The sequence below is a fragment of the Thamnophis sirtalis genome, unplaced genomic scaffold (genome assembly GCF_051295495.1).
Source record: "Thamnophis sirtalis isolate CommonGarterSnake01/CBP01778 unplaced genomic scaffold, rThaSir2_p1.2 scaffold_1, whole genome shotgun sequence".
NCBI lineage: Eukaryota > Metazoa > Chordata > Lepidosauria > Squamata > Natricidae > Thamnophis > Thamnophis sirtalis.
The window spans coordinates 64474450-64537605 of NW_028261381.1; the positions used below are offsets into that span (position 1 = coordinate 64474450).

At 39.7% G+C, this 63156-nt stretch overlaps 6 protein-coding genes across 6 annotated transcripts; 2 read left to right on the plus strand and 4 right to left on the minus strand.

Annotated features, from left to right (window-relative positions):
• Positions 1-2404: 2404 nt before the first annotated feature.
• LOC148049448 (olfactory receptor 4S2-like) lies at positions 2405-3355 on the plus strand. The gene has a single exon (XM_087714358.1). The coding sequence runs from the start codon at positions 2405-2407 to the stop codon at positions 3353-3355; it is 951 nt and encodes a 316-aa protein (XP_087570484.1).
• Positions 3356-8969: 5614 nt separating this feature from the next.
• LOC106553242 (olfactory receptor-like protein OLF1) lies at positions 8970-9908 on the plus strand. Its single transcript, XM_014071706.2, has one exon. It carries the CDS (start codon positions 8970-8972, stop codon positions 9906-9908), a length of 939 nt encoding a protein of 312 aa, XP_013927181.2.
• An 8530-nt stretch (positions 9909-18438) lies between these two features.
• LOC106553241 (olfactory receptor 5AR1-like) lies at positions 18439-19398 on the minus strand. Its single transcript, XM_014071704.2, has one exon. It carries the CDS (start codon positions 19396-19398, stop codon positions 18439-18441), a length of 960 nt encoding a protein of 319 aa, XP_013927179.2.
• A 1948-nt stretch (positions 19399-21346) lies between these two features.
• On the minus strand, positions 21347-27404 carry LOC148049449 (olfactory receptor 5AR1-like). The gene is made up of 3 exons (XM_087703584.1): positions 26488-27404; positions 22891-22978; positions 21347-21478 (listed from the first exon to the last, which is right to left on the minus strand). The coding sequence occupies exons 1-3, from the start codon at positions 27402-27404 to the stop codon at positions 21347-21349; spliced, it is 1137 nt and encodes a 378-aa protein (XP_087559710.1).
• A 14792-nt stretch (positions 27405-42196) lies between these two features.
• On the minus strand, positions 42197-43156 carry LOC106553240 (olfactory receptor 5AR1-like). The gene has a single exon (XM_014071703.2). It carries the CDS (start codon positions 43154-43156, stop codon positions 42197-42199), a length of 960 nt encoding a protein of 319 aa, XP_013927178.2.
• A 9045-nt stretch (positions 43157-52201) lies between these two features.
• On the minus strand, positions 52202-54396 carry LOC148049450 (olfactory receptor 5AR1-like). Its single transcript, XM_087713971.1, has 2 exons — positions 53495-54396; positions 52202-52241 (listed from the first exon to the last, which is right to left on the minus strand). The coding sequence occupies exons 1-2, from the start codon at positions 54394-54396 to the stop codon at positions 52202-52204; spliced, it is 942 nt and encodes a 313-aa protein (XP_087570097.1).
• Positions 54397-63156: the final 8760 nt, after the last annotated feature.

Genomic DNA, 63156 nt, shown 5'->3' on the forward strand with positions numbered 1-63156 from the left:
GAATTCACAATAATTACAATTTAGCTTGGAATTTGGGTTGTAAGTTATTTTGATTGTTAAGTGGATCACCCTGTGATCTGACTTGAGTAATGGTGGTTGTTAACTGAATTGCTCATTCCATTTAATGAGATAATGATGGGACATATCTGGAGATTGACAAAGACTTCACTTTAAAAAGGTGCTAATTAACTACTACAAAAGTACTTGGATTGAGTTGTATGGTTAAAAAGAGCTCATAGTTAAACATATATTTTCTTTTGGGAAAGATTGAAATACTTCTGGGAGATTGTTAACTGAATCAGTGATGTAATGGTAGAACCTAGTTAAACATTTCATTTCATTGTTCTTAATAAGGCAAGCAAAATAACCTGTAAAAACAAGATTTTTTGATGAAAAAAAAAGATTCATTGGTTTCATTTGGTCTTTTCTTACACAGTGGGCAGCTGAAGAAGGGATACTGTTGCTTACAGAATTGGGAAAGATGTAAGTAGGCAGAAATACAGAGCATTCAAAGCCTTATTTATTGAAGAGCTTCACAAAAACTTCCGGTTGATCGAGAGAGAGAAGGGGGGGAGATATTAAACAAATCTGAGGGCATCTTTGTTAGAGCTGGAAGATCCTGTAGACTAGAGAGGCCTCAAGCAATCAGGTAATAATTGGAGATCAGCTATAACTGCTCTATAACAGTTCTACCTGGTTTCAAAGTTTTGTTTAAGACTTACTCTGTGGCATATATATGCTATTGAGAAATACTCTTGTTTTGCAATTAGTTCCGATATGTTTTGGAAATCTAAATTAAAAATAGTCATAATTTAAATCATATACAATTTGGTTTTTCCTCTCCAAAGCACTAGGAACTATTCTATTGATTACCAAATAAATGTGGCTTAAAATTTCAGAATAAAAACATTAGGGAGGGGTTGCAGGGGAAGCTAACCACCTGGAAGGGAAATAGTGAATATAGCTGCCATACTGGCCTGAAAAAATGTGAATTACTATTAGGCAACATTTTCTATGTATGTTTCTTTAGTGATTCCTGAGCTTGGTTGTTTGCTTGTAGACATTTATTGTCCAGTGCTATTGAAGATGGGTGGTGACAAAATGTCTGCAAGCAAATAACCAGGATCAGACAACACCAAGGATTTCACAGTTCAACACTGAGCCATATATATTCTCTTCTATTGGTGCCTTTTTTACCATGCCGTATCCAGGTTAGCCACTGTAGGAGTCATGTGTGTGTATGTATGTATGTATGTATGTATGTATGTATGTATGTATGTATGTATGTATGTATGTATAGAGACAGAGACAGAGACAGAGACAGAGACAGAGACAGAGACAGAGACAGAGACAGAGATCTATCTATCTATCTATCTATCTATCTATCTATCTATCTATCTATCTATCTATCTATCTATCTATCTATCTATCTATCTATCTATCATCTCTACAGTCTTTAAACTTCTACTGTCTTAGAAATACAGAGAAAGAATGGAGAAATCCAGATGATCATTACATAGCAATTGCTTTAATGCCATTTAGTGCTTGTCTAAATGTTTACATCCCAGTCACGGTGTGATATATTGCTTCATTTAAGCCAGTGGGCACCAAATTGCAGTCTTAATTATTCGGACTTCATCCAGCTGAAAAGAACATAAAGGGCAGCAAAAGACGGTATTCCAATATTTGAGTACCTTCCTATCTAGCTGTGTATTACAACTCAATTCTGTGCAAGAGATTCTGAAAACCCTGTTTATAAAAAAGGGGGAACAGGATTTGAAAAATTTATTCTTGTAATGCGTCTTTCTTACTGCTAGATGACTGAATCAAGGCATTGGCTGTGATTTACATTTGATTCCAGCAGAACAAAACAACACCAATGGCATTCAGGGATGCTTTTCTATAAAACCAGTAGCTGATTTTGGAACATCTATGAAATGTGAAGATTTTGACAGGGTTGTTTGTATGACTGAATGAAGCCAAGATTGGTTAACATAATGTTTGAATAAACATTGAAAAAATGCATTTGATGTTTTAACATTTGGCTTTACAAATTTCTGATTTGACCTTGCAAGGTTGCATAGGTTACAAACTTTTTTTCATGAAAAGTTTTTCCAATGTCCTGTAATATTGCTGTGCTTCAGTATTTCATAAAATGATTTCCCTGATTTGCTGAACACACATTATATTTGTGACAACTGTTTATCTTCATTAAATTTTAGGGTAAACGTTCCTTGCATGTGAAAGAATCAGGACCTTGACAACATCCAGTTCAAGAATTTTTACAGTCTGTGTTGGTGTGTATACATATTTTGCTTAAAAAAAACCCTACCTGTAAAGCTTTAATCGCCAATATTCCTACTTTTATATGATATGCTGTAATGCGTTATCTAGCTTTGAGAATATGGAGAACCAAAATAATGTATCTGAATTCATCTTGCTGGGGCTTACTCAGAATCAAGAGTTGCAGAAAGTTTGCTTTGGTGTATTTTTGATCTTTTACATGGCAATTCTTCTGGGGAATCTACTGATCATAGTCACAATCAAGAGCAGTCATCAACTGATTTCTCCAATGTATTTCTTTCTCAGTTACCTTTCCTTCATAGATATCTGTTACTCCTCTGTCACAGCTCCCAAACTGATAGCAGACTTCCTTGTGAAGAAGAAAACCATCTCTTTTGTTGGTTGCATAGCACAGCTTTTTGGAGTTCACTTTTTGGGTTGTACTGAAATTTTTCTCCTCACACTGATGGCATATGATCGATACATTGCAATCACCAAGCCTCTCCATTATAGCACTATTATGAACAAGAGGCTCTGCAGTTGGATGGTAATTATGTCATGGCTGGGTGGCTTTGTACATTCAATGGTACAGACACTTCTTACTACACAGCTACCCTTCTGTGGGCCTAATGAAATTGATCACTATTTTTGTGATGTTCACCCTTTATTGAAATTAGCCTGCACTGATACCTACATTATTGGACTTATTGTCATTGCCAACAGTGGCATGATTTCCCTCAGTTGTTTTCTTGTGCTGACTGTTTCTTACATTGTTATCCTATTCACAATCAGAACTCGTTCTTCTGAAGGCCGTCTCAAGGCTCTTTCCACCTGTGGTTCTCACATCACAGTTGTGATTCTGTTTTTTGGGCCCTGCATCTTCCTTTATATGAGGCCTTCAACCACATTCTCAGAGGACAAAAGTGTGGCTGTTTTCTATACTATTATAACTCCCATGCTCAATCCATTAATTTACACTTTGAGAAATGAGGAGGTAAAGAATGCCATGAGAAAATTATGGAGCAAAAATGCAATTTTGTTTAGGAAATTAAAAGTGGATTTAAAAATATAACCTGGGTTTAATCCCATGTCATTTCAATGGGCAGAAAAGTGTATTAGTATCAGACTGGGCCTATTGGAAAAGAGACTTTTCTATCTTTAGCAAGGTTTCAATAAAAACCCATCTTTTCTTCTTGAAATAATAAGTGAAATGTCTAATTAGTATGCTTTAGGTTTTAATGTAAAATATAAAGGATATTTTCTTTTAAGATTCATGACAAAGATAAAGATTTAATTTCTTCTCCTGATAAACACTGAAAACAGTACTGTTATATCTTGAGATTTAATATTTAGTTAAAAATAAATATTGTTATTACAACCTCACATCCAACCTCATGTTACAACATCATATTACCACCTGTGGTCAACACAGAGGGAAAATGTTTCACTTATTTTTTTAAGGTCATATAATTTTGTCATCTGTGTTTATGAAAAGTAATTCATTCTGCCCCCTGCTGTGATAGATCTACTCTGGTAATCCAAAGAGCATTTTTGTGTGCTAATTATCTGAGGGCTACCAAGAAGCTATATAGATCTTAACTCTATTTAGTCATATCTGAATGCAACTGCTGTTTAGAATCATTTGCATCTGATGAAATCCATACAGAAAATTAATTTTAAAAACACACAGTTTACCTGCCTAGCAGGAGATAGTCAAAGAATATATTTGAATCCTGTTGGCAGTATATGCATGTTCTCAAGCTTCAGAAGAAACACTAAAAATGGCCACATTTTCCTTTCTAGCTTCCTGATGTTTTCGCTTTGAAAAAATAAAGGGAAGTAGGTAACGGTGTTTGTATAAGTTGGGGAATTCCAAAGACTTTTTTTTTTAAAAAAGATGGCTTTGTTGTATGAATTTAGAGGTGAGAGGGAGTGTGTACATCATAAGATATCAAGATGCAAATGCACGATTGTGGCAGTGGTGGGTTTCAAGTTTTTTTAGAACCTCTTCTGTAGGTGAGGCCTGCTTTGTGGGAGTGGCTTCACAGCCATATGACCGAGTTGGAGTGGCTTGTCAGCCATGTGACTGGGTGGGCATGGCCAACTCGTAAAATGTGGTGAAACTCACTTAACAACGCTCTTGCTTAGCAACCAAAATGTTGGCTCAGGAACTCTGGCATTGAAGTGTGCTAATCTTAAAGCTGTCAAGTTACAAGACCCTTGCACCCCTAACCCTTTAGAAAAAAAACCCCCAGGGGTGTTCAAACTTGACAACTTTAAGACTTGTGGACTTCAACTCCTAGAATTTCTCCTCTCACTCTTCATCTTGATGATGTACGGATGGGCGGGGTTAGGGAGCTGGAACCGGTTCTAAACAGCACTGTAAATTTGTGGAACCTCTCCTATAGAAGAGGTTAGAACTGGCAGGAACCCACCCCTGAATTGTGGCATTTAGTGATGAGACCATTGGTTTCATTCTGTTATTTTGGTGCCTTTGGGATTTATTTTGGATGTTGCTACTTTTCATCCATACTGAAAAAAATGGAACTAAAATTAATGTAAAGAAAACCAAACTAATAATAACAGATAAAACAAACACCCTTAAAACTGACAATGAAGATGTCCAAATGGTGATAACTTCTGCCTTTTATGATGTACCATCGACAGTAAAGAAACAAGCAATCAAGGAGTGTATTGCAGACTAGCACTCAGTAAAACAGTCATGAACGCCTTCGAAAGGGTATTCAGATGCAGTGGTGGGTTTATACCTACAAAAATCAGGATCATGCAAGCTATGGTATTCTCTATGATCTTCTATGGAAGCAAGACAAACATTATTTATACTCCGCCTATATCATTTTTATAAACAATTCAGGGCAACAAACATGCCTAATACTCTTTCCTCCTCCTCTTATTGTAAATTTTTGCACTTGGAGAATCGCTGTGAGAATCACTTGGATAGAACTGTGTTTTGGCAACACAGAGCATTTTGGCAGAGAAAAGCCCAGATTCAGAGATTGTGCAGTCCTGAGCTGGATGGGGAAAGAGGAAGAGGTTCAGAGTAGCTACACCATAGAAACTCCCAGGATAAATCTATTAAATCAGAAAGTTGTAATGTGATTCAGTCCATTATGTATATGAAAATGAAGGATTGGACTGGTAGGTAGGGTACAGAGCAGCTGCAGGACACAGGTAAGCTCCCCCCCAGAGCCACAGAACTGCTCCTACTTTCATTTCCCCTTCAAGCTTGGACGTCAAGTAATCAGTGTCAGGCTGAAAATGGGCTTTCCATAGCTGTTGTTGCTCCTATAATTCACTGAAAGCTGTGTGGCTTGTGCAGACCCCACAACCAAGCAAGGCTGGCATAACAGCCAGAGTAGAAGATGCAGCCCCCACTGACTTTCAGAAAGATCTGTCTTCTAGCTTCATGTTCCTCCAATTGGAATGGCTGTGCCAGAAGCTACCTTATTAGTCAACTTCTGATCAATGGTGCACTCCATTTGCCACACTGCAACTAGAATGCCAGGAAGCCTCCATCAGCCGCCCAATTGGGAAGGCATTAAAAGAAATAATTAGTGCCATGTGATATATGGAAGTTCCAAAACTATGTGCCAGTTTTGGTCCATAACTGGTAGTCAAAACCAGATGTGATTAAAACCTCTTGAAGGAGAAGGTTCAATTATGGACCACCAGATAAGCCAGGGATTGTGCAAAGGACTAAAGAGGTAAAAATAAAACCAGAAGTGTTAGGAAAGGTGTAAAAGACTATGGAGGTACAAGATGGACAGGAGACATCTGGAGTATGGGGTGGGGAGGGGACAGTGGTGAGTTCTGGATCCCATCGCAACCAGTACACTGTGATGGGGTGGGGTGTCCACCATGTACATGCACACTACACACGAATGCGCACCCACCGCCCTATGATGCTCCAGCTGCTTGGTGGAGCGTCATGCAGATGCTGTACACGGCCTGGTTGGCTCAAATATTGGTAAGGAACGCAGGTGAGTGGGTGGGCCCTCCAAAGCACCGTTCCGGTATGGTGCCTTCTGCTCCCAGCAGCCAACAATACGTCCGTACTGGCAATCTACCACTGGGAGAGAAGGAGGAAAAGAGGAGAACCCATGGCACACTATAGTTGTTCCCTTGGGCACTTTTCAAGGGAGGGAGAGTGTCAAACTATGGAAATAAATACTTGGAAGAGGTACTGAAAGGAATAACTATTATACTAGTTCCATAATTACAGTATTATTCTGATAACATTCTGATATGTTTCTTTAAATAGAAGCAACCATTTATGTAGAACAAAATAAAGAAGTGTGTTCAATCAATTCTGTTCCCTAGACTTACAGAGACAAAAAATATGGTAGCTCATTTTTGTTTTCTTCAAAGATTAGCAATATTTGGATTTTTAAACATGCAGCTAAGGTTAAAGTACTTTATAAGTTGCCTTAGCTTTATGTAAGATGAATCATTTATTTGAAACATTCCCCATGAAATAATATTCCATGTCACATTTATTGTAGACTTCATTAAATTATCACAAGTTTAATATAAAATGTTAGTGTTCAAGGAAGAATGAACATATATTCCTGTGGGCATAGTGAAGAAAAAACCTGGTGTTCGTACAATCCATAGAGGAATTGCCTGTTATTTAAATGATTTTCTATTTAAGGAAAAAAAAAATTCACTGCATACTTCTTCCCATTCTGAGCAAAGCTGCTTTTATAACTTCAGGGTCCAAGGACTTAAGCTTAATGCTAAACCATCATTTATTGCTGCAGTAGTGGGAAAGCATTGAAAGTCTGTTAAGGCAATGCATTTTTACAAGAGGTAAATCTTGTAATTTTGAGTTAGGGTTGGAAATGAGATCATCTGTCAGTTAGAACAATAAAGGGTCGTAAGTTACTTTTGCATTGGGCTAGGGAGCCCAGCTGAATGCTCAAAATGCCTAAAAATAGCAAATGGAAAGTATAGAAACAATTTTCTTTAATCTAACTTAGAATTAGCATTACTTTCTAAAACATTCTAGTAAAGAGTTAACAAGTCAATTACATTATTTCTTTCAAGATTTATGGCTGCAAACCCAGATTCAAACATCTTTGTTTAAGCCATTTTTATAGGTCCAGACGAAAAGAACATGGAAAAAAAACCCTGTAATCTATTTTTGTATGTTTTTAATTTGTTTTGTATCTCATTTTTCCTCCAATGGGACTCAATGAGTGAGCAGAAGGATTTGTTTCTCTTTTTCAAAGGAAGGGATGCACAAAGTGAATATCAATGAAAAAAATTAAATTAACATACTAACTTGTATTACAGCTAGTATGATAGAAACCAGAAAAACACCAGGTATTTTTCAATTAGCATTTCTCAAAATTAGTCTACTACAAGAAGTGGCTTTTGTGAAGAAAAAGTGGACTGATTTGCCATACAATGTTTTGCTCTTGAAGGACAGGCAGGGCATATTTTCAAGAAAAGCATTTAAACCAGTGCTTCCACTTTTTTTCTTCATTACTCAAACTGCTTATCAGAAAGTCCTTGTTATCCAATGTACGTCAATTTAAATGTCCCTATGGTGGTTGGGTAGTGAATTTGTGTGTTGTTATCAGAGAAAACTATTTTTTAACCAACCTGTGGGTAATTTAACAGGTTTGGGAAGCACTGATTTAAAGCATATGAGTAAACCTAAAAGTAAGCAGTATCTACAACATACTGTTGGGATTATGAAGTTGTCTTTCAAAATCCAGGAAAACATGAGCAGAATCCTCTTTCAGACCTTTTGGCTCAAGGTAGGAAGATTGATACCTGCACATTATTTCTCAGGAGTTTGCAATTACTTAGGTAGCTTCATAATGATAAGTAAAATCAGAAGTTATGTTCAAATCTGCATAGCTCCTAAAGTATTGCTGAAAGCAGGTTAAGTAGTAGAGTATTAAAGTACGGACTTTGCTTAACTATAAGGAAAAATCTTCCTCACAGTAAGAACAGTGGAAATTGTGAGTTTTCTATCTCTGAAAGTTTTTAAGAAGCTGGTGAGCCACCTGTTACAGATGGCTTAACAGGATTTCCTGCATATTGCAGAGAGTTGGGCTAGATGACCCTTGTAGACATTTCCAATTTTTACAGTTATGGGATTCTATTAGTGTTTGGGGAGAATGAGCTTTCTTTAATTTTTATTTTTTCATATTTTTCTTTATAGTTGCAAATAGCTTACTGTGTGTATTACAATGCCCTACACATTCTACCCACAGAGAACTTCATAGCAATTACCATATCTGTAGCATTACAGATTATATGAGAGCATATTGTCATTCATTGCAAACTTATTTAAATCTGGTATATATAAATTGGCTAATCATTTGTTTCCTTCCTTTATTGCAATCAGCTGATGCTTGCATGTAAATAAAATTAGTATCCAGAATATCCAGAATTGGATTGAATGTCCTTTGCATGACGAAATGCAAACTCTTCGCGTTATGAATTAATTACAGAGTCCATTCCTTATAGCCAATTAATCATTAATCCTGTGCCTTCCAGGAAGTCCAAGATTTCACACTGTGGAGAAACTAGAACCATCCCCAGGAAGATCTCAGATACATTTAGTTCTTTATTGTAAGGAAGTCACAAGATGATAATATGCTAAATCAATACCCTCCCAACCCCACAAAAATATATGGTTTTTTAAAGAAATGATGGAGATAAACAGCACTGTTGTGACAGAATTCATTCTGCAAGGATTTACAGAGTACCCAAAGCTGCAGAACAGTCTCTTCCTGATATTTCTTGTAATCTACCTGTGGATCTTGTTAGGGAATCTGGGAATGGTGGTGTTGATCAGGAATACTCCTCAGCTTGAGACCCCTATGTATTTCTTCTTGCAACATTTTTCATTAATGGATGCCTGTATAGCCTCAACTGTTGCTCCTAAGATGCTGCTGAACTTCCTGGCAAAGAGAAAGACCATCACATATGGGGGCTGCATTGTCCAATTTTTCCTTTTTTGCACTTTTACAGATGTGGAAGCCTTCCTTCTGGCTGCCATGGCAATTGACCGCTATGTAGCTGTTTGCAAACCCTTGTCATACACAGTTATCATGTCTAGATCCTTCTGTCTCTGGCTGCTTTGGGGAGCATATGCTGGAGGTGTCTTGAGTTCTCTCATTCATACCTGTGCATCTCTAAGGCTCTCTTATTGTGGAAGGAATTCCATTAACCATTTCTTTTGTGACCTGGCTGCTCTGATGGCCCTTGCCTGTTCAGACACTGCCCTCAATGAGCTGTTGCTCCTCACCTTTGGCATCTTGGTTGAAGGCTTGAACACTGTGACTATTGTTGCCTCCTATAGCTTCATCATCATAGCAGTTGTCAAGATGCCCTCCTCAGGAGGCAGGCTGAAAACCTTCTCGACCTGTGCTTCCCACTTGACAACCTTTGCTTTGTTCCACGGCACCATCCTCTTTATGTACTTCCGACCCCAATCCAGCTTCTTCATGCACACTGACAAAAAAGTCTCAGTGTTTTACACTCTGATCATCCCCATGTTGAATCCTCTAATTTACAGTTTGAGAAATGCCAATGTAAAGGAGGCCCTCAAAAGATTGCTAAGGAAGACAATAAACCCTCACTGATGACCTTATTTTGGATAGCTGCTTCCCATCTTTCTCCCAAGGTGGGGCATATTCTTGTCTCCCAGCATTGGTTTATCTTCACAGTAGTATTGGGAGGGAAGTTTGAAGGAGAAGGATCCTGAGTAAGCTTTCACCCTGATCTCCCAATGCTAACTCAGCAAACTAATCACTTCATTATGTAGTGATCTGTAGACTTGTGATCAACAGAATACTTTTACATAAATGGGGGTGTTGATCCAGAGGCTGAAGGAAAGATCTATGGATATAACAATTTATTTAGCTTAATGGAAGCATTACTGCTTCAGACAGGAAGGCAGTGCAGAGAATGGTAAGAACGGCAGAAAAGATCATTGATAATTCACTTCCTTCTATCTAGGACACAGCATATAAGCATTGCTTGAGCAATGCACACAGGATTGTCTGGGATGTTACACATCCTCTTCATGACCTGTTTTTATTGTTACCTTCTGGGAGGAGGCTTCATTGTATCTGAAGCAGATCCAGATTCAGTTTTGTTCCATACAGCAGTGTTTCTCAACCTTGGCTACTTGAAGATGTCTGGACTTCAACTTCCAGAATTCTGGGAGTTGAAGTCCAGACATCTTCAAGTAGCCAAGGTTGAGAAACATTGCCATACAGTATCAACCTTGTGAACTTTCAAGCTTCCTCTTTCCGCTATTTTAAATATATGGGTGTAAATATGTATGTATGTATGTATGTATGTATGTATGTATGTATGTGTATATATATATATATATATATATATATATATATATATATATATATATATATATATATATATATATATATATATATATATATATATATATATATATATATATATATATATATATATATGTTTGTATATAGCATGTTTATATGTATGTATATGGGTAGATATATACTTTCTTTTGAGAGCAGGCAACAGAATTTCATTTTTAATGTGTGTCGCTGTGCTCACAGTAAAAAATGACAATAAAGGTAATCTTATCCCATCTTACCTGCAAATTCCTCTTTCAGTTTATGTTGTGGCAAAACGAATAAAACATGCATTGAGAACAAATTTTGCCCTTCATCTTCAAAGATATCCTGCCTGAGTTTATGGCTATTGTTTTTTTTTAAATTAATCACTGGTCCAAGATAATGATTTCTAACTAAATGATTAGTCTTCTTTGTAGTGTAGGAAGTTATCACCCAGCCCTCTCCCAGAAAAATGAAATATCCTAGGAAATATTGAAAAGGCAGAATATTACATTTCCCTGGATGTGAAAAGGAAGAAACATGTTTTAAAGACAGAATAACTCCCTGCAGCTTTCTGCCCATCCCCCTTTGTCAATAGACCATTAAGATGCCAAAGCATCTTCACATCTCTTTACATAATAAAGAGTTCTCCCCTTCAGCTCCAGGGGGATGGGATTAAGGCATGATAATATTGGCCCTTTACCCAACTCACCACATGGCATCTGAGAACTCAATCAAACCTGGATTCAAAACAGTCTAGAGAGTTGCCCCTGCATGGCCCCATGGGAGTCTGACAACCAATCAGAATACAAGCTCAAGATCAAAGGCCAGAGAGGGCATAAAACCAGGGACTTTCAACATGTCAGCCCTTCCTTCTCATCTTCTTCACCCAACATCTTGAAGCATGTGATCACCTTTTCTGTTCAGGACTTAAGCCATGTGGTCCTGTCCACCATTAAACCATCTTTTCACGCAGCCTCCATGTCTCCAGTGTCTTTTTCTCCACTTGGAGCTGAACCCAGAAAGACATTTCTTTCAACAGTAGGGAATTGGAAGTTTATAAAGACAAATGTAATAGAATAACATTTCATCAAATGCAAAAGAACGTTTGTCATCCTTCTGAATACAGAATAGATTTTCAAAAAGGAAAGTAATAGAAGGAAGAACCTTTTACTTTTGCCTTGTTTCCAGAAAAATCTCAATTAATCAAAGATTAGAACTATTACAGCTTTATATTAAAAAACTATTCTACCTACAGACAAACTGCAGGTTGGTAATACATCTCGTGTGCTGTAGTTCAGCCCATTTTCGTTCATTGAGCTGGATCATATGAAGCATCTTCCGACCTCCGCTGTTCAAACACAGATGATGCGTAACTTATGGAAGGACTGCCTTTCCAACCTAGAAGTCAAACCTAGAAATTAGCAATAGATCAGGGGTGTAAAAATGTGATTTCATTGAGGGCCACATTAGGGTTGTGTTTGACCTTGTGGGGCTGGGGTAGGCTTGGTTGGGGCAGGCGTGGACAGGGTAGGCATGGCCAGCTTGACATCACTTGTGTCGGCCAAGTGCTAAGGCAGGACTTGCCTCAGACCCTCCTTCACTCTCATTATAATCTCTCTCCCTTCCTTCCTTCCTTCCTTCCTTCCTTCCTTCCTTCCTTCCTTCCTTCCTTCCTTCCTTCCTTCCTTCCTTCCTTCCTTCCTTCCGTCCTGTCCTGTCCTGTCCTGTCCTGTCCTGTCCTGTCCTGCCTGTCCTGTCCTGTCCTGTCCTGTTAACTACCTCTTCATTCTCCTTTCTTCTGCCTTCCCCTTATCCCCTGTTTTTCCTTCTTTGACCTCCTTTTCTTTTTCTTTCCTCTTTCCCTTTCTCCTTTCCTGTCCCTTCTGGCTTGCTCAAATGCAAAAGGGGAAACATTTCTCCTTTTGTTTCATTTGTTTTGCTAACCCTCTGCCAGCAAAAACTGAGCTTGTTTTTGGCTGGGATAGACTCCTACCTAGCCCTCCGTGTCCCAGTTTTGGTCATGATGGCCTCCTGCAACCTCCTGCCAGTGAAAACAGCTCAAGGGGGCTGTGCATGGCCAAAAACAGGGCCTGGAAGTTCCGTTTTCACTGGCAGAGGCACCGCAGGCCAGTCCTTTGCTGTTTCCAGGGCAGCCCCGTGGGCCAGATCTAAGCACAACATGAGTCGGATTCAGCCTGCGGGCTTTGAGTCTGACACCCCTGCAATAGATGTTATCAAAGACAATTTGTTATATTTTAGATAGGAATGAACTGATAAATCAATTGAAGATGATCGTATATCCCCATAGCATAAATGTTACATGGTTGTCCAGAAGGGATAAGATGGAACTAATATGCAAATGAATCAAAGGAGAGGGAGACATGCTTTCTAAAGAGACAAGCAACAAAACTTACTCAGAGAGACTTATTAGATAGCATGATGACCTGTCCATAACGTTGCCTAAAAAGATGTCAGGTCCATAATTAATTGGAATTTTCTTGTCTACAAGGAATAATCAACTGCTCATAATGGAATTCAGAGGCTGTTCAGGTGCTAGAGGGAATCCCTGGAGGCTGGTCTTTCATGCGAGAGTCCTGAGACCTTCAAACAATTGTTCGCAGGCAATCAGGAAGAGTACCTACTCCTTGTTTAATTGCTGCAACATAGGCTTCACATGCGACCATGCCTGATTTGATATTAGCTCCAGTCATTTGCCATCATCTTGTGCTTCATATATACCATGAGCTCCCGTATGTAAAGAGAGCACTCTGTCGTAATATGATGATTCACACAAACGTAAATCTTGATGGGTGTTATGGTGTATAGACTGGCTCTGAAGCAGGCCAGGGTTTGCTCAGTGTTGGGATTCAAATAAATTTAACAACTGGCTCGCCCAAGTCAGGTTGGCTGTCATGGAAGGAGTGGCCCATCCCTGTCCTGCAGCCCTGCTGCACATGTGGGATGAACCTCCCACGATGGCCTAGCTGACCCTGGGTGAATTTCAGTGGTGAAATTCAATTTTTTTTTACTACCAGTTCTGTGGGCTGCAAAATCTCCATTTCCACCCCACTCTGGGGCCAGTCAGAAGTGGTATTTACCAGTTCTCTGAACTACTCAACATTTCCACTACTGGCTCTCAGAACCTTCTGAATTTTATCCCTGAGCCAGTTGTTAAATTACACCCCGCTATCAAAGTGGATCCTGGATGCTGTGCTGCAATGGAGAAATGGGCAATGGAGTGGCCAGCGCGAGGGAAGAAGGAGAGAAAGTGACCTTCTTCTTCTCTTGCGCCAGCTGCTCTGTTGCCCATTTCTCCATTGCAGCACAGCTCCCAGGATCCACTTTGAGACCGGGGGTGAGTAATGTAACAACCAGTTCGCCTGAACCAGTGTGAACCAGCTGAATCCCAGCACTGAGCTTGCTCCTGAGAAAAATAATGTTACTGCTGATAGTACTATTTTAACCATTAGCCATGGTTATGTTGGGCAGGAGGGTTGGACTAGAAGATCGCTAAGATCCCCACCCTATGATTCTATAATTCTATGGTCCAAAGCAGCAATTTCCTGCCATTTGCCTGCTTAAAGTCCTAATTCTGCTTCTAGTAAAAATGTTGTTGCTGCTGTTATTAAGACTTATATGGCCATCAAAAGAGAAAGACTCAATTATGTCAACATATAATAAATCAAGTCAGGATAGGGTAAAAAAGAAGGCATATTCAATCAAAAGGCTGGGGGAAAAGGGGTAGCTCTCATTCAGTCTTGAGGCAAGAATTTAGCAATATTCTTGATCCCCTAAACATTGTTTCATCTGGAAACAGCAGACTTAATTGATTTCTCTTTTATTATGGAACACTCCACACTTCCAGTGACTGATGGATTGTTTTCCTGTTTTTTTTAAAGATGATATATTATTTGCCAATTATCTCACAGACTGCAGGGAAACAAAATTATTGAAATGTGTAGTGAGTCATAAAGTGGAATTCTTAAGGGCAGAGTCATGAAGTATCAGTGACGTGCGATGAGGTTGATGGCTGGTGAGGCACTGACACAGGGGTTTCAAATTTTTTTAGACTTGTGGACTTCAACTCCCAGAATTCCACAGCCAGACATGCTCAGTTCTGATGTAAAGCAACAAAAATTGTTTTCTCCTTTGCAAAAAAGTTTTCTTTCATTCTTTTTCTTCTCCCTCCCCCTCCTTCCTCCCTCTATCCCTCCCTCCCCCCTCTCAAACAGACACACACGGACAGAGAAGTTGGATCCCTCTCTCACTCACTCAATTTCAAACAGAGAAGTTGGACTGGATATATTTTCCAATGGCTTGAAAGCAGCTCCTCTGCCATACCCCCCCATTCCCCTGCTGCCTTCCGATCTGAGCCTTTGATTGCAGGTGGAGCCACATTACCTTTTCAAACTTGTAATCAGTGAAGCTGGGCTTATATACTTTTATCCAGGTGTGTGTGTGTGTGTGTGTGTGTGTGTGTGTGTGTGTGTGAAAAGGCAATGTAGTTCTGCATGCAATCAAACTACACTTGGGGAGGGATCTACACTTGAGGATGAAGTTTGAATTCCTCCCCCTTCCTCCGACCCACACACGTACCTTTTCCAGCTGTTTCAGAGAGGATTTCAACTCTGCTCTTGCCTGCCATCATGAAAACGAAAAAAAAAAAATGTAAAAGGAAAAAGGCAAGAGCTGAGATCAGGCTGAGCTAGTTGCTGCCAGAGTCACCGTGTGGATGACTCTGCTTAACTGTTTAAAAAACCCTCTAAAAAATTGCCCTCTAGAGGAGGAGGCAGGAGAATGACGTGCCTCATTACGTCAGGAATTTTTCAGCTTTTAACCCTTGCTTAGCTCTGCTCCAGTGATCATAAAATCAGACTAGAAGAGGCACCTCATTCTCCCACCTCCTTCTGTAGAGGGCACTTTTTTAAGATGGTTTTTTAAACAGTTAAGCACTACGCAGAATCATCCACTGTGACTCTGGCAGCAACTAGCTCAGCCTTTTTCCTTTTACATTTTTTTTCTTTTCATGATGACAGTGGTGAGGGTCTGCCTCCCCTGCCTCCCCTGACTGCACGTCCCTGTGAAGTATACACTCCAATAGCATGCATATAGAAAGGACCAATCTATGTGTTATGACACTGAAGACTGGAGTTCGTAAAAGGAAAAGGATTGGAATGAGAACTCAGTTGTGAAGATTATCTAAAAGAGGTTCTTAGTTGCTTATGAAGATATGACTTTCGGAAAGAATTTTATTAAATGGGTAAGATTGATTTACACTTTTTGGAATATATATATATATATATATATATATATATATATATATATATATATATATATATATATATATATATATATATATATATATATATATATATATATATGTACTTTGTTCCTTTCTTTCTTTTTGTGTTATTATTTTAAAAGCGATAAAATTATCTATCTATCTATCTATCTATCTATCTATCTATCTATCTATCTATCTATCTATCTATCTATCTATCTATCTACCTACCTACCTACCTACCTACCTACCTACCTACCTACCTACCTACCTACCTACCTGAAGAAACCCTATACTCCCCATCTTTTGCCAGGATTTAACAGGAAAAATTATATAAGGGCTTTTTAAAAGAGAAATGATAGAATTAGTACAGAAATAGGAAGACATTGGGCATATGCGGTGCTTGATAAAGCTTATATGTTTTGTTTGGATGTATTTAAGTGTATGTATCTGAATGAGAGATTGACTTTTAAAATCCCATTTAGTACCAATACTATACTTTAACTAGGTAAAAACTATGGTATTTGATGGGCAATTCAATAAATATAATTAGATACGTTTATGTGAATTAGATTCAAGTAAAATGCATGTAATCCTTGGAGAATGAATGGATTTTAGAATAGATCCAGATGCAAGCAATAATTTACACTGGCTTATTTAGATGTAGATGAAGCTAGTCTCTAATTTCCAATGCGAATAATTAATTTTAAGTTTTGATTTCAACATGAGCATTAATTTAATAATTTGATTTCAACATAAGCATTAATTTAATAATTTAATTTAATACAAAGATAAGTTGTCCAGGATGCAATCATCTTGGGCCATGTTTATATTTAAATATGAAGAATGGGAACTACAGTTTGGATATTTATTAAATTGAGCTTTTACTCCAGATGAAATAGTTTTATGCTTAACATTTTAACATTGCTACATCTTTTTCTTGGAGTATTTTTACTCACTGCTCTTTGGTTTCATTTGATTCCAGATAATTTTGGATTAAGAGATTCTAGATGAATCACATCCTTCTTTACATAAAATTAATATAGTTAGCTCAGTGGTGTCAAACTCGATTTAAGTGAGGGCCACATCAGGGTGGTGTTTGACCTCGGGGCTCAGGATGGGCATGGCTAGGTGGGCATGGCCAGCTTGATGTCACTTGTGTTGGGGGTACCTGTGATGGCCAAGTGCTAAGGCAGGCTCCCAAGCTCCATTTTTGGGTGCGACGGCCTCCTGGAGCACTCTGCCAGCAAAAACAGAGCTCAGGGGCCCTGCATGAGCTCTGTTTTCAATGGCAGAGGCACCACAAGCCAGTCTGCAGGGCGGCCCCCTAGGCCGGATCTAAGCACCCAATGGGCCAGATTCGGCCCGGGGGCCTTGAGTTTGACACCCCTGGTTTAGATAGTATGAAAACCCAATGTAATCTCTCAAAGCTTCCTTGACAGTGCTCTGGTTTTTCCTCATTACAAAAGCTGAGTTTGAAGTTTATTTCATGCTACCAAGTAACGCAGTGTCTATGAATTTGTGTAATCTTTATACAACATATTAGTTTCAGAGTGCACAAATAATATGCTGTGTGAGAACCTCTTCCTTTTACATATACTGAACTTATCATAATACAGTTTCACTGACATGGGGAAAATGCATTCTGAGATATATATTTCTAAGTAAAAAATAGGATTCATGAATAGATTGAAATAAAATATAAACCTTATAAGTTTCTGCTGGTTGCAAAATTCCATATTAATTTAATCAGAAGTTATCTTTATCCCTCTTTGGGCATCAATTTTCCTATGAAGAATAATATTCATTCAGAACTAACTCTATAGAAATAGAGAAACCATTCCAGTCAAAGTTGTTAAAAGATTTTTGTTTAAAGAATAATAAAATAATGTCTAGCTACTCTATTTTTCTTCATTCTGGTTCCTTTCTGGATATGTTGAATTCCAGATCCAATAAACCCAAGGCTTCATGGCAATAGATTGGATAAGCCTAGCTGAATAATGTGGAAATAGCTATTATTATGATTGCTAATATGATAATCATGAATCAAAAAACTATCTGGATAAAATACCAGACTTATCTTACAATAGTATGATTGTTTACAATATTAATCTGCACTGCACTCAATTAATATATGATAATTCTGAAAAGGATGAGAACACAAAAGCCCAGCTTTAGAAAAGCTGTGCAAATATATTGAATTTCACTAATATTCTTCTTCTTTAGAAACAACAATTATGAAACAAACCCATTTATTACCAAGTGTTTTACAAAATATATTTAAAGAGGGTCTATTGTGAAGAAAAGGCTGAGAACCACTGGTGGTTTGCAAACTTCTGAATTTTACTATCCATAAAGGTTTTTGATCCTGTGATGTGTAAAAATCATAATTTTGATTTAAGGTTACCAGGAACCTTCTCTTTGTTGATTGCTAGCAAGTAAATTCTTTTTCTCATTGATAGTCTTCCTCTTTGGAAATGGCGGCGCTTGTAATGAAGTTGTCCATTAAACGTATCTAGGATTATTCCCTTTAAAAATCCATATGTTGTTCACTGATTTAGTTGCAGCATCTTTCACTTCCTTGTTCCTCAGGCTGTAGATCAAAGGGTTGAGCATGTAGACCACAACTGTGTAGAACAACGAGACCCATTTGTCTTGGTCCATGGAATAGCTGGAGCTGGGCCGCAAGTATATGAAGAGTATTGTCCCGTGGTATATCCCAACAGCTGTCAGGTGAGAGGTGCAGGTGGAAAATGCTTTGTACCTACTCTCAGCTGAGCGCATTCTCAAGATTGTAATCAAAATGTAAACATAGGATACAAGAATCATTCCAATGCTACTTGCTTCAAGAAAGCCAGCAGTGACAATTATAACTATTTCACTGATGTATGTATCTGAACAGGAGATAATTAAGAGTGGAGGTATGTCACAGAAGAAATGATTAATAACATTTGACCGGCAGAATGTCAGTCGAAATGTTGAGGAAGTGTATACAATTGTATCCATTAGGCCTATACAATATGCACCAGCAATCATTTGCTGGCAGGCCTTTTTGGACATTATAGCTGGATAGAGGAGTGGATTGCAGATAGCCACATATCTGTCATAGGCCATCATGGCCAACAAAACACACCCTGTATCTGCAAATATACCAATCAGAAAGAGCTGTGTAGCACAGGCACCAAATGAAATTCTTTTTCCTTCAACTAACAAGTCAATCAGCATTTTTGGAGAAATGGTTGAAGAGCAGCAGAGATCAACAAAGGAAAGGTTGCACAGGAAGTAATACATGGGTTTGTGAAGTTGGGGTTTAATATAAATCAATAGAATCATCCCCAGATTCCCTAAGACAGTGATGGCATAAACCAGGAGGAAAATCGTAAAAAGTATAAACTGCATTTCAGGATTGCCTCTGAATCCCTGAAGAATGAATTCAGTAATGACAGATTCATTTTTGTTATCCATGATTTGTCTCTGTGGGCACTGGATTCAGGATATTAGCTGATCTTGAAATGTCTTTCTGATCCTTTGTTAGGGAAAGAAACCTGCATTATTTGGGGCTTCATTCATGTTTCTCTCTTCATAAAACAACTGGACACTTTTTCAAGAGGATTTTATCATACCTACTACAGTATATCACATATATCATACGCTAGCAGAGAACTTTTATTATATAGGGTAATACATTTAAAAGAAACCTAGTTAATGAAAACTCAACATGAAGCATGTTATATACAAACTCATTTACACATTGCCATGTAAGTGAAGGCTACAGAATAATGTACCACAATATTGCTATATAATTGTTGCTGTAAACTATATGTTGGACCATAATGGATTTCTAGCTTCCGGCATCTCTATTCTACCCTCTCCAATTTAGAAACCTTCCATTACAATCTGGAAAAGATGATTTAATGCAAATTAAGGTGACTTAATGGTGCTTAATTCCTGTTTATTTCACCTCCTTTTTCAGTAGAGTAGGAGTTGACCAGCAGGTGAATTTCTCACCCAATTCATTTTTCCCTTTTATTTGTTTAGGGTCTAAATTTTAGATGTATTCAGCCCTTGTAAGACTCCTTATTTCAGTTGCTCTCAACATTTCACAAACCTGGAATTCATCAATAATCTAAAAGACATTTATGAACGATTTCCTTCTTAATGGCTTTAGGTGATGTACAAGTTAGAAGACAAATATTAAATTAGCATTAAAAGAAAACCAATGTAAAATAAAATTAAATATTAGCATTCAAAGGTCTAGGGTAAAATATTTGCTAAATAACCTGGTACCCAAAATAAACCTTGCAGGACAATTCTGAAATGATATAGAAATATGTCAACGTACTGTAATTTCTGGAAGCACTAAATTGCAGGAGTCTGTGAATGATATAAAAAGATACTGAAAGACATTAGGCGTAGCAACTGGGTGGCATTTTTCCTATATTTCTGCTAATATGATTGTCCAGGAAGGTGAGCTAAGCTTCTTTGTGCCAGATCTGAGCCTGACCCATGTAGAGAAGGATCAAGATAAGGCTTTAAAAAAAAAAAAAGCAAAAACCTGAAACAGTTTGTTTGTTGAATGTTTTAGTGGCACACACTATAGAATGCAAAGTCCATTAAAGTATATACAAAAAATATGGATTGATACTGTTTCTATAAATATGCAGTGTATAATGGCAAAAAGTCTAGGGAGAGTCTATCTGGTGTAATGGTTAAAGGCACCAGGATAAAAACTAGGAGTCTCTGATTTCTAGTCCTGTCTTAAGCATGAAAGCTGGCTGGGTGACTGGGTTAGCCACTCACTCAATGCACAATGAGAGGCTTGGGCATAAGCTGATGGGTCAGTTCTTGTTCTAATCAATACACTCCATTGATCTGAAAAAAAGCATATACTGTACTTGCAGGAAAAACATTAGGAAGAAAAAAAGAAGAAAGAATGGCAAAGTTTAACACTAACGTAAATCATTTTCTAAATTAACATACCTGGAATTAAGTCAGTGGCTTTCTTTGCACTGGTTAATAGGGACAAAGATCTTAAATGTCTTTTCAACCCACCTGGGATAATATCCCTCATGCATTTCAATACCCCAGACCCTGGAGATAAGTGGTTGCATTTTCATGCTTTCTTGTGATAGTTTTAATTGGAAGAATCTTAGAGTAAAAAGTAAAGTCATGTTAAAGTTTCTTTTTGATGGCTGTAGAGTTAAATTCAGCTGTCTAGCTCTAATGTTATGTACACATAACACATCTCCATGATCTTACTAATGGTTGATTTATGATCAGTCACTTAAGGACCATTCAAAGTCCCAACAAATCTATTTTAGGGGTACTTATGATCTGGATTTGAAATTCTGATGGTCACTCCTCCCTCTACAGTCACCTGATCATATTTTGGGCACTTGGCAACTGGACTGCTTTACAGCTGTTTGTAGTTTCCTGCAGCCATATGAAACATTTTCCAATCATTTTCCTGAAACTCGCATTTATTTCCAGTTTTTGGCAAAACTGCACCCACAGTGAACTCTTGCAGTGAGTCACTTAATGAGGGCTGCAAAAAAGCACATAAAATCAGTTTGGTCACATGGATGTAACAGCCAGAAAGCAGAAATGCTAAAGCTCTGAAGTCCAACATCAAACATTGGAACTGAGCATGGAAGGGCTAGAACATGGAATTAGCAAAAACTACCAAACCTATGTGATTTATTTTCCAAACAATGTACCCAGATCCAGATCAAGAAACAGAAGAGGATATATATAACCAGGAAGTGGAGAGCCTTTACTTGGTTTTTTTTTTATAAAGTGCATTCCATTTCCATTCCATTTATTGAATTTATAGGCCCCCTAATCTCGGAGGACTCCAGGCGGCTTACAGAAGTAAGAAATATTAAAAAGATTAAAACAAATAAGACACAACAAATTAAAAGAAAAACAACATGCACCCAGTCTAAGTGGGGCTGGACCTCAATCAAGAGGTCAACAGCCCCAGGCCTGCCGGAACAGCCAGGTTTTGATAGCTTTTCGGAACGCCATGAGAGTGGGTAGGGTCCGGATCTCTGGGGGTAGCTCATTCCATAGGGCCGGAACGGCAACAGAGAAGGCCCTACTCTGAGGCATCGCCAGCCGACATTGTCCAGCTGATGGCACCTGGAGAAGGACCATCCTGTGTGATCTTATCGATCTTAGGGAGGTATGCGGCAGAAGACGGTCTCGTAGATATCCGGGTCCTAGGCCATGTAGGGCTTTAAAGGTGATAACCAGCACTTTAATTCATGCTCGGAGACCAATGGGGAGCCAGTGCAGCTCGCGGAGGATAGGTGTAGTGTGCGTGTACCTTGGTACACCCAATATCGCTTGCGCGGCTGCATTCTGGACTAATTGTAGTCTCCGAACACTTTTCAGGGGCAGCCCCAAGTAGAGCACATTACAGTAATCCAGTCTTGAGGTGACGACGGCATGAGTGACTGTTTGAAGTGCCTCCCGGTCCAAATAGGGCCGCAACTGGTGCACCAGGCGAACCTGGGCAAAGGCCCCCCTGGTCAGAGCCGACAGGTGATGTTCCAAAGTCAGCTGCGGATCCAGGAGGACCCCCAAGTTGTGGACCCTCTCTGAGGGGAGCAAATTTTCTCCTCCCAGGCTTAAGGATGGACTAGCTGGACTTTCCTTAGGGGGCAACATCCACAGGCACTCGGTCTTGTCAGGATTGAGTGCGAGTTTGTTCACTCCCATCCAGACCCTAACAGCTTCCAGGCACTGGCACATCACTTCCATCGCTACACTGAGTTGGCATGGGGTGGACAGATACAACTGTGTGTCGTCCGCGTACTGGTGGTATTTGATTCCGTGCCGGTGAATGATCTCACCCAGTGGCTTCATGTAGATATTAAATAGGAGGGGGGACAAGACCGACCCCTGTGGCACCCCATAGTTGAGGGGCCTAGGAGTCGACCTCTGCCCCCCCACCAACACCGACTGTGACCTGTCAGAGAGGTAAGAGGAGAACCACCGTGGAACGGTGCCGCCCACTCCCACCTCTTCCAGCCGTCGCAGAAGGATACCATGGTCGATGGTATTGAAGGCCGATGAGAGGTCAAGGAGCACAAGGATAGAGGAATGTCCTCTATCTCTGGCCCGCCAGAGATCATTGGTCAGTGCGACCAAAGCAGTTTCGGTGCAGTAACCAGGCCTGAAACCAGACTCAAAAGGGTCTAGGTAATCTGCTTCGTCCAAGGTCCGTCGGAGTTGGAGGGCCACCACCTTCTCAACAACCTTTCCTAGAAAATGGAGGTTGAAGACTGGACGATAGTTTTTAAGAATAGCTGGGTCCAGAGAAGGCTTCTTGAGGAGGGGTCTCACCACTGCCCCTTCAGAGGTTGTGGAAAAGATCCCTCCCGCAAGGAAACGTTCATAATTCTCTGGAGCCAGCCTCGTGCTACCTCCCTGCTGGTTGAAACCAGCCAGGAGGGACACAGATCCAGTAAACAGGTGGAGGTACTCATCGCTCCCATGGCCTTGTCCACTTCATCAGGAGTGACAATCTGGAACTCATTCCAGAAAGTCTGAACAAGACCCTCCCTCGGCATCTCCGCTGGTTCTGTCCAAATGGAGTCCAGGTCTGTCCGAATCTGAGCGATTTTGTCTGACAGAAACTGAGCAAACTCCTCGGCTCGTCCCTGTAAGGCATCCCCCATTTCCCCCCCTTTCAGGAGGGAACGGGTTATCCTAAACAGGGCAGCCGGGCAAGATTCTGTGGATGCAATAAGAGTGGAAAAATGTGCACATTTTGCCACCCGTATCGCCACTAAATAAGTCCCAATAAAGGCTCTTAATAGTGTTCGGTTGGATTCGGAGTTGCTAGCCCTCCAATGTCACTCTAGGCATCTCTTTTGGCACTTCATCTCCCGGAGTTCCTTGGTAAACCAAGGTGCCCTCCTGGATACCTCCTGGAGGTAGGTATGTCAAAAGCAAGCCCACTTGAACCCCTAGGTCCAACTTCAAAAGAAGGGACTCACACCACACAATCTCCGGAGCAGGGCTCCTGCGAGGAGCTAATGATCCTCGGATAATAATTGCCACTCCCCCAGTCCTTCTCTGGCGTCGCAGTTGGTGGAGCACCTGGAACCCTTCCGGGCACATTTCTGAGAGTGGGACTCCTCCTTCATGGCCCAACCAGGTTTCAGTAATACATGCCAGGTCTGCCCTCTCGTCAAGTATTAAGTCCCGGACAAGGGGAGCTTTATGAATCACAGACCTGGCATTTAGCAGCAACAACCTGAGACCAGGGCCCTGGCTTCTCTTGCCACCTGGTCCTTGAGTTGAGCTTACAGGGCCGGAACAAGGGATCACTGTGACGTAGCGAGCCCTCCTTCCCCAGTAATGGCTAGCCCTGTAGCTCCTGTTGTACCTGCCCCTCCCCATCACAACTGGGATGCTCCAGCCCGCCCCCATCCCCGTGAACCCCCCTCCCATGGCCCACGCACTTCCCGGCAGGCCGCATCTATCACTCATTCTAGGACGAGGGGTAGGCCTGGGCCCCCCTATCACTTCTGCTTATGCACTCAGTGGAGAAGGCACCAGGCCGCGCCCTCAGTCCTCTCAGATGTACTCCCAGTCACTCTCTCATACACACCCCACTATAGTCAATTAAAAACATACAAAAATGCAATAGCATAGTAATAAAAAATAATTAAAATTAGGTGGGTTCATTCATCAACAATCACACCATACACACTCCATTCACAGAAAATTGCACAGGTCTTAAAAATTCCCCTCAGTGGGTTCGTGCAGAAAATGGAGGTCGGAACCAATGGTGATGAAAGGGGGCAGAGTTCCACAGTCCCTCTCCCCTCTTGTTAGTCTGGAAGTGCAAAGGGGGGCCGAAGGCCCAGAGTCTAAGATAGCTGGAGTGGTTGCGGGGGGAGGGGTAGGCACTAGTTTGAAACAGGTGGCAAGTTCACGGCCTCATCCCCCCCACCTCTTGTCGCCGACCCATATATTGAGGGGGCAGCAGGTAGCACTGGCTGCACTGACCGCAGTGAAAGGAAAACACCGTGTCAGACAGCAGAGTACCAGGCAGCGCGAAAGCCCCACAGCGGCAACAGCCAAGCACGAGAAGGCTGCACCAAAGGAGAAAGGGGGGGAGGGCCTAGAAGAACTGTGGCAGCAGCAAGGGCCAGCCGCCAAATCCCGGCACACATGGCTATAATAACTCACCACCCCTCCTCGGGGCGCCACTCCGATAACACCCAGCCCAGGTCCAGGAGGTCCAGCAAGCCCAGATCAAACCCTCCACTTCAGCAGCGCAGCCAGAAGGCACTTGCCGCCCCAGTGCCGCCACCGCTGCCCCTCGCAGTACGCCGCCACCACTGCTATCACCACCAGTCAGCAAGGAGACACAAGAGCACAGGCGACATCCAGGGGCCACCCGAAAGCAACCCCCTCCAGCAGGTCCAGCAGGTCCAGCAAGCCCAGCAAGCCCAGCAAGCCCAGCAAGCCCAGCAAGCCCAGCACAGATCAGAAACCTCACTCCAGCAGTGCAGCCGGAAGCCACACGCCGCCCAAGCGCTGCCACCACTGCTCTCAGAACGCCGCCGCTGCCATCATCGCCAGCCAGCATGGAGATGTAACAACACCGGAACACCATTCAGGGCCCCCCGAAAGCGACCCCCTCCTGACAAATGCTCCCCCGGCTCGCCCGATGATCAATCTCTCGCAAGGACTCCTCCTTTCCAAAGTCCGGAAGCTCAGTCCCGAGAATTTGCCTGTTCTTCACTCCTCGCAAGCCCGGGCAGCCATTTTCCATCCTGCACATGGGCAGTGGATGTGAGTCTGGGCTTATATATCATTCTTTAGATCTATTGAATAATCAGCACCTATTAGCAGGAACCATGATGAATAGGTGCCCCAAAGGTGCTTTTTGAGGAGGCAACTGGACTTTCTTCTTTTTCTTCGAAGATATTTCACTTTTCATCCAAGAAGCTTCTTCAGCTCTGAGTGATGGTGGGGAATGGAAGGATTTATATTCCTTGCAGACAGCTGGTTATTTGCATCCTTTTAGAGAGTCAACAGTTCCTTCTTGGAACTGTTGAAAGGACTGTGTTGTAGACTTGACCCCTCTCTCAACAGAGCGGGAGAGATACAACAGCATCTATAGTATCTTCAGTCTACAACGCAGTCCTTTCAATAGTTCCAAGAAGGAACTGTTGGCTCTCTAAAAGAATGCAAATGACCAGCTGTCTGCCAGGAATATAAATCCTTCCATTCCCCACCATCCAGTCAGAGCTGAAGAAATTTATTGGATTGAGCAATTTCATGTAGAGTTGAAAAAACAAGAATATAAAATGTAAGCCCCCCCCTACCATTTTTAAAAAAGTGGTAGAGATTATTATTAAGTTGCCTATTAAATTTGTCTAGGGCCACATCTTTAAAAAATCACATATATCCAATCTGGTATTACCATGCCTTCTAGATAGATGTTCTGTATGTATCCCCACTCCCCAAATGGCCATCCTTTCAAGTCATGGTAAAACAAAGTTTCTCCCTTTCCAAACCCATATATGGCCAAGAGATTTTGACATAGCATCTTTCACCTCCTTGTTCCTCAGGCTGTAGATCAAAGGATTGAGCATGGGGATCACAACCGTGTAGAACATAGAGGCCCATTTGTCTTGGTCCATGGAATAGCTGGAGCTGGGCCGAAAGTACATGAAGAGTATTGTCCCGTGGTATATGCCAACAGCTGTCAGGTGAGAAGCACAGGTGGAGAATGCTTTGTGCCTGCCCTCAGCAGAGCGCATTCTCAAGATTGTAGCCAAAATGTAAACATAGGATACAAGAATCATTCCAATGCTGCTTGCTTCAACAAAGCCAACAAAGGTAAATAACACAATCTCACTTATATATGTGTCGGAACAGGAGAGCATCAGAAGTGGAGGCTCATCACAGAAGAAATGATTGATAACATTGGAGCTACAAAAAGATAGCCGGAATGTAGAGGAAGTTTGTATCATTGAATCTAGCAGGCCTGTAAAGTAAGCAAGAGTGATCATTTGCTGGCAGGCCTTTTTGGACATTACAGTTGGATAGAGGAGTGGATTGCAGATGGCCACATATCTGTCATAGGCCATCACAGCCAACAGAAGGCATTCTGCATCTGCAAGGATGTCAAATACAAAGAGCTGCGTAACACAGCCATTGTAAGAAATCCTTTTACTTTCACTTAATAAGTCAATCAGCATTTTAGGAGCAATGGTTGAAGCGCAGCAGAGATCAACAAAGGAGAGATTGCCCAGGAAGTAATACATGGGTTTGTGAAGTTGGGGCTTGGTGTAAATCAAGAGAATCATCCCTACATTCCCTAATAGAGTGATGACATAAACCAAGAAGAAGACCGTAAAAAGAACAAGCTGCATTTTGGGATTGTCTGTGAATCCCTGAAGTATGAAGTCAGTTAAAGCAGAACCATTTCCTTTCTCCATGATTTCCTGAGTGGATGGATTGGTTCAGGTGATTTGCTGATCCTGAAATGACTTTCTGATTCCTTGTTAGAAAAAAGAAAATTATATTATTTAGAGCTTCATCCCTGTTCCTATTTTAGTGCAATGAGAATCTGGATTTTTTCCCCAAGAGAATTGGGGCCCCATTACTTACTTAATTCAGTACACATCATATTTGCTAGATCTAATCTTTTTTTTTTTTTTGCCAAATTACAGTCTTTGAATATAAGTATAAAATTCTAATCTCCCTGCTTCATTTCTTGTTTCAGTTAAGTGGATGGAGATTAATATATTGCTATAGTAGATATGTTGCTATAAAAGTACGTGTCAAATTTTAATGAATTTATATCTGCTAGCAGCCCTTATTCCCTCTCTTCCATTTGTTTGGAAACTTTGCATTATATCATAGAAAGGGGGATCATTTGAAGGCTCCAGGTCTCCTATTTCAGGTTCCATTTATCCAAATATTCCCTTCAGATGGTAGATGGTAAGTTGGCAGTAGCAGAGTACATGGAATTCCCACACCATTCATTTTCTAGTTTTGTTTCTTTGAGTTCCAAATTTCAGGTTTCACCAGTTATTAAAAGAGTCTTGGTTTCCATTGCTCCCAATATTCTATCAATGTGGAATTTCATGTCTTTTTATGGTGTAATAAAACATTTGTTTGCTTTTCCATAACTTTTTCCTCCATATCTCCCAAGTGATATACTTTGCTGTACTTAGGCTGTCTCTTCCTTGTGTTCATAGCTGAACCTCTTTTTATGTGGAGCCAAATAATATAGAAGAAGAAGAGATATTTAATTAACATGTCTGACCTGTCTCAGAGGTTAAGTTACCATTTCATAATTCATGTGTTTTTATGTGAAAACCTCCATGTCTTTTTTACATTTTTTTCTCCACATTTTCTACCTTTATGTATCTAGGGTGTCTCTTGCCTGTGTTGATAGCTAAACCTCTTTTTATGGGGAGCCAAATTATATAGGAGGTAGAGATATTATTGATCAGGGACCAGTCACTCTTTCTCAGTCCAACTCACCTCCCAGGGATGTTGTTATGGGGAAATAGGAGGAATTGATATGTTTGCCAGCTTGAGTTGTTGATAAAAAAATAAAAAGCAGGTTACAAACAAACAAACAAACAATTTTAGACCAATATTTCAATGATATCAACTTGAAATATCAGTCAACATAAGGCAATATCATTTCTAGAGATATCTTTTGCAAAGTGATGCCTCCAAATATTCATTGACATCTCTTCATGATCAATGATGTAAAAAGTCATTGAAAGAGGTAGGTGCATCAAGAGTGTAGCATTCTTCTGATGTCTCTGCTGGTAAAAATAATCCATCATGATAACCAAAAGCTTTGTATGTCAAATCTGTGCCTGATGCTTCTTCAAGATTATTTGTTTAATTTATGAAGTCTTGAAGCTGCAGAACCCTCTCTGTCAAATATTTGGCTGAGATTATTCTTAATTCAGAACCTCACAACACCTCCTCTTAAGAGGCAGGGTAAAAACCAGGTATTAATGATCTGACTGACTGTTGTCAAAAAGTCCTTAGACATACTAATAAACCAAGCTGGATGAAGATAGAATCTTATGCACTTTCTGAGAAGACAAGAAATCACACTTATTGAAACAGATAGCAAAATGGATAACCTAGGTGTAATATTCCTTCAAAAGACATCCTGCTTGTCACAAAGATGTGTTTTTTTTCTCCACAAAGAATATCCCCACTTCTCATGATGGAGTTTAGATGGTGTTTGGATAGACATAAGCCATGGAGGCTGGTCTTCAAATGGGAAATCCTGAAAATCTCCCAATTCACTCCATAGATAGCAAGGTAGGGAGCATATCTCTTCCCATTTTCATGACAATGATCCAATCAATTTTCTACCACTCTTTGATACATTTTCATAATTCAGGTTTCTAGGTGATGTCTTATTTAGATTTACAGGAGTTTCAAATTGGAAAGAGTCAACTTAATTTCATTAAACTTAGTAATGCTTAGATCAGACTTTAAGGAAGAATTCCTTAAGGTGAGGATGAGCCACTCTTGTTAAACAAATCTTTCTGATATTAGTCATTTGATCTGCATTCTTATTTATGCATTTTCTCTCTTCTTGCAGCAAAATAATCCATCTGGAATCAAATCTTAAGAGAGTTTTAATATCTGGAAAGTGCAAACCATTATAAATCGTACTAATATTGCCTATGATTTTAGTACAGTTCAGAATATTCTTCTCAGTAATATTTCCCATATGGATTGTTATAAATATTCAGTGTGTAAAGGCTAATCTCAACATTTAAATAAATCTTATTGTGAATTAGCAATCATACCTGGAGTAGAATCAGTTGCTTTTTTGCTCTTACAAAACTTGTAAATAGGGGCAGAGATCTTAAATCTCTTTGAGTCTCACTTGGGATATTGCCTCTTATGTACTTCAATACCCCAGATCCTGGAGGTAAGTGGTTGTATTTTCATGCTTCGTTGCAATAGTTTTAATTGGAGACTATAGTTAAGTAAATAACCCCTTGAGTCCCAATCCACAACTCAACAATTTTGAGATCCAGCCCAAGAACGACATTGAATAACCCAACAAAAATTCTTTTTTTTAATTTGCTGACATCACATAGACAGAATCTTGTCAGTGTAATCCAATATTACTCTAACCCTAACCTTAAAGAAGAGCAGGCAAGAAGTCTAGCTATTTGATAATTCCTCTCTGGACAAGGGGAGAACTTGAGATCAATCACAAGTGCTCCAGATAGTTGCTCCTCACAAGGACACCACAAGACAACAGTCACCATCAGCTTTATAGCTCTGGGAGACGAAGAAAAGCTATTTTCTCTCAAACTGAGGTTAACACTTACAAGAATTTACATATTTTCTTTTCTAATTGTTATTGCATATTTCATTTTCTAATTACTTTTAGAAGTTGCTTGTTCACTGCTTTTCATCTATTGTGAACCTTTTGGATTAACAGATTAATGTCATGCACCACTTTCAGGCAGCTTCATATGAGGAGGATTTTGCTCCTCTCTCTTGCCTAGCATCTGCAACTTTAGAGCCTGTTTCTGCTACTAGATCTTCTGCCACATCGGCTACCTTTACTCCCACAGCAGCGGGCCTCCATACTGGGGAGGATCCAGGCCCTGGTCTCTCTCAGGAATGGTGAACTATTATCGCTGAGACTATTACACTGGGCATAGAGTCTGCACTGCTCCAGAGAAACTTTCTGATCCATCCTCCATCAGGGCTTTCTTGCTTATCAGACCTACAATCAAAAGCTTCAGTTGGGTTGGCTTATAGGCAGGGTGCCCATTCCCCTCCTCCTTTCTTTCATAGTGAGGTTTAAATCATGGGGAACACGAGCCAGAGGAGCAGGATCTATCAGAGGATGAAGTCCTCATCCCAGACAAGCCTTCATTCACAGGGCTGTTTCACCCCCCCTATTCAAGACCCTACTATTTAAGGCCAAAACAATGGCCAATATTGGGGTGGAAGATTTGGCTCCAGTCCCTTGACACCTTAATGTCCTTCTGTTCATGGAACCAATGACAGAACAGGAGATCATTCTTTCTCCAAAATTATTTATAAATGTCATTCAATGACAGTGGCAACAACCTGGTGCCATTGCTGCCCCTAGTGGAATTGATAAGAGTTGTATGGGGTGGATCAGTAACTTGAGGAGCTCCTTTAAATTCCAACTGTAGATGTTCCTCTATCTCTTTGGCCATCCTCCCCTCCAACACAGTGGAAGGCCTACAGGTGGAGGAAAGGCGGAGTTGTCTTCTTGAAAGACACACCAGGTGGCCTTCTTCCTCAGACTGCAGATCAGAGATTAACCATGGGGATCATGATCATGTAGAACGTAGAAGCCCCTTTTGTCTTGGTTCATTGACTATCTGGAAGTGGACTGGAGTACACAAACATAGAACATTGAATAATAGAGTTGGAAGGGACCTTCGAAGTCTTCGAATCCAATCTCTTTCTTTAGCAGGAGACCCAGTGGTAGCCAACCTGGTCCCTACTGCCCACTAGTGGGCGTTCCAGCTTTCATGGTGGGCGGTAGGGGTTAGCTGTAACTCTGCTTTATAAATTTTATAAAGTAAAGTTACTTCCCTACTTTATAAATCACCATTACTGTGGAACTTAATTCCAGGTTGCTTCTCTCCTTGATCACTTTCCGCCCATTGCTTCTTGTCCTGCCCTCAGGTGCTTTGGAAAATAAGTTCATCCCCTCCTCTTTGTTGCAACTTCTATGAGAATGAAGTAGAATTAAATCATTTGGGATATTATGGAATGGTTTTGCTTTATCTGCATGCGCGACTTTCATGTACCAACCAGTGATTCTCTTATTTTGTTTCCTGCAGCAAATAATAATATAAAAACACCTGTGCCTGATTTCTGGCATGCTCCTTGGTGTGAAGCCCAAAGGCGTCCTCTTCTGGTTCTGCAGAAATAAAAGAATGTTATCTTTCTTTGATCCTGTATGAGCATTGGCTTCTTCATACTGGATTCCCACACCTTCTGGCCGACCCTGTGCTAATACACCATCTTTTTCCTTCTTTCTTGAGAAGTCTCTGAATTTAAGAAAATCTTCTGAGAATTCACCTTCGTTTACAACTGTGGGAGTCCTACAACTTGGCTGGGAGACATTGGCTGTCTAAGCCTGGTAGCTTGTGTAATTATGGCTAAATAAAAATATCTGAAATCCTTGGTTTAACCCATACTGAACTGCTTATGACTTTACAAATTCAGAACCAACAGCAGTATTTAATTTACAGATGTGGAATGATATAATATTAAACACGGTTAGAGTCTTTCAATTTCTAAAGCCCATAGTTATAAACATGTTTTGATTCTGTGCTTTCTACAATAAATGATTTTGATTTATGACTGCCAGGAACCCTTTTTTTCTGATAAACTGCTGTCAAACTGCCATTTTTTTCAGGGATGAATATCGTGGGAAGGGGCTAAAAGGATTGAACCAGTTGGAAGTGTCAGGTTTCTTTGATTAAACTGAAATAGTGACTTTTGGCAGTAGTGGAGACTTGTATTGGTGCACCATATTATATTTAAATAACATATGCTTAATATTGAGATAATATTCAATGGATTATGCAATATTAGACTTCCAAAGGTTTTATTTCTTTAAAACACAAATATTTCATCATTCATCAATCATTAAAACATTGAAGTACAATTTTTTTTGTATGCCCCTCCCTCCCTCCACCACCCCTACCCCCTCCTCCTCTCCCCCCGACTTCCCAGAACCCGTAGACGGTATGGATTTTTAACAAACACAGTCTAAAATCTATTGAGAAAAAAGAAATAAAGAAATTAATGACATTCTACATTGACCTTAGTTTCTTCTTGCTGAACTAACTTTAAACAATTTAAATCATTTCTGATCTTGAGCATAGGCTAACTGGAATTTCTTGGTCCCGTATTTATTTTGTATATAGTCAATCCATTTTTTCCAGTCTCGTTTATATCTCTCATTTGAGTGATCTTTAAGATATGCCGATATTTTAGCCCTCTCGGCTAAGTTTGTGACTTTCAATGTCCATTCTTGGATTGTAGACAACTCTTCCTTCTTCCAGTATTGTGCCACCAACAGTCTTGCTGCCATTATTAGGTGCAGAATCAAGTTAGTCTCTACCACTGTAAAATCAGTACATATACCTAGTAAAAATAACTGAGGAGTAAACTTTATCCTTCTTTTAAAGATATTTTGCATAATCCACCATATTTTTATCCAGAATGCCTTAACCTTTTGGCAGGTCCACCATATATGATAGTATGTAGCATTGAGAGAACCACACCTCCAACATTTAGGCTGTACATTTGGATACATAGAAGCCAACTTTTTAGGATCTAAATGCCATCTATAGAACATCTTGTAAAAATTTTCTCTCAGATTTTGAGCTTGTGTAAATTTCACATTTCTTACCCAGATTCTTTCCCATGTGTCCAACATTATCGGTTCTTCAATATTTTGAGCCCATTTTATCATACAATCTTTAACTAATTCTGTTTCTGAATCCATCTGTATTAATACATTATATATCCTCTTTATATGCATTAAGCTTTGATCTCTTATTTGTTTAAACAAATTATCCTCAACTTGGATAAAACCAATTTTTTGATCTATTTTCCACCTAGCCTGTAATTGCCCATACTGGAACCATGTTTGAACTACCTTCTCCTCTTTTAATACCTCTAAAGATTTTAATTGTAATACCCCCCTTTCCGAGGTAAGAAGCTGTCTGTAAGTAATTCTGTCCTGTTTTTGTGCTATATTCATATTTTCAATTGCGTGTCTAGGAATTACCCACATGGGTATCTTGTCATTTAATTTATATTGGTATTTTTCCAGACCCGCAGTAAAGCATTTCTTAAAATATGACTTTTTAAATTCTTATCCAATTTTTTGTTGAATAACAGGTAAGCATGCCAACCATATACCAGATCGTGTCCCTCAATATTCAATATTCTATCGAGGCTTCTGGGGAGGGACTTGGCCATCGGCAGTGGCTTAATTGAACTGCTCCCAGATTTCTGGTTCGTTATCTAATTAAACATCCTTTAGATAACTCAAACTTCAGACAAGAAGATTGCAGTGAGCGGCTCAGCCAGTAAGAACTTTTCCTTGCAGTTTGCAGCTTTTTTTTCTGCTGCAAACGAGGGTGTTTTTTTTTAAGCTGAGTCATCTCCAGCCAGATTTCTCTACTGTATTAGCAGCACAAGGTGAAGAACCCCCTCTTAGGACAAATTATTGAATTTTTTTTAAAAATGAAATTAATACAAGCAGAGCTCATATTTGAGAACTTTACGTCTGTTTTTTTTAGGAAAACTCAAGCTTCAGTGTTAAAAAGTTTCTTTTGTGTATTTATTTTCAAGATGGCGATTCTCCAGCTTTTGTATTTGCAATGATGGTATATTTTGGCAGCCTTTCACGATCTAATTAGCCTCATTCCTTTGAAGACTCTCCCTTATCTAATTAAAAGTTCTCAAAGGCTCTTTGTTGACATAGAGACATTCCAAACAGGGTTTTTCTCTGTTTTTTGTTTTGTTTTGCTGAACTGTTTTGGCGTAATGCCAGCCCTTTGAAATCCTCTGTAAAATTCTTGGCAAAAAAGGGAGAATTTTTTTTTCTTTTCTCTTCTCAGCATAGTGGTTTGATTAAGTGCTTGAAGCAAAGATATTATGGCTTCCAAATTGAATCCTGCAAAATTACTTCCTAAATCTGCCTCTCCCATACCTGGCACAAAGTCGCAGCCCCCACCTTCTATGCCCCCTAGTGGAGATGTATTAACAAAAGAATTTTTATTGGAAATGTTCAGATAATCAAGGGAACAGAATTTGGAAGCTCTCAGAGAGTTCAGAGATGAAATAAGGAAAGAGATAAGCAATGAGATAAAAGTCTCATATGATAAATTTGATACCAAGATTACCAAAATGAATGATGATATGAAGGGAATTGTAAATGTACTGACAGAATATATTTCTGGAATGGAAAATAACTTAGAGATTCTCAATGAAGCTAAAACTAATTTGACATCTAAAACCGAAGAGGTGGAACGAAAAGTTGAAAATGCTGAAAAACAAATGATTATGATACAGTATAACCAGATGGAACTTGCATTAAGAGTTAGGGGGCTGCGCGAAGAGAGACAGGAGAACTTAAAGCAGATGTTTTCTGAGGCCTTTGACTGTCTGGTGGGAAGACCGGGATACAATTTTGATTGGCAGATTGATAAACATTTTCGCGTCAATTCTTGGGCGGCAAAACAAAAGCAACTCCCCGAGATGTGGTAATATATTTTGTTACAAGAGAATCCAGAAATAAGATATTACAAGAGTCCTACAATACCAAGCTTCAAATTGGCGGACAGGATTTGATGGTTTTGAAAGAGATACCACCTCAAATGCTAAGAGCCAGAAGAGATAATGCTTTTTTGGTGGAAGAGCTCAGAAAGCGCCAGATACAGTACAGATGGGATGCCCCGTTTGGCATTATAGTTACATTTGATAAGCAAAGATATCGTCTCAACTCTGTATGGAAAGCTCGAGATTTCTATCATAAGATTTTGAAAGTGGGGCACCCTGAACCATCGGGATATGGAGAAAAACCACGAGCAGGACAAGAGAAACAGCAAACTACACAATCACTGGACAAAACGTATCATCTCCCCCTCCCGGAAGGGCAAGGGGTTAAGGAACAAAGATCTAACCATATGACCACCATACAAACAGAAAAACAAGCCACAACGCAACAATCTCCACAATCATCGGCCATTGACCAAGGAGCTACAGCAACAAGCTCAGAAGCTGTGGGAGGAGCTAGACACAAGGTGAGACAGGCCATGCGGGAGGCTCTAAAAAAGCTTCAGGCAACCAAAAATGACAACTAAGATTTTGACATGGAATGTTAATGGACTGAACTCTCCACAGAAGAGAAAGAAAATATTTCATTATCTTAAACAGTCTAAGAACGACATAATTTGTTTGCAGGAAACTCATATCAAAATAACTGATCAAAAATATCTGTTCAATCCCAAACTTGGTCAACATTTTGTGACCTCTGCTATGGAAAAAAAAATGGTATAGTAGTATACTTAAGGAAAGACATTAAAGCTGAGCTAATCGAAGCAGATCCCTTTGGAAGATATATCGCATTAGATTTAATCTTAGAAGGGAAAAAGACATTGCTTTGGGGAATTTATGCTCCTAATCAACAACAAGATGGATTTTATCTCCATGCTAAATTAGTACAGTGGGACTTTAAGTCGTGCATACTATTGGGTGATTGGAATGGCGTGATTGACACCAAAAGAGATAAGAAGACATCTTGCCCGAATACTAAATTCCGAGCTAAATTACCCAAATCCTTTTTTGACATGATGGACGACTTCGAACTGTGAGACGTTTGGCATGAAAGGCATGCAGAAGAATATGACTTTACCTTCTTTTCCAACAGACATCAATCTTTTTCAAGGATCGACTTTATATTAATTACTAATGATTTACTTTCTAGGGTGAAGAAGACAAAGATTACGGCCAGAGTCCTTTCGGATCATAACCCAGTTTGGATGGAGCTGGGAAGGGTACTTCAGGCAAGAAGGTCTTGGAGGCTGAATGAAAATTTATTCAGATATGAAAAGTATGTTAATGATTGTAAAAAATTGTTATCTGAATACTTTGTTTTTAACATGAATAAGGGTACACCTATGGAATATGTATGGGATGCAAGCAAAGCCTATATGAGTATTGATAAATATAAACAAAATACATAGACATAAACAAGGACAAAAACGTAAAGAATTAAAAGAGGAAATTAAAGGGAAAGAGCAGGAATTAATACTGAACCCAGGTGATACAAAGACTAAAGAAGCAATTTCCATATTAAAATCTCAATTTGATATGCTGATCTCTGACCAGGTAGCCACCAGTTTATTATATGCCAAACATAATACTTTCTGCAATGCAAATATACCCGGTAGGTGGTTGGCTTATCAGATTAGGAAAAAAAGGAAAACTCGAAATGTATCCAAATTGTGTTACAGAGGGAAGGAGGTGTTTCAACAGGAAGAGATCCAAAAGGGATTTCGAGATTTTTTTACAGAGTTGTATAAAGGGGACAAAATTAGGAACTTAGACATAAATAAATACTTAGATAAAGAGAAAATCCCCCTACTTAGCGAAGAACATAGGTATAGGTTGAACCAACCAATAACCTCTGGGGAAATCCTGCAGGTAATCAAACAATTAAAGCTAGGGAAAGCACCAGGTACAGATGGCTTAACAGCTGTTTACTATAAAAACTTACAGTTAGAAATGGTAGAACCTCTTAGAGAATTATTTAATAAAATTCAATCGGAAGGTAAAGTGCCCCCTTCATGGAAGACAGCGTTCATATCGTTGATACCCAAAGAAGACCAAGATCTTACTCAGCCGAAAAATTATAGACCTATTTCATTACTTAATGTAGATTATAAAATTTTTACTAAAATATTAGCAAATAGGTTAATGGTGGTTATCCAACAACTGATACATACTGACCAAACAGGTTTTATACAGGGCAGACAGATGAAGAGCAATGTCAGGTTAATTATTAATGCTTTAGAATACTTGGGAAAGAATAATCAAATCCCTGCCGCATTCATATTTTTGGATGCTGAGAAAGCCTTTTTTTTGTATTAAATTTTTTTAAAATTTTTAATTTAAAACAAGTACAACATCCTTTTTTACATGCTATAGAAGTTGTATCAGTCGGTCACAAATAAACTTTGGTACATCTCCTCCACAGTCAACGAACATAACTCCTGTTAACTCAAGTGTTTTAACTCAGATATTCATACATATCACCATCGTCATATATCCATTTTCATTTGACTGTAATTATTATTTTAAATTATTATTATTATTATTATTATTATTATTATTATTAATAATAATAATAATAATAATAATAATAATAATAATACTCTTAAACAATACATGCCCACACTAGTGGGAAAAAAAAATCCCCCCCAAAAAAAACCCCAACAAAAAGAAAAAACAAAAAAGACAAAGGAACAAAAAAAAAAACAAGGCAGGGAAGAAAAAACAAAAAACAAAAAACAAAACAAAAGAAAGAAAAGACAACAACACAGGTATATATTATATATTTAAAAAAATGTATATAAGCTGGCTACAACATGTTTTGGTGCATCTCTTCCATTAATTCATATTAATTCAAAAATCTTAACTCAAATGTTTACCATATTACCATCATTATACCTCCATTTTTAGTTAACTACAATTATTCAAACATCCTTCAACCTTAACTATGCCAAAGATTTAGTCTATAACCACATGCTGACATTTCATTTACTTGTTTGTAAAATCCTTTATTAACATCAAAGCTGAGAAAGCCTTTGATCGAGTCAATTGGCAATTCTTGTTGAAGATACTGCAAAAAATGCAGATAGGAGATGGCTTTTTAAGGTGCAATATATCAGCAGCAAAAAGCCCAAATTATAGTCAACGGAAGTTTAACAGATTCCTTTCAAATAGAAAAAGGTACAAGACAGGGTTGTCCTTTGTCCCCACTATTGTTTATTATAACTTTGGAAGTATTGTTGAATAAGATACGGGGCTTGGATGCTTTAAAAGGGATCAAGATCAGACAGCAAGAATACAGAGTCCGCGCCTTTGCGGACGACTTGGTTATAATATTGAAACAACCGCAGGAATCCAGTAAGGTCTTAATGAATACGATTAATCAATATGGTCAAGTCTCTGGATTTAAAATTAATTTAGGAAAAACCAAAATATTAGCAATGAATATGAATACCAAACAGAAGGAAGAATTGGGAGCGATGTTAGGATGTGAGGTTGTTAAAAAAGTCAAATATCTTGGAGTTAATATTTTAACTTCAAATGGGAAATTATACAAGCATAATTATGAACCACTCTGGCATAGTATACGAACGGAGATGAAAAGGTGGGAGAAACTGCATTTATCTTTGCTGGAAAGGATAGCGGCAGTGAAAATGAATATTTTACCAAAATTTTTATTTTTGTTTCAAATGTTACCAATACTCAAAAGAGATGTGAATCTTTTAGAATGGCAGAAAGGTATCAACAAATTTGTATGGGCAGGAAAGAAGCCGAGGGTAAAGATGAAAATAATGCAAGATGTACGTGAAAGAGGAGGATTGAAATTACCAAATTTAAAATTATATTATGATGCAGTGGTCTTATCTGCAATTAGTGATTGGATCCATTTAACCAATGACAGAATATTGAATATTGAGGGACATGATTTGGTATATGGTTGGCATGCTTACTTGTTATTTAACAAAAAACTGGATAAGAATTTCAAAAATCATATTTTAAGAAATGCCTTATTGCGGGTTTGGAAAAAATATCAACATAAACTAAATGACAAATTGCCCATGTGGGCAATTCCTAGACATGCAATTGAAAATATGAATATAGAACAAAAACACGATAGAACCACTTATAGACAACTCCTTATTATAGAAAGAGGGGTGTTGCAATTAAAATCCTTAGAGGTACTTAAAAAAGAGAAGGTAGTTCAAACGTGGTTTCAGTATGGCCAATTACAGGCCAGGTGGAAAATAGACCAAAAAACAGGCTTTGTAATAGCTGAGGATAACTTGTTTAAACAAATAAGAGATCAAAGTTTAATGCACATAAAGAGGATATATAATGTATTAATACAGATGGATTCAGAAACGGAAATGGTTAAAGACTGTATGATAAAATGGGCTCAGAATATTGAAGAACCTATAATGCTGGACACATGAGAAAAAATATGAGTAAGAAATGTAAAATTTACACAAGCACAAAATTTGAGAGAAAATTTTTAGAAGATGTTTTATAGATGGCACAGATCCCAAAAAGCTTGCTTCTATGTATTCAAATGTTCAGCCTAAATGTTGGAGATGTGGTTCTTTTGATGCTACGTATTTTCATATATGGTGGACATGTCGTAATGTTAAGGCATTTTGGATAAAAATTTGGTGGATCCTGCAAAATATCTTCAAAAAAAGGATAAAATTCACTCCCCAGCTGTTTTTACTAGGTATATGTATTGACTTTGTAGCAGTAGAGATTAATTTGGTTCTGTACTTAATAACGGCAGCAAGACTCTTGGTGGCGCAATACTGGAAGAAGAAAGACATGCCTACAATTCAAGAATGGACTTTGAAGGTTATAAACTTAGCCGAAATGGCAAAAATTTCAGCATATCTTAAAGAACATTCAAACGAGAGGTATAAACGAGACTGGAAAAAATGGATTGATTATATACAAAGCAAATACGGGACTAAGAAACTCCAAATAGCTTATGCTTAAAATCAGTAATAACTTAAACTGTTAAAAATTTGGGTAACAGCAAGAAGCTGAGTTCAATGTAGAGATATTTTAGACTGTGATTGTCAAAAAGTTATACCATGTATGGGCTCTGGGAAGTCGGGGGGAGGGGGGAAATATAATATGGGTTAAATTTTAAAGCATGATTGCACTTGTATACTGTGGTTTTTTAATGTTAGTGTCAAAACAGAACAAACTGAATATATTGGAAGGTAATAGAAGTATACCGAAGGGAGGAGCTGAGTGAAAGAAGAAGGAGAGTAGAGAGGGTGAGAGAGAGGAGGAGGAGAAGGAAGGGAGGGAATGGATTAAGAGAGGGAGTGATAGGGTTAGGGTTAGATAGCGGGGGAGGGGAAGTAGGTGTAGAGGGGTATGAGAGAAGGAAGAATGAAAGTTGGAGGGGGATGAAAGAGGGTGTATGGTGGGCTAAGGCGGTATATTGGGTTTGTATTGTAGAGGGCATTTTCTATAAAAGTGAGGGCTGTGTTTATTACCCAATGTTATATGCCTCGGTTGCACAGTAAACATGTGATTGTATAGAATGAAATGGAAATAAAAAAAGACTTGTGGACGATAATATTCAATATTCTATCATTAGTTAAATGAGTCCAATCACTAATTACAGATAATGCCACTGCATCATAATATAGTTTTAAATTAGGTAGTTTCAAACCTCCTCTCTCACGTACATCTTGCATTATTTTCATCTTTACCCTCGGCTTCTTTCCTGCCCATACAAATTTGTTGATACCCTTCTGCCATTCTAAAAGATTCGCATCTTTTTTAAGTATAGGTAACATTTGGAAAAGAAATAAAAATTTTGGTAAGATGTTCATTTTCACTGCCGCTATCCTACCCAACAAAGATAAGTGCAATTTCTCCCATTTTTTCATCTCTGTCTGTATACTATGCCAAAGTGGTTCATAATTATGCTTATATAATTTCCCATTTGAAGTTAAGATGTTAACTCCAAGATATTTGACTTTTTTAACTACCTCACATCCTAGCATCACTCCTAATTCTTCCTTTTGTTTAGTATTCATATTTATAGCTAATATTTTTGTTTTTCCTAAATTTATTTTAAAGCCAGACACTTGACCATATTGATTAATCGTATTCATTAAGACCATACTGGATTCCTGCGGTTGTTCCAATATTACGACCAAATCATCCGCAAAAGCGCTGACTCTATATTCTTGCTGCTTAATCTTGATCCCTTTTAAACCATCCAAGTCCCGTATTTTATTCAACAATACTTCCAAAGTTATAATAAACAATAATGGGGACAAAGGACAGCCCTGTCTTGTACCTTTTCCAATTTGAAAAGAGTCTGTTAAACTTCCACTGACTATGATTTGTGCTGTTTGCTGTTGGTATATTGCTTTAATTGACTGTAAAAAATTATCTCCTATGTGCATTTTTTGCAATATCTTCAACAGAAATTGCCAGTTAACTCGATCAAAGGCCTTCTCAGCATCCAAAAATATAAACGCAGGGATGAATATTGTGGGAAGGGACTAAAAGGATTGAACCAGTTGGAAGTGCCAGGTTTCTTTGATTAAACTGAAATAGTGACTTTTGGCAGTAGTGGAGACTTGTATTGGTGCACCATATTATATTTAAATAACATATGCTTAATATTGAGATACTATTCAATGGATTACGCAATTCTGTGTATACACAGTTCAAAAAACAAGAGAATACAATGTATATTCTTTTTTCGACTGAATCCCCCCTCCAAAGTGGTAGAGAATATTATTGTTTATTAAATTTGTCTAGGGCCACATTCTTTAAAAATCACATATGCCCAACTGATTTTACCGTGCCTTCTAGATAGATGTTCTGTATGTACCCTCCTTCAAATGGTCACCCTTGCAAGTTATTGTAAAACAATTTTACCCCCAATACAAATCCATATACGGCCAAGAGATTTTGGCAGAGCATCTTTCACTTCTTTATTCCTCAGGCTGTAGATCAAAGGATTGAGCATGGGGATCACAACCGTGTAGAACATAGAGGCCCATTTGTCTTGGTCCATGGAGTAACTAGAATTTGGTCGGAGGTACATGAAGAGTAGTGTCCCGTGATATATCCCAACAGTTGTCAAATGGGAAGCACAAGTGGAAAATGCTTTATGCCTACCTTCAGCGGAGCGCATTTGCAAGATAGTAGTCAAAATGTAAACATAGGATACAAGAATCATTCCAATGCTGCCTGCTTCACCGAAGCCAACAATAGTAAATAGCACAATCTCAGTAATGTATGTGTCGGAACAGGAGAGCATTAGAAGTGGAGGCTCATCACAGAAGAAGTGATTGATAACATTGGAGCTACAAAAAGATAGTTGGAATGTACAGGAAGTTTGTATCATTGAATCTAGCAGGACTGTAATGTACACAATTGAGATCATTTGCTGGCAGGCCTTTTTGGACATTACAGTTGGATAGAGGAGTGGATTGCAGATGGCCACATATCTGTCATAGGCCATCACAGCCAACAAAAGGCATTCAGCATCTGCAAGGATAGCAAATACAAAGAGCTGCGTAACACAGCCACTATAAGAAATCCTTTTACTTTCACTTAATAAGTCAATCAGCATTTTAGGAGCAATGGTTGAAGCGCAGCAGAGATCAACAAAGGAGAGATTGCCCAGGAAATAATACATGGGTTTGTGAAGTTGGGGTTTTAAGCAAATCAGCAGAATCATCCCCACATTCCCTAATACAGTGATGATATAAATCAAAAGGAAGACCGTAAAAAGAACAAGCTGCATTTTGGGATTGTCTGTCAACCCCTGAAGAATGAATTCAGTAAAGGCAGAACCATTTCCTTTGTCCATGATTTCTTGAATAGATGGATTGGTTCAGGTGATTTGCTGATTCTGAAATGTGTTTTTGATCCCTTGTTGAGAAAAAGAAAATTATTTTACTTAGAGCTTCATCCCTGTTTCTATTTTCATGCAACAAGAATCTGGATATTTTTTCAACAGACCACATATTTGCTTGGTGGAATCTGTTTATTATGAAAAAATGTAGTCTTTGAATATCTCTCTCTAACTCTCCCTCCCTCCCACCCTATTTATGCATGCATGCATGCATGCATGCATCTGTCTGTCTGTCTGTCTGTCTGTCTGTCTGTCTGTCTATATCTATCTATCTATCTATCTATCTATCTATCTATCTATCTATCTATCTATCTATCTATCTATCTATCTATCTATCTATCTATCATCTATCTATCTATCTATCTATCTATCTACCTACCTACCTACCTACCTACCTACCTACCTACATATCATCCATCCATCCATCCATCCATCCATCCATCCATCCATCCATCCATCCATCCATCCATCCATCCATCTATCTATCTATCTATCTATCTATCTATCTATCTATCTATCTATCTATGCTTCATTTCCTGTTTCAGTTAAGTAATGAAGCTAGAGTAATATGTTGCTATAAAACTCTGTGTCAAATTTTAATGAATTTATGTCTGCTGGCAGCCATAATTCCTCTTCTTCCACACATTCTAAGTTGTGCAATATATCCTAAAAAGGAGAATGATTTGAAAGCTCCAGATTTTTGATTTTAGGTACCATTTATCCAAATATTCCTTTCAGAAGGTAGATGGTAATTTGGCAGTAGTAAAGCACATGAAATTCCCATACCATTTTCCAATTTTGTTTCTTTGGGTCCTAGATTTCAGGTTCAATTAGCCATTAAAAGAGTCTTGATTTCAATGGCTCTCAATATTCTATCAACATGGAATTTCATGTCCTTTTATGGTGCAATAAAACATGTGTTTGTGTTTCCATATTTTTCTTCCTTGTCTCCCAAATATTACCTTCCTATACTTAGGGTGTCCCTTGCCTGTGTTGATAGTTGAACCTCTTTTTATGTGGCGCCAAAGATATAGTAGGTAAAGATATTCAATTAATCTGTTTATTTACCTTGGGCAAGTCACTCTTTCTCAGTCCAACTCATCACACAGTATTGTTGTGAAGAAAATAGAAGATGGAAGGTGCATTGGATAAGTTCACTGCCTTGAGCTATTGGCAAAAATAATAAAGGCAGGATATATATAAACAAACAAACAAATAAATTTTAGACCGATATTTCAATCATAACAACTTGAAATATTAGTCAATAGAGACATTTCTAGAGACATTTAAAAGGCAAGAGTTCAACTTTTGCAAAGCAATGCCTCCAATCACTACTTATGACTGCAGGACTGTAACTTTGTTGCTTGTATCCTTACTATTTATATTTATATTGATTGTTTCCCGATTGCTTATTTGTACACTATGACTATCATTAAGTGTTGTACCTTAAGGTTCTTGATGAATATATCTTGTTTTTTATGTACACTGAGAGCATATGCACCAAAGATAAATTCCTTGTGTGTCCAATCATACTTGGCCAATAAAGAATTCTATTCTATTCTATTCTATTCTATTCTATTCTATTCTATTCTATTCTATTCTATTCTATTCTATTCTATTCTATTCTATTCTATTCTATTCTATTTATTCTATTCTATTCTAATGTTCATTGCTATTGCTCCATGATCAATGATGTAAAAACACAATGAAAGAGGCAGATGTACCAAGGTGGCTACATTCTCCTGATGTCTCTACTAGTATAAATCATTCATCATGATAACCAAAAGCTCTGTATGTCAAATCTGTGCCTGGTGCCTCTTCAGGATAATTTGGTTAATTTATTAAATCTTGAAACTGTAGGATCAATAAAACCCACTCTGTAAGTTTGGTTAAATTTCAGATATTTGGCTGAGATTATTTTTAATTCAGAACCTCACAACACCTCTTTTTAAGAGGCAGGGTGAAAAGCAGGTATTGTGATTTCATCTGACTGACTGTTGTCAAGGAGAAGTCCTTAGACATCCTAATAAAGCAAGATGGATGAAGATAAAATCTTATGCACTTTCTGAGAAGACAAGAAATCACACTTATTGAAACAGCAAAATGGATACCTAGGTATGATGTTCCTTCAAAAGACACAATGTCTGTCATAAATATGTGTTTTTTTCTCCACAAAGAATATCCAAACTTCTCATGATGGAGTTTAGATGATGTTTGGATAGACATAAGCCATGGAGGCTGGTCTTCAAATGGGAAATCCTGAAAAACTCCCTTGGACAATTCACCCCATAGACAAGAAGGCAGGAAGCATATCTCTTCCCATTTTCATGACAATGATCCAAACAATTTCCTGCCACTCTTTGATACGTTTTCTTAATTCTGCCTCTAGGTGATGTCTTATTCTTATTTAGATTTAAATGGGTCTCAAATTGGAGTGATTCAGTTTAATTAGATTAAATAAAATTTAGTAATGCTTAGATCAGACATTAAGAAAGAATTCCTTAAGGTGTGGATGAGTTAGTCTTGTTCAATGAATCTTTCTGATACTAGTCATTTGATCTGCATTAATTCTTATGTATGCATTTTCTCTTTTCTTACAGCAAAACAATCAATTTGGAATCAAGTCTTAAGAGAGTTTTAATATCTGAAAAATACAAATCTTTATAAATCCATTGAAGTCTAAAACTAAGATTGCCTCTGATTTTAATACAGTTCAGAAACTTCTCAGTAATATTTCCCATATGGATTGTTATAAATATTCAGTGTGTAAAGGCTAATCTCAACATTTAAATAAATCTTATTGTGAATTAGCAAACATACCTGGAGTTGATTCAGTTGCTTTTTTGCTCTTACAAAACTTGTAAATGGGGGCAGAGATCTTAAATCTCTTTTTATATCACTTGGGATATTATCCCTTATGCATTTCAATACCTAAGATCCTAGAAATAATTGGTTGCATTTTCATACTTTGTTGTGATAGTTTTAATTGGAGACTATAGTTGAGTAAATAATTTCTTGAGTCCCAAGCTATAACTCAGTCATTCTTAAGTTCAGCCAATGAGTGTCATTGAACAATCAAGCCAAAATCCAGTTATTTGCTGAAACCATATAGACAGAAACTTAGTTAGTCTGACAATCCCACTCTAATTTTACCTATATACCCTGGAAAATTCTAGAGGATGGCTATCCAAATTCTCTCCCTCTTTTCTGATTTAACTCCAGGCTCTGTTGCTCTTGTCTCACCCTCTATTCTTGGAATGGGCTTTCCTAATTCTGGGAAAACTGGCTTTGCTGTAGTCCATCACACCACCTCTCCCTTTATAGACACAACCAATCACATCATTGTACTCAAGCTCAAACATTTTTGCCTGCTCATAAACTCATGAACAAAATAACCTCCATATCATGTTTCAAGCCTAGAATTTGCCAAGACTTTAATGATATTCCAGGAAAGAAAAGGGGAACTGTTAGCAGAATTGATAGTCATGGCAGAATGAAGACCAGGCAAGCAGTCCAGCTTTTTGATAATTGCTCTCCAGACAAGGAGAGAACCCGAGAACCACAAGTTCTCCAGATAGTTGCTGCTCACAAGGAGACCACAAGACAGCAGCCACCATCAATTTTAGAGCTCTGATTGAGGAGGCAATGCTATATTCACTCAAACTGAGGTTCACCTACACAGTTTGGAGTTTATTCAATTTGTAGGCTGCCCTATTCCCCGAAGGGACCCAGGATGGCTGAACAAAAGCCAAGGGAGGGGAAATTACAAAAAGTAAGACAAAAACAATCAGACAATATGAACAATTTAAAAGCACAACAGACACAGCAAATTCGAGTGGGGGGGAACTCAACCCCAGGCTTGCTGGGACAGCCAGGTCTTCACGGCCGTCCGGAAGGCCCGAAGGGTGGAGGGGGTCCGAATCTCCATGGGGAGCTCGTTCCAAAGGGCCAGAGCAGCCACAGAGAAGGCCCTCCTCTGAGTAGTCGCCAGCCGACATTGGCCGGCAGATGGAATACAGAGGAGGCCTAATCTGTGGGATCGAATGGGTCTGTGGGAGGTAATCGGCAGAAGGCGGTCTCTCAAGTACCCAGGTCCAATACCATGTAGGGCTTTATAAGTAATAATTAGCACCCTGAAGCGTATCCGGAGACCAATAGGTAGCCAGTGCAGCTCACGGAGGATAGGGGTAACGTGGGTGCACCTGGGTGCACCCACAATCGCTCGCGCGGCTGCATTCTGGACCAGCTGGAGTCTCCGAACACTCTTCAAGGGCTGCCCCATGTAGAGTGCATTGCAGTAGTCCAGTCTTGAGGTCACGAGGGCATGAGTGACTGTTGTAAGATCCTCCCGGTTCAGGTAGGGACGCAATTGATGCACCAGCAGACCTGGGCAAATGCCCCCCTGGTCACAGCCAACAACTGATGATCTAAAGTCAGTTGTGGGTCCAGGAGGACTCCCAAATTGTGCACCCTGTCTGAGGGGTGTATAATTTCACCCCCCAGCCTGAGAGATGGAATACTAAGCCAATTTGTGGGAGGAAAAAACACAAGCCACTCGGTCTTGTCAGAATTGAGAGCCAGTCTGTTCACCCCCATCCAGACCCTCACATCCTCCAGGCACTTGCACATCACGTCAACTGCTTCACTGAGTTGGCACGGGGCGGACAGATACAATTGAGTATCGTCCGCGTATTGATGGTATCCTATCCCGTGCCGTCGGATGATCTCTCCCAGTGGCTTCATGTAAATGTTGAACAGGAGGGGGGACACGACCGACCCCTGCGGCACCCCATAATTAAGGGGCCTAGGGATCGACCTCTGTCCTCCAACTAACACTGACTGCGACCTGCCCGAGAGGTAGGAGGAGAACCACTGAAGAATGGTGCCTCCCACCCCCACCTCTCGCAACCGCCGCAGCAGGATACCATCGTCAATGGTATCGAAGGCCGCTGAGAGGTCCAGGAGAACCAGAACGGAGGCACGGCCCCTGTCTCTGGCTCTCCAGAGATCATCGGTCAGTGTGACCAAAGCAGTTTCCGTGCTGTAGCCAGGCCTGAAACCAGATTGGAAGGCATCTAGATAATCGGTTTCCTCCAAGGACCGATGGAGCTGGAGGTTGGAGACTGGACTGGATCCAAGGACGGTCTCTTCAGTAGGGGTCTCACCACCGCCTCCTTTAAAGGGGGGGGAGACCCTTCCTGGAGAAATGCCGTCACAATCGCCTGGACCAGCCCCGTGTCACCTCCCTGCTGTTCGCGACCAGCCAGGAGGGACACGGGTCCAGTACACAAGTGGAGGCACTCACTGCTCTGATGGCCTTGTCCACTTCCTCAGGGGTAGCAGACTGAAAATCAATCCAACGATGGCACTCAAGACCCTCCCTCGGTACCTTGGCTGGCTCTGCGCAATTGGAGTCCAGGTTTGCCCGAAGCTGAGCCACTTTATCCACGAGGAATTGACCGAACTCCTCAGCCTTACCTTGCAAGGGAGTGCCCGTATCCCTCCCTTTAAGGAGGGAACGGGCTATCCTGAACAAGGTGGCTAGGCGTGACTCAGCGGAAGCTATCAGAGCAGCAATATGAGTTCTTTTTGATGTCCGGATAGCCCGGAGGTAGGCTCTGATGCAAGATTTTAATGAGGCTCGGTCTGACACAGACTTACTGGCTCTCCAGCGGCGCTCTAGGCGTCTCTTTTTACACAGATTTGCATATTCGCTTATCTAATTTCTTATATTTTCTTTTCTAATTCCTTTTTAAAAATTAGTTGTTAACTGCTTTTCTTTTTTTAGGAACCATTTGACCAATATGTTTTACAGCACTGTGTGAATTTTATTCAGTCTGTAATGAAAGAAGTTTAAATACAACTGTTATGAGCTGCAATTCAGGAGGTGACTCTGACCTTGATTCTGACAATGTTGCAATGTTGCAGCTGATTCCATGTCAGCCTCAGGATTCAGTAAGCTGGGATTCAACTAACTTTGATCAACTGCAGGCATCTTCTGACTTGTGGTCTCCTTATGAGGAGCAACTATCTGGAGCCCTTGTGGGTAATCTCAAGTTCCCTCCTTGTCTGGAGCAATTAGATGATGAGGCACAATCCCCAAGCTCTAAGTCTAGAGTATAAGTCTAGAGGCTAGTAGAACTGTGGTTCTCAATAAGACTCCTCACTTGACAAAGCATGAGTGATTACAGCCAATTGTCAAAAGACAGACTTCCATAGCTATTTTGTTTGGAGTCTTTATTAGAGACAACCATTTGGCTTCACAACTTGTGACTCTTGTTTCTGCTTCTTCCTTGATTTCATTATAATGAAAACATTATAAATGAATTAAAGATCCAGATGAAATAAGATTTAGGAATTAATTATAAGACCCTTTCCCATAGGAACATGCTTTTATTTTGAGATCTTTTAAAAAATTGATAGGATGGGCCCTTGAATGTTAGACATTAGAGGGAGACAGAAGGAATTAAAAATTACAATCAAAGTAGAATTAAGTATTAAGTATTTAAGTAGGTCTTGAGGTTATGAAATGTAGTCAGAAAGGAGAAAGGGTCTCTTTCACAGATAGCAAAGAGACAGTGGAATTTGGAATGTCTGGTAGGGTTAGGATGAGGGCTGAAGACTATGGTTCTATGGAATATCTGAAAAGCTGTTAAATGAGAAGCACAGACGAGAAAGACCTTATTCCTGCCCCTCAGCAGAGCATTTTCTCAGAATTGTACCCCAAATATAAACAAAGCATAGCAGAATCATAGCTGTCCTGCTCACTTCAAAGAAGTGAAAGCAGATAAATAGTACAACATGATTAACATATGTGTCAGAGGAGATCCTTAAGTTTGGAAATATGTTTCAGAACAAGTGATTGCTAGGATTTGATGTGCAAAATGCTAATCAGAATGTAGAGGAAATATCTACTGTCATATCCATAAGGTTTATACTTTATGGGAACAGCAATGATTTTCTGGCAGAGGTTTTTTTGGGGGGGATTTTATAGCTGAATAGAGAAATGGATTACAGATGGCCAATATCTGCCCTCAGCCATCAGAGTCGATAAAGGGTACTCTATGTCTACAAGCATGGCATACAAAAACAGCTGTAAAGCACAGGCATTGTAAGAAAGCCTTAAAGTTTCAACTTTGGATTTGGATTTTGGATTTTAATAGCATTTATAGGCCGCCCTTTTCCCTGAGGGGACTCAGGGCGGCTTACAATAATAAAGGAAGGGGAGTGAAGACAAAACATAAAAAGAAATGTGCAATAACTAAAAATTACTAAAAAAACAACATTCTCTCAGCATTCGGGAGGGGCGGAAGAGTTTATCCCCAGGCCTGACGGGCTAGCCAGATCTTGAGGGCTGTACGGAAGGCCTGGACTGTGGTCAGGGTACGAATCTCCACGGGGAGATTGTTCCATAGCGTCGGAGCAGCAACTGAGAAGGCTCTCCTCCGGGTAGTCGCCAGTCGGCACTGACTGGCGGATGGAATACGGAGGAGGCCCGCTCTATGCGATCTGATGGGACGCAGGGAGGTTATTGGCAGAAGGCGGTCTCTCAAATAGTCAGATCCACTACCATGGAGCGCTTTATAGGTGGTAAGTAAGACCTTGAATTGCACCCGGAGATCCACAGGCAGCCAGCGCAGCTCGCGGAGGATAGATGTTATGTGGGCGAACCGAGGTGCGCCCACAATCACTCGCGCGGCCGCGTTCTGAACTAGCTGAAGTCTCCGGGTGCTCTTCAAGGGCAGCCCCATGTAGAGCACGTTGCAGTATTCCAGCTTAGAGATCACAAGGGCTCGAGTGACTGTCGTGAGAGCCTCCCGATTCAGGTAGGGCCGCAACTGGCGCACCAGGCGAACCTGGGCAAATGCCCCCCTGGTCACAGCCGATAGATGGTGATCAAAACTCAGCTGTGGATCCAGGAGGACTCCCAAGTTGCGGACCCTATCTGAGGGGTATAAATTTTGTCCCCCCAGCCTGATTGATGGTACGGTGGTCAAATTATTGGGAGGAAAACACAACAGCCACTCGGTCTTGTCTGGGTTGAGCACCAGTTTGTTTGCTCTCATCCAGTCTTTAACAGCTTCCAGACCCTGTTCCATCACGTCCACTGCTTCATTGAGTTGGCACGGGGCGGACAGATACAATTGAGTATCGTCCGCATATTGGTGATACTTTATCCCGTGCCTCTGAATGATCTCGCCCAGCGGTTTCATGTATATGTTGAATAGGAGGGGGGACAAGACCGACCCCTGTGGCACCCCACATGTTAGGGGCCTCGGGGACGATCTCTGCCCGCCCACCAACACCGACTGCGACCTGTCCGAGAGGTAGGAGGAGAACCACTGCAAAACAGTGCCGCCCACTCCCACCTCCCGCAGTCGTCGCAGAAGGATACCATGGTCGATGGTATCGAAAGCCGCTGAGAGGTCAAGGAGAACCAGGATGGACGCAAAGCCTCCATCCCTAGCTCTCCAGAGATCATCGGTCAATGCGACCAAAGCGGTTTCTGTGCTGTAACCTGGTCGGAAGCCGGACTGGAAGGGGTCAAGATAGTTTGCTTCCTCCAAGGTACGCTGAAGCTGGAGGGCCACCACTTTCTCAACAACCTTCCCCACATAGGGAAGGTTGGAGACTGGACGGTAGTTATTAAGAATAGCTGGATCCAGGGACGGTTTCTTCAGAAGGGGTCTCACCACCGCTGCCTTAAGCTCGGTGGGAAAATGCCCCTCCCGAAGAGATGCCACAGCAACCGCTTGGATCCAGCCTCGTGTCACCTCACTGCTGTTGGCAACCAGCCAGGAGGGACACGGGTAATGCATCAATTGGAATTTTAGGAACAATGGCTGAAGAACAGCAAAGATAAACAATGGAGAGGCTTCCTAGAAAGTAATACATGTGTTTGTGAAGTTGTGATTTAGTGCAAATCAACAGAATCATCCCAACATTGTCTAATACCCAGTGACACAAATTGAGAGGACAATCATAAAAAGATCAAATCTATCAAAGGAAGGAAGAAGATCTGAATTTTTTGGAGTTCCACCTTTTTTGGCTTCTCAATAATCCAGAAGACCAGGGCCACATTTTTATTGCATTCATCTAATTGATTGATCAATATGCATTAAGCAAAAATACAAAGTAGGACAATGTGTACAGGTATTCGAATATTTAGTTCATTTGTTGAGGCATTGCATATGAGAACACATATTAATAATTTGTGCTAGTGGTTTGACCATTTCTACAAAAATCTATTTTGGAATGAATATTGGAAATATTATGTAAATTTTGATCCACTGTAGGATGAATGGAAATTTGCTTGATTCTTAATTAATGTTCCAGCTGGAGGGCCTGGTGGCTTAATAGTTTATTAATAAGTACTTAGAGGCTTTAAATTATCTTTAGCCAGAGGCATTAGCTTATTTGGGTTTTTGCCTACTAGAAGTAGCATTTCTTTAATATCTATCAACAAGAGCTAGAGGGGTTGATCACAAACATTCCCTAGGTTGACCACAAACATTTTCTACATAAACTAGCTGACAGGTTGTGGCTTTGACACTTGGCTAAGACACATTATCTGTATTGTTATTTCCACTGAAGTTCCTCTTTTTTTTAAGTAGTAGAAATTATTATTACCATATTCTTTTGAGTATAAGATGCACCAGAGTATACGACGCACCAAGATCTTGAAGAGGCAAATAAAAAAAAAGTTTTTGCACTCTGCAGACCTCCCCAAAACAGCCCATTTTTTCAAAAAAGGGGGCATGCATAGCCTTTAGGGGGCTTGTAGAGTGCTCCTGGACACAGGGGGGTAAAAATGAAGGCAAACCAGCCCATTTTTTGCAAAAACAGGTCCATTTTTTTTCTTAAAAAGGGCATGCATAGCCTTTAGGAGGCTTGTAGAGTGCTCCTAGGGGCTGGGAGGGCTTCTTTTTCGCTCATTTTTGCCCTCTCCAGCCCCCAGGAGCACTCTGGAAGCCTCCTAAAGGCTATGCACAGCCATTTTGGTGAAGGAGCTGGGGTTTTGGGAGGCAAAAAATACTACATTCAGTGTATAAGACGCACCCAGATTTTTTGGGGGGAAAAGGTGCGTCTTATACTCCGAAAAATATGGTAAGTTCTCTATTAAATTTGCCTAGGGCCACATCCTTTAAAAATTCATATATCCCCAATCTGGTATTACCATGCCTACTAGATAGATCTGTATGTATCCCCACTCCCCAAATGGCCATCCTTTCAAGTCATGGTAAAACAAAGTTTCTCCCTTTCCAAACCCATATATGGCCAAGAGATTTTGACATAGCATCTTTCACCTCCTTGTTCCTCAGGCTGTAGATCAAAGGATTGAGCATGGGGATCACAACTGTGTAGAACATAGAGGCCCATTTGTCTTGGTCCATGGAATAGCTGGAGCTGGGCCGAAAGTACATGAAGAGTATTGTCCCGTGGTATATCCCAACAGCTGTCAGGTGAGAAGCACAGGTGGAGAATGCTTTGTGCCTGCCCTCAGCAGAGCGCATTCTCAAGATTGTAGCCAAAATGTAAACATAGGATACAAGAATCATTCCAATGCTGCTTGCTTCAACAAAGCCAACAAAGGTAAATAACAAAATCTCACTTATATATGTGTTGGAACAGGAGAGCATCAGAAGTGGAGGCTCATCACAGAAGAAATGATTGATAACATTGGAGCTACAAAAGGATAGCCGGAATGTAGAGGAAGTTTGTATCATTGAATCTAGCAGGCCTGCAAAGTAAGCAAGAGTGATCATTTGCTGGCAGGCCTTTTTGGACATTACAGTTGGATAGAGGAGTGGATTGCAGATGGCCACATACCTGTCATAGGCCATCACAGCTAACAGAAGGCATTCTGCATCTGCAAGGATAGCAAATACAAAGAGCTGTGTAACACAGCCATTGTAAGAAATCCTTTTACTTTCACTTAATAAGTCAATCAGCATTTTAGGAGCAATGGTTGAGGCACAGCAGAGATCAACAAAGGAGAGATTGCCCAGGAAATAATACATGGGTTTGTGAAGTTGGGGCTTGGTGTAAATCAAGAGAATCATTCCCACATTCCCTAATACAGTGATGACATAAACCAAGAAGAAGACCGTAAAAAGAACAAGCTGCATTTTGGGATTGTCTGTGAATCCCTGAAGTATGAAGTCAGTTAAAGCAGAACCATTTCCTTTCTCCATGATTTCCTGAGTAGATGGATTGGTTCAGGTGATTTGCTGATCCTGAAATGTATTTCTGATTCCTTGTTAGGAAAAAGAAAATTATATTACTTAGAGCTTCGTTCCTCTTCCTATCTTCATGCAAGAAAAATCTGGACTTTTTTTTCAAGAGGATTGAGGCCACACTGCTTACTTAACTCAGTATACATCATATTTGCTAGATTGAATCTATTTATTTTGCAAAAATGTAGTCTCTGAATATATGTATAAAATTCTAATATACCTATTTCATTTCCTGTTTCAGTTGTGAAGGATGCAGATTAATATACTGCTACAGTAGATATGTTGCTATAAAAGCATGTGTCAAATTTTAATGAATTTATATCTGCTAGCAGCCATTATTCCCCCTCTTCCATCTATATGGAACCTTTGCATTATATCACAGAAATGGGGATCATTTGAAGGCTCCAGGTCAGTGGTAGGATTCACTTACCTTCGCTACCAGTTCGCAAATGTGAGTGCGCTTGCTACCCTGGCACACACCACCTTCTGTTCATGCATACTGCCTTCTGTGCATGGGCAGAAGGTCACACTTTATGTCGGGGCGGTTGGGCAAAACCTCCAGCAGCTGCCGCTACCAGTTTGCACGAACGGGTAAGAACTGGCAAAATACCCCCACAGCTCCAGGTCTCCTATTTCAGGTTCCATTTATCCAAATATTCCCTTGAGACGGTAGATGGTAAGTTGGCAGTAGCAGAGTACATGAAATTCCCATACCATTAATTTCCCAGTTTTGCTTCTTTGGGATCCAAATTTTAGGTTTTACCAGCCATGAAAAGAGTCTTAGTTTCCATGGCTCTCAATATTCTATCAACACGGCATTTCATACCCTTTTATGGTGCAATGAAACATTTGTTTGCTTTTCCATAACTTTTTCCTTTATATTCCCCAAATGATATACTTTGCTGTACTTAGGCTGTCTCTTGCTTATGTTCATAGCTGACCCTCTTTTTATGTGGAGCCAGATAATATAGGAGGTAGAGATATTGAATTAACCTGTCTCAAATGTGCTTTTTTCAAAAGAAAACTGGACTATTTTTTTCTTGAAGAAGGCATTTCACTTCTCATTCAAGAACCTTATCAGTTCTGAAATGATTGGGGGAGGGGGCAGATGGAAGGATTAGATCTGATAGGATGGGTGGGGAGATGGAAGGATCATATTGTTATCATAGGTGGTGTCATATCCATCTGTTGAGAGAGCGAGCTGTTCAATTTTAACACATATGACCTCTTTTACCCCTCTTTCAAACCAATGATCCTCTCTATCCAGAATGTGGATATGAAGCACTATTGTAACAGGCAAGTGATAAGACACCACCTTTCTCCTGTCTACAACATAGTCCTTTTAGCAGTTCTAAAAAGATTCCATCCCCATTTGCACTCTCATTCAGATGACCCTGAGGGCACAGATAAGCCTCCAAGAGGCTCAATGGGTCTCAATAAGAATGCTAATGACCAGATGACTGCAAAGAAATATGAACCTTCCATTCCTCACCCCATCTTGTCAGAACTAATCCTATCAACCATCCCACCATCCTGTCAGAATTGATGAAGCTTCTTGGTTGAGCTGTGAAACATTTCTTCCTCAAGCAAAAACACAGTCCAGTTGCCTTGTGAAAAAAGCCCCTTTGAGATAACCATGGCCTGGATGACTGAGAATCTCCATAGTTTATTCCCCTTTGTCTAGTCAGTCTTTCTCTGCCCAACTCATCTCACAGGGTTGATTTTGTGGGGAAAATAGGAGGATGAGGATGTGTTGGATATGCTTGCCACCTTGAGTTATTGGTAAAAATAATAAAGGCAGGATATAAATATAGAAATACATAAATAAATAAATTTTAGACCAGGATTTCAAGGATATCAACTTGAAACATCAACCAATATTTCAAGTTTGACAATATCATTTCTAGAGACATCTTAAAAGGAAGGAGTACAACTTTTGCAATGTGATTCCCTCCAAATATTCACTGACATCTCTCCATGATCAACAATGTAAAAAGACAGTGAAAAAGCAAGCCCACCAAAAGGGCTGCATTCTCCTGAAGCCTCTGCTAGTGTGAATCATCCATCATAATAACCAAAGGCTCTGTATGTCAAATATGTGCATGATGCCTGTTCAAGATAATTGGTTTTATTTATGAAGCCTGGAAGCCATAGGAGCAATAAAAACCCCTCTATCAGTTTGGTTAAATATCAAATACTTTGGCTGAGATTATTCTTAATGAAGAACCTCACAATAGCTCCTCCAAAGAGGCAAGGTGAAAAAAAAGTATTGGTGGTCTGATTGATTGTTGTCAAGCAGAATCCCTTAGACATTCTTATAAACCAAGCCGGAGAAAGATAAAATCTTATGTACTTTCTGAGGAGTAAAGTAATCACACTTATTGAAACAGAAAGCAAAATGGATACCCTAGGCATAATGTTCCCTCCAAAGACATCACGTCTGCCATAAATATGAGGTTTCTTCTCCACAAAGAATCTCCAAAGTTCTCATGATGGAGTTTAGATGGTCTGAGTGGACTGACGCCCTGGAGGCTGATGTTCAACTGGGAAATCCTTTAGAGCTCCCAATTCACTTCCTAGATAACAAGGCAGGAAGCATATCTCTTCCATTTTTCATGACAATGGTCCAAGCAATTTCCTGCCATTCTTTGGGACGTTTTCCTAATTTTCCTTTTAATTGATGTCTTATTCTTAAATTAGAAAGATCTTACTTAATTAGATCAAATTAAACTTAATAAAGCCTGGATCAGACACTTGAGAAGAAAGAATTCCTTAAGATGAGCTTGTCTTGTTAAAAGAATCTTTCTGATACTAGTCATTTGATCTGTATTCTAATTTTTTCAGGCTTTTTCTACATTAGGAGACTCTATTGAAGGGACCCTTGAAATGGTTGTATTTCCCTTTTTTTCTTACAGCAAAATGACCCATCTGCGATTAAGTTTTAAGAAGGATTTAATATCTCAAAAGTACAAATCATTCTAAAGTCATTGAAACTCTAACATTCAGTTTATCTCTGACTTTAGTGCAATATAGAAACTTCTCAGTAATATTTCTTGTATGGATTGTTATTGTTAATATAATTTAAGATTTGTATAAATCTTATTGTGAATTAGCCAACATACCTGGATTTGAATCAGTGGCTTCTTTGCTCTTGCAAAGCTGTAAATAGGGGCAGAGATCTTAAATCTCTTTTCATATCATTTGGGATATTATCCCTTATGTATTTCAATAACCCAGAGATTCTGGAAATAAGTGGTTGCATTTTCATGCTTTGTTGTGATAGTATTAATTGGACACTATTGTTAACTAAATAACATCTTGAGTCCCAAGCTCCAACTCAATAATTTTCAGGCCCAGCCCAAGAGCAACATTGAACAATCCAGCCAAAGTTCAGTTCTTTATTTGCTGAAACAATATAGACATAATCTTGAGAGTGTAATCCTATCTCACTCTAACTCTAACTGATAGACCAAGGGAAATACATCCTGGCATATTTCCTTTTCCAATTATTTTTGGAAATTCAGATTAACAGATTAATAGAGTTGGAAGGGACTTTATAAGTCATGTAGTCCAATTCCCCCCCCCCCCCTCAAGCATTTCTGACAAATGGAAAAATTCTATGGAATGGCTATCCTAATTTTTTTTCTCATTCTCTGATCTAGCTTTCAGCTGTGTTGACTCTTGTCTCATCCCCACCATGAGTTTTTGGGAAACTGTGGCTTTCCTGTTGTCCATTACACTACCTCACCCTTCATAGTTACAATACATTACACCAATCTACAACTCAAACATGTTTGGCTGCTCATAAACACAGGAACAACACACTTTGCCTACTAAACACTAGGAACACAAGGTAGGAAAATACCTTGTCTGCTGCTATATATCTCAAACCTAGCACTTGCTAGGATTGTAGTGGTTTCCAGGGAAGAAATGTGAACCATTAGCAGAAATGATAATCTGGTGGGATGAAGAGGAGGCAAGCAGTCCAGCTGTTTGATAGTTCTCCTCTGGACAAGTGGAAAACTTGAGATCATCCACAAATGCTCCAGATAGTTGCTCCTCACAAGGACAGGAGTCACCCTCAGCTTTAGACCTCTGGGAGATGAGAGAAATCCATATCCACTCAAACTGAAGTTGCATACTTTCCTTTCTAATTACTATGTTTTCTCGAAAATAAGACAGGATCTTTTTTTCTTTTGACCCCTGAAATAAGCGCTTGGCCATATTTTCGGGGAGGTCTTATTATTTTTGAGGTGCAGTAGGTGGCGAGCATGGTCACCTCATGGCTGCTGCTATGTTGCAATATTTTCGAGGAGGGCTTATTTTGGGGGGGAGGACTTATTTTAGCGCATGCGCTCAAAAGCCCAATTGGGTTTATTATCTGGGGAGGTTTTATTTTTGGGGAAACAGGGTACCTTTGCAATTTCCTTTCCTAATTACTTTTGGAAGTTGCTTGTTAATTGCTTTTTAGCTATTAGGAATCTTTGGATCAACAACTTTTATGGCACTGTGTGAATTTTGTTCTGTCTTTGGCAAAATAAGTTTTATATGCAAGTGTTATGAATCACAATTCAGAATATGACTTCGACCTTGAATCTGACAATGTTGCTACAGCTGAACCTGTATTTTAGGACTATCAGTCTCAAGAAGACTCAAGATTGTATCCTTGAGATGCAATGACTAAAATATAAGAAGTAGCCTTATTAGTTACTGCTAATTGTAGAGATCTATAGCAAATTCATAAAAAAATGTTCATTATTCCATGGCAGGACTTTCTTTAGCATTGTAAGTAATAGTATCTAGTCTAAGGTGACCAGACGTCCCACTTTCAGCGGGACAATCACGATTTTTAATGATTTGTCCTGTGCCCCGCAGCGTGTTCAAAAAGTCCCGATTTTCCAAAAGAAAGAAAACAATTTTAAAAAGGACGCCATTTAAAAAAAGTTTTTATTTCTCTGAAGTGTTGTTCCTGATGTGGCCTTTAGAGGGCAGTGGTTTCCATCTCTCCGGTCGGCTCCCTCCCCTTCTGCGTGTGCGCATGCTGACGCACACTGTTTTTCTGCCGGCAGCGCTGCGAGGAGGAGGCTCGGTCCCGGGCCAAGAGGCTCAGCCGTCGGAAGGTTTTTCTTTTCTTTTTTTGCCCGCTTCTCTCGGGCGCCGCTCTCCCTGCAGCCATTTCTCCCTCTTTCTCCTTTTTGTCCTTTCTCCTCCTTACTCAAAAAGAGAACGAGAGGGAGAAAGAGGAGGTGTGGGGCAGTTTGTGGGATCACTGGTTTCTGAGCTTGGTTGGCAAGGATCCCCCACCCCACTACCTCTTAAGGAAAGAGGAGGTGTGGGACAGATCATGGGATCACTGGTTTCTGAGCTTGGTTGGCAAGGATCCCCCACCCCACCACCTCTTGAGGAAAGAGGAGATGTGGGACAGATCATGGTATCACTGGTTTCTGAGCTTGGTGGGCAAGGATCCCCCACCCCACCACGTCTTAAGGAAAGAGGAGGTGTGGGACAGATCGTGGGATCACTGGTTTCTGAGCTTGGTGGGCAAGGATCCCCCACCCCACCACCTCTTGAGGAAAGAGGAGGAGTGGGGCAGATCATGGGATCGCTGTTTTCTGAGCTTGGTGAGCAAGGATCCCACTATCTTACTATTTTATTTTTCTTTATGTACACTGAGAGCATATTCACCAAAGACAAATTCCTTGTGTGTCCAATCACACTTGGCTAATAAACTATTCTATTCTATTTTACTCTACTCTACTCTATTCATTTCTATTTCATTTCCAACAAGGAGTTTAGCTTCTCTCTCTTGAAAATGTAAGCCAGTATAAGGCATTATAATACAAGCTAGCCTTAACTTTCAAAGTTCATTTAGTGACCAAAGTTACAATGGCATTGAAAAAAGTGTCTGATGACCATTTTCACACTTAGCGACCATTTTCAAACTTAGCGACCGTTGCAGTATCCTCATGGTCACGTGATCAAAATTTTGATGTTTGGCAACAGATTCGTATTTATGATGGTTTCAGTGTCCTGGGGTCATGTTTGACAAAATATAAAATTTTTAATCAAGCCCCCCCCCCTCCCGGTCAAGGTTGTCCCTCTTTACCAATCTGAAAATCTGGTCACCTTAATCTAGTCAATGTTGTTTCTCAAAAGTCTAGTGCTCTCCATAATGATGGGGAAAGGCATTGTTTAGTTTTCTCAGGAGTTCTTGAATAGATTCTTGCATAAACCTTTGCTACAAAGAAAATTAACCGGGTGCTCAGTGGCTGATATAGCTTGAGGGTATGTATGTTGTATCTTGCAAAAGCCTGTGAGACTCACTAGAACCACTTTCCAAAGAATTAAACCCAGGAACATCTCAAGAAGTGAAAGATGGTGCAAGTAATTCCTAGCTTTGTGTGACCTGTTGAAGGAGACACAGCAAAGCTATCAAGGCAGCACAAGCCTTTTAGGATTTACTAGATTGTCTGAGAATGGAGGATACAAGAGTTCCCTCCAGTGGAGATCTGCTGAGCCTTAGTGTTTTCTAGATAATTTATAAGGTTTTTTTCGCCCCTCTCGTGTAACCATTAGATCAGAGGGATGTGCATTCAGCCTTAGAGTGATAGAGCCTGGGTATAAGAAAAACTCTCAAACAAAGTTTTCCATGTGAAGAGATTAAAATCAGTTTATAAACATACAAGGTATTGGTTCAGAAAGTATACAATTTTATTAATCAGGAACTGAACTCTACCCAGAGGAACATATGTAAACTTTGCATCTCCAAAAATGATTAGACTAGTTCTCCTGTGAAATTTTGAAGAAAAAAACAAAAGCAACCCAGGCCCAATTAGGCAGCACAGAAGTAGATGAATTTCTCTTGTCCCTTGGCATAAGACCAATGGAACGGGCAGATTGCATCCTAAATGAAGAGACCACTTATAATATATTAACATACCATATTTTTAATAGTTTTATTGACAGTGTCGCATCAAATTAAGTTATAGAAATATAATGATTATGATGATGATAATGATGCTGCTGCTGATGGCCACCCATGTACTAAAGATAGTAGTGTTGTTGGTTATTATGGGAACAAAACCATGAGCTCATTAGCACTGCCACTTTTGAATGGAAGTGTGCCAAGTGTCTTCCTGAATCTATTCCCAATGTTTCCATAACATATTTCTCTCTTGTTAACATCTCCATGATGCACTTTGCCCTTGTCATGGCCATTATGGCTTAACTCTGAGTGCCATTCTTACCAGCTATTTGGGAAACTCCATTCCTGCCTAAGATCGCTGGTCAGGACTACTGGCTGCTTCTAATTAAAGATTGAGTTCCCAGAAGATGTATGAGGTTCTGAAGTGAAATAATGAAGAGATATGCAATAATTCTGATAAGAGATTTATTTCTAATTCATTAATTACTTCATTTAAATTTATTGGCTACCCAGCTCTAGTGGAGATCTGAATAAAACAAACATGACCAAGGCTGATCATAATAAGACCATGAGAAGATCAAATATCTTTCAGTGCCATCAAATAGAAGCCTATAAGGAGATTATATGTAGCATAAGAAAAAATGTATTATTGTCTTCATCAGAAGATGTTGAGGCTTATATTGGATGTGTGCGTGTGTGCTAAAGTCTAAAATTCTCAAATAACTGTTCTCAGCCATATCCTCTATTAATTTATATAATTTTCAGTGCTTTTGGTGGAAATTAATTACATAATGTATAGGAGTAGTTTCATTGATCTATCTAAAAGACGGATGTCAAACTCAAGGCCGGGGGGGGGGCAGATGCAGTCCACAGAGTGCTTAGATCTGGCCTGTGGTGCCATCCTGAAAACAGCGAAGGACTGGCCCATGGTGCCTCTGCCTGTGAAAACAGGTGGACCTTTCCAAGCCCTGTTTTCTCTGGCAGAGGGTTACAGGAGACCGTTACAGTTGAAAATGGAGCTTGGGAGCCTGTTTTCACTGGCAATGTTAAGAAGCAGTATCACTTGCCCCCAGCATGAGTGATGTTGAGTTGGCCACACCCACCCTGGCCATGCCTCCCAACCCTGAGGTCAAACACAACCCTGATGTGGCCCTAAATGAAATCGACTTTGATACCCCTGGTCTAAAAGGTCTTATTGCTGAAGGATCATCAGTTCTGGTGTTATGAAAAAGAGTGAAAATTGTTTCTCTGCCAAAGTTAGCAAAATACTTTTGTGACCCTGTCTCCTTGAGGGTTTTTTTCCAATGTAAAATGCTCCAATCTTTTTGTTGCCTTGAATATTTAATATGTTTTTCCTATTTGTATCTCACTTTTTAACTGCTTCAACTTGTAGAGTTCTATAAGAATTTTATAGAAATCAATTCATTATTCCAGCTCAGGATTTCTTAAGCTTTGTAAATTATAGAAATTATCCTACATTGAGGGAGAGAAACTCAGATTTTAAAAAAAATATTTTATTTTATTTATTTTGATTGGATACGCCTTAATACAACTCTTCAGATATGTATCCCTCTTTATATGTTGGACTCCAAATCCCATGCCTTCTAATTAATATTGTCGTAGACTGAACAAGGTTAACTGAACTGATAGTCTTTTCCCCCCCAGAAAGAATAGGAGAATTTTCAACATAAAGATGAAAAGTATGGTTAAATATCAAATCTGACTGAAATATTTGGTTTATTACATGTTAAACTACTTGCAACATGACAAATTCAGAACTAATAACAACTTTT

Excerpts from the sequence above, each read along its gene's own strand:
- LOC148049448 (XM_087714358.1), top strand. The coding sequence starts at position 2,405 with ATGGAGAACCAAAATAATGTATCTGAATTCATCTTGCTGGGGCTTACT.
- LOC106553242 (XM_014071706.2), top strand. The coding sequence starts at position 8,970 with ATGATGGAGATAAACAGCACTGTTGTGACAGAATTCATTCTGCAAGGA.
- LOC106553241 (XM_014071704.2), bottom strand. The coding sequence starts at position 19,398 with ATGGATAACAAAAATGAATCTGTCATTACTGAATTCATTCTTCAGGGA.
- LOC148049449 (XM_087703584.1), bottom strand. The coding sequence starts at position 27,404 with ATGGAGAAAGGAAATGGTTCTGCTTTAACTGACTTCATACTTCAGGGA. Across the intron at positions 22,979-26,487 it reads GCTATGTCAAAATCTCTTGG|TCTGCGACGGCTGGAAGAGG; the intron begins CCATATATGGGT and ends CCATGGTATCCT. Across the intron at positions 21,479-22,890 it reads ACAGGTCACAGTCGGTGTTG|CCCTCATTAAGTGACTCACT; the intron begins GTGGGGGGGCAG and ends GCTTTTTTGCAG.
- LOC106553240 (XM_014071703.2), bottom strand. The coding sequence starts at position 43,156 with ATGGACAAAGGAAATGGTTCTGCCTTTACTGAATTCATTCTTCAGGGG.
- LOC148049450 (XM_087713971.1), bottom strand. The coding sequence starts at position 54,396 with ATGGAGAAAGGAAATGGTTCTGCTTTAACTGACTTCATACTTCAGGGA. Across the intron at positions 52,242-53,494 it reads AAGGAGGTGAAAGATGCTAT|GTGGAACTCCAAAAAATTCA; the intron begins GTCAAAATCTCT and ends AAGCCAAAAAAG.